The 72,089-nt window shown below is 36.3% G+C and overlaps 2 protein-coding genes and 1 long non-coding RNA gene across 3 annotated transcripts; all 3 read left to right on the top strand.

Annotated features, from left to right (window-relative positions):
* The first annotated feature begins 17,194 nt into the window (after nt 1–17,194).
* Nucleotides 17,195–20,662, top strand: LOC131143794 (uncharacterized). Its single transcript, XR_009133674.1, has 2 exons — nt 17,195–17,412; nt 19,947–20,662. It is a non-coding gene; the product is annotated as an uncharacterized LOC131143794 (long non-coding RNA).
* Nucleotides 20,663–33,508: 12,846 nt separating this feature from the next.
* Nucleotides 33,509–51,740, top strand: LOC131143795 (translation initiation factor IF-2, chloroplastic). Its single transcript, XM_058092143.1, has 12 exons — nt 33,509–35,655; nt 35,841–35,873; nt 36,140–36,253; nt 36,422–36,571; nt 36,650–36,748; nt 36,857–36,919; nt 37,956–38,111; nt 38,263–38,328; nt 40,059–40,295; nt 42,090–42,365; nt 43,985–44,173; nt 51,185–51,740. The coding sequence occupies exons 1-12, from the start codon at nt 34,117–34,119 to the stop codon at nt 51,344–51,346; spliced, it is 3,084 nt and encodes a 1,027-aa protein (XP_057948126.1). The 5' UTR covers nt 33,509–34,116; the 3' UTR covers nt 51,347–51,740.
* Nucleotides 51,741–53,074: 1,334 nt separating this feature from the next.
* Nucleotides 53,075–59,275, top strand: LOC131143796 (kinesin-like protein KIN-14Q). Its single transcript, XM_058092144.1, has 16 exons — nt 53,075–53,415; nt 53,740–54,299; nt 54,408–54,576; nt 54,653–54,720; nt 54,820–55,030; nt 55,117–55,193; nt 55,273–55,372; nt 55,450–55,548; nt 55,645–55,821; nt 55,928–56,213; nt 56,689–56,850; nt 56,949–57,164; nt 57,274–57,311; nt 57,559–57,722; nt 57,865–57,990; nt 58,145–59,275. The coding sequence occupies exons 1-16, from the start codon at nt 53,172–53,174 to the stop codon at nt 59,006–59,008; spliced, it is 3,561 nt and encodes a 1,186-aa protein (XP_057948127.1). The 5' UTR covers nt 53,075–53,171; the 3' UTR covers nt 59,009–59,275.
* The last annotated feature ends 12,814 nt before the right edge of the window (nt 59,276–72,089 follow it).

Consider the following 72,089-nt stretch of genomic DNA (forward strand, 5'->3'; position numbering starts at 1 on the left):
CTTAGAGAAACTCGAAGTTGATAGCATTTTTGGGTTCTAAATAGAGAAAAGGGTATAAACATTTTGATGATATTTTGGGATGTAAATAAGTATGTTTTATGTTTTATGGTTTAAAGTTTTCTAAGGTATGGATGGTTATGAAACATACTGGTGTTTGTGAGTACTGTATATTTTTGGAGATATGTGTATATATGGAAATTCAGGTGATGAATGGTTATTATGGATTATGGATAGAGTTAGGAAACTCTGGTATTATTTGTATAATTAAGGATCGTAATTATGTTTTTTGCTGTGTATATATGATTTAATTATGGATTATCAGGATTTAATCAGGTATAATGCTCCAGACGAGGTTTATGGGTTCGGGCGTTACACCTGCTCCCTGATCTCGTTCTGGATAGAAGTCCTAAATTCACCAAAAGATGCAATGAGACTAGTGATAGCTGCCATAATTTATGCATTGGATGGCTTATGGGGTTGTTCCTGAGGAACCTCTTAAGGTGCTAGTCCTCTCTCAGGTAAGGTAGGCAACCAAATGTTGCCAGTCAGCTTGTAATCCATCAATTTTAGGGTAGTGGAGGAGAAGGTGTTCGTGCTTTTGATATTCTTCAACACTGCATATGGAGTATCGGTGACTCTCTCTCTGATCAAAATCTTAGTCAAGATTCCTCCGTATGGTAGAATGATCCTCTTGCCCACCGTCTTTACGAACGTCCACTTCAGGATCAGTCTCAGCAAGTCCAGCTTCTTTCTTGAAAATAAGCACCATATCACGAAGTAGTCTAGGTATGAAACATGATCCCTAGACCCAGACCTTGGTAAGATATTGTAAGAGATTAGGTGGTTCACAACTTTAGCTTCCAGATACAACGACCTATAGCTGGGGAGGTGATTGAGATCAACCACAGGATTAGTTATGACCAAATTCACAAAGGTACTCACAGTGAAATCTTGCTCGTTGATCCAAGTCGAGACTGAGTCAGGGCAGTCGAAAGCTCCTCTTTGGATATTGAGAGCCTTAGCCAGATACCCATCGTTGAATCGAATATTAGTCTCAAAGACCTGGGAGTAGAAACCCTGGTCGTCCTGTCCAAGGTTGGCATAAAACAGCTTGACAAGGATGGGGTATATCCCCGTGGGCTAATAGCTGATGAACTCGTACCACCCTTGATACCGAAACATGTCTATCACATTATTGAAATGGGTCTGCATGAATTCAATATCGAGGACTTTACCTAGAATGGGCTCTTTGAGCCGAAAGACCCTCTCGTACTTGATTCTCCTCTCTAGCGTAAGAGACCATTGCTCGAGAGCAATGACGGATTCTTCACGTATTTGATCTCTTGACATGGCTAGGAGTATTTTTCTGAGTAAAAGTAGGCTAAGGATGGGTGTATGGAATAGTAGGAAGAGAGAAAATTCGAGGAGCTCTAAAGAATGAAGAAAAAATGAGCCTATTTTTGTGGGCGGAAGTATATATAAACCGCGGTTTGGTCGCTTGGTTCAACATTTGGTCGCTTGAACCATCATAATTACTCCGGATGCTAAGTCTGTTCCGTTGCCTGAACACTGGGTTGGTTGGCTGAATCTCAAGAGTTTTTCCATATTCCAATGCTTGGTAGCCCGAATGAACTTAGTTCATTTCAATTCAGTTGGTTGAACCAGGATTCGGTTGCCTGAAAATCCGTTCGGTCACCCGAACAGGTTTTGAGCTAGAATGTTCAGGCCCCTAAATATGGCCAAATATGTTGGTCAAACTTCATATTCGATCGATCGAATGGACTAAGGTAAAAAGGTTTAGCCTACCGAACCAAGTCAACTTTTCTCCTTTTGACTTTTTCTCATATAACATGACTCCTTACGATTCAAATACATAACCTAAGGGTTATGGAGTCCCCCTATTCTAACCTATTGACACACTGATCATTTTTAGGGTTAAGGAGAGATGAAATCGGGTTTCTCTTTGACTCTCCACACTTGCTTCATTTTGACCCCTTTCCATTTAAATGGGCAATCGAACTTTGTGTGCCCCTTCTTTTTACACAATGCACAATAGGTATGGGTATAAGGACTGGAGGAGGTATTGACATAATGATTGGACTCTCTCACGAAGTACCCCATGTACAGATTCTTCCTTCTTCTATTTCAAACTCCATTATTTCCTATATCTTCCTTATCTAAAGTCATATTTTGTGAACCTAACAACTTATTAAAGTTGTCTTTGCCTCTAGTGAATGTATAGATGGTCTTAGCTTGGTCTTCTACTTTCTTTACCAAATCTTGCATTTTTAAGTTCTTTAGACCTTTGCAGACATCCTGTAATTTAACAAATTCTTTCGTCATGTTATTTGCTTTACATTCAAGTTTTGCAATAAGAAGATCTTTATTATTATCATTTGAAGTTTGAGATCTTAATGCATTCAACTCCTTTTCCAACTTTTCATTCTTGTTTACTAATTGTTTGATTTTGAAATCATTTTCCTTTTCAACAAGAACTTTTGACTCACATTCTTTCAAAATGCCTCATACTTGTTTTTAACTGCAATATATCTTTTGTTAGCTTTAACAAGTGACTTATGAATTCTAATATATTCAATTCGCAATTCTTCATAAGTAGGCATGCTTTCACTATCAAAACTATCACATGATTCAGTGTTAGATGCATCATTAGAATTATCACATGAATCATTACTAGGATTATTGAATAAAACAGATGGTGACGAATTTACGTCATCATCGGTTAAAGTTATAAAGCACCTTTTTTCTCCTTCAAAATCCGTAGAGCTTGAGTTACAAAAAGTGATCACCTTTTCTTGCGCTGGTGCTCCATATTTCTTTTCAAGTTTGTCCCATATGTCTTTAGCACTATTACACGTCATAACCTCATAGAGAATGTTAGAATCTAAAGCATGCAGTAAGGTGTTCATGGCATCAAAATTTATTTGCATTAAGTTCCTATTATTATCATTTACCTCAATTTCAGACTTAGGAACATCAACACAATCACTGACTTTAACTGGTATACTATCTCCCTGGACAATGATATTCTAGAACCTCCAATTCAAGGCCTTAACAAATATAGTCATTCTAAATTTCCATACGGTAAAATTTTCATTGTAAAACACAGGAGGGTTCGTAAATAACCTTCCCTCACAAGATGGGGATGCACCAACACGAGTCTTCATGATCCTTTTACAAACTAACTATTAAGTCTAGGTAACCTGGCTCTGATACCAATTGTTGACTTTGGTGCAATCCCAAGAGTGGGGGTGAATTGGAGATTAAAAAACTTCCTCCTAGGTTCAACTAATCTAGCAGCAGTATTACACAAGTGAATTGGAGATTAAAAAACTTCCTCCTAGGTTCAACTAATCCAGCAGCAGTATTACACAACTTAGGGGCAATCTAAATGTATATGAAATTGCAGATATGATATATTAAACAATTTTTAGAACATACAACGCAATTCTAGTATTTCCCAATCAAATGCAATACTGTGCCAATCAGATTTTCAGTATATTCAGCAAGGAAATTAAATCAAGTACAACGTAGAATATAATGCAGGAAATGTAAACTTGACACCGAATATGATATCGGGGTTTGGCCAATCCTACCTACATCTCTGCCTTGACTCACAAGCACGAGAATTACACTAAAGGCTCACTTCACGGGTAGAGCGGCACCATTTACAACACCTTACTAGGATTGTGCACCTAACTTTCCTAACCAAGTCGAAGCCATTCCGGGAATTTTACAAGGGAAAGTCTCCCTTTTCAGGCCCACGCCTGGAATACAATAATCAGTATAATTTTTGTGTACAAATAAAGTGCTTTTACACAAGCAGAGATGTACCACAATAAAGTCTAGATAATTATGCACGCACAGAGATAGTAAATATGCTCAGTGCCAATAACGTGTGCTAGATACTCAATCTGATGTAAATGTATAATGAAGACGTATAGTGTATTTCCAAGCAATCTTTGAAACTAAGTATTAATGTAAAGCATTCACAGCAAGTTTCATAGAGTTCCAATAAGTGTATTCAAAATATCTCAAAAATGATTTTCTCAAAATAATAGCTCAAGAGATATTAGAAAAACAAATAAGCTTGTGAAAATTATTTTGCAAATAAAAAATCACAAGCTTGATGAGTCTTGCAACAATGGTGCAAAGTGTAATAACCCAAGGAATTTAATCAGGGCCTCGTCGACGAACACAGGAAATTCGTCGACGAGGGCACATGAGGATCTCGTCGACGAAGACACGTCTCGTCGACGAGAAGATACCAAGAGACTGTTTTTTGAGTTCTGAATTTCATCGACAAGGAGAAGGTATTTGTCGATGATTTCCCTTCTTGACCTCGTTGACGAGATGACATGGCTCGTCGACGAAGCCCAGAATATAAATAGTCTTAAACTCAGATTTTTATGTAGAAATTTCAGCAAGAATTTCCTTTCTCTCTCCTCCACGGTTCTTCCCTCTTCTCTTTTCGATCTTGGCCTTGTTTTTCTTCGGATCGACGATTCGAGGCCACCATGACGCTCTTGGGAAAGTTCTCTCCAAGTCTGCCAGAGTGGATTGTTGGTGGGATTTAGTTGAAATTCATCCCAAATTCAGGGTAGGACATTTTATTTTATATTTGGCCTTCTAGCGGTTGTAGAAAATGTAGTAGTCAAAGAAATAGTGATATTTTATTCTAGGAAATGTTGTTTTCAGGGTATTGAGTGGGGAACCCTGCGGGTGAAAGACCAGTCACAGTAAGGGATCTTAGTAGGAGTCAGGTAAGAGAAATATGTTATGCTAGGCAATCTTAGTATGATTTTAGTATAAGTTATATGTTTTTACTGTATGTATACAGAAACATGTTTTACAGTATTTTTAGGATCATGTTTTCAGAATATAAAAATAGGGAAATGTAATTACGATTTACATAACACCAGGATTATATAAATTTTCAGTACTATGACATACAGATTTACAGTTTACTTTAGAAAATACAATTAATACAGATACAATTTATTTCAGTGTCATGGTTAGCATAGTTAATACAGAATCATGGTTAAACAGTATTTTCGAGATATCAGTTACCTATTTAGTATCAGACCCTGATGGACCATATTCAGCCAGTAGAGCACGGTATCATAGCTATATTTTAGTTTAAAGTGCAACCACATTACTCAGATAGTATGTGGTATTCAAAAGTCAATCGTGCCTATATTGTGGACGGGCTCCCCATCAGATATGGGTTGAGGGGGGGCGATCTGACTGTCGGAGTTCAGTTGACTTACCCTGGTCGGCCCGCCAGGTTAGGTCCCACCTACGGGCTGCACAACCCTGTTATGAGGGGTAAAATCATGACTTTCAGCTATCCATCCGGGGAAATGTCTCAGTTATTATATATATGTATGATTAGATTTATAGAAAATAGACATATCTACGTATACTAGAAATATTATGAACAGTATATTCAAACAATCCAGTTTATGTTAAGTAACATAGGTATGATTTATATTGCAACAGGCATACATATTTTCTTAATTTTGCTATCTATGGTATTTTCTAAGTCAGGTTTTACAAGCATGTAGCTCACTTGCCACATACTAATAATAACATATTTCTTCTTACTGAGTGTCGTCTCATCCCAGTGAATTAATATTTTTCAGGTGATCCAACTAGGCGATCAGATCAAGCTCGCAGATAAGAGGGGCTACAATGTTACCCTGTCAATAGGGTGAGTATTTTTAGGAAAGGGAGTACTTTTGTGTAGCCCTAGTTCTGTTGTATATGTGTATTTTGGGAATATTTTGGCACTTTGGTATTGTATATATTTATGATTGTAGATATATGATTTCAGCTTCTCACTGCTTGGGTTGATAGTTAGCTTAAAATTAGAAGGTATCAGAGGAGTGTAAATTTCAGTATATATGTATATTTTTTTATATAAAAAAAAAATTTAGCAGGCCATTACAGTTTGGTATCAGAGCCTAATTTGCTAGGTTCTGTAGACTTTAGAGTGCAGCAGAAGTAATACCAGAGTATAGGAAAGGATTTGAGGTTTGTTCTGTTGTAATCTAGGTATGGGATTTCCGTGTGGGATTCTGTGTCTTTCCCGGGGTGACGATTTCAGGAAAGCCATAGTAAACTATTTTCGGGTCATGTGTCTAGGTTGCAGAGCTGAGTTTTGAATTAAGATCAGGGAAGGTAGTTAATTATGAATATGAGATTCAAGTTGAATGGGATAGATTAGGTTTATGCAGGAGATAAGGTTCTTAAAGTGTGTTCCTCATTTTTCAAGATGGACCTAGGAAGTAGTGGTACGAATGCTGGGGAAGACAAGCCAGGAACTTCCAGTATGGGAGGTGGAGATACTAACGCAGTATTGCGTAGCGTCACCTAGAAGGTGATGGCTAAATGGACAGGAGCACAGGGGAGTGTAGCTGCACGATTGAGCAGTTTATGCGGATGAAGCCCCCATCTTTTGCTGGAGGAGACGATCCAATTATAGCTAAAAATTGGGTCCAGGACATTGAAGAAACATTGGCTATGCTTCTATGTACGGATGAACAGAAGGTGGTATTTGTAGCGTTTAAACTGATAGGAGAGGCGAAGCGCTGGTGGAGAGCAGCGCGACTGATTGAGGAGCAGAGGTCGGTTCTAGTGCAAGTGATGTGGGATCGATTCAAGGAGCTATTCTTCTAACGATATTTTCCCTCTATAGTTCAAAGCGCAAATGCAGCAAAATTTATGCACCTAGTACAGAGGCAGATGACAGTATCTCAGTACGCAGCTCGATTTATTGAATTGTCACAATTTGCCCCACATTTAGCTCCAGATGAAGAGAAAGGCAAGAATGTTTGAAGAGGGTCTGAGGAAAAACTTGTTTGAGCAAGTGATTAGTTTTAGAGTTCAGACATTTGCAAAAGTTGTAGATTGGGCTGCGATTATTGAGAGTGGTATACAGAGAGGTATAGCAGCTTAAAGTCAGAGGAAGAGGCCTGTGCCTCAGGGTTTTCAAGCTGGCTCCAGCAGGGGCCCATGGAGTGGTGGTCGTGATAGGGGAGAACAGAGGCAGATGATAGGACCTCGTGAGAAGCAGGGTGTGCAGACCTTCTTGGTGTGTCAAACATGCGGGAAACGACATTTGGGGGAGTGACGAGTAGGGAGAGATGTTTGTTATCGTTGTGGGAGACCCGACCACATGGCACGTGCATGCCCAAGTCCGCCAGACCAGGTTCCAGCTCCCAGACCTTATCAGGGAGGATATCAAGTGCCTCGTGGAGGCCAGCAAAGGAATGTAGCCCCGATGAGGGTTTACGCTTTGACGCCGAGTGATGCTGAGGTTGCTGCGGATGTGGTGATAGGTACTTTTACTGTTCTATCATATCTAGTGGTTGTTTTATTTGATTCAGGTCTACTCATTCCTTTGTCTCTACATCCTATGCCAAATTATCTGGAAGTGAGACCCAGTCATTAGATATAGAATTGTCAGTAGCTACACCATCAAGGTCAGTGATGAGGTGTCAAAAGGTACTCAGAGGCTATCCAATAGAAATTTTGGGGAGAGTGCTACTGGCAGACTTGATTGTGTTTGTTATGTGTGGGTTTGATGTAATACTGGGTATGGATTGATTAGTAGTTAATCATGCCAGTATCGATTGACATCAGAAAGAAGTAATTTTCAGACCCCTTGGTGAGCAAGAATTCAGGTTTGTTGGCTCACGTGTACGTGCTCTGTTGTAGCTAGTGTCAGCCATGTAGGCGAACGGATTGCTCCTAGACAGAGGTCAGGCGTTTGTGGCTTTTGTAAAAGAAGTGTCAGAAAATGAAACGAAGCTTGGCAGTACACCACGAGTGCGAGAATTTCTAAATGCTTTTCCAAAAGAGCTACCAGGGTTGCCTCCCGAATGCGAGGTGGATTTAGCTATAGATTTACCTCCAAGGACTGCGTCAATCTCTAAGATTCCTTACCATATGGCTCCAGCTGAATTGAGGGAATTAAAGGATTAGTTGCAAGACTTGCTAGATAAGGGATTTATACGACCCAATGTATCACCATGGGGAGCTCTAGTGTTGTTCGTAAAGAAGAAAGATAGGCCTATGAGAATTTGCATTGATTATAGAGAGATAAACAAGGTTACTATTAAGAACAAATATCCTCTACCCCGTATAGACAATTTATTTGATAAGCTCTAGGATACATGGGTGTACTCCAAGATCGACCTCAGATCAGGTTATCATCAAGTGAGGGTAAAAGCAGAGGAAGTTGCGAAGACAGCCTTCAGGACCAGGTATGGGTACTATGAATTTCTTGTTATGCAATTTGGTCTAACGAATGCCCTAACTGTGTTCATGGACTTGATGAATAGAGTTTTTCACCAGTATCTAGATCAGTTTGTAGTGGTTTTTATTGATGATATACTGGTTTATTCGAGGAGTATTGAGGATCATGAGACGCATTTGAGACAGGTACTGTAGACACACAGGGAAGAAAAGTTCTATGCTAAGTTTAGCAAGTGTGAGTTCTGGCTTGAGAAGGTGGCGTTTTTGGGCCTTGTGATATCAAGAGATGGTATTTCAGTGGATCCCAGCAAAATTGATGCGGTGGTGAATTGGGCCAGGCCGAAGAATGTGCAAGAAGTCAGAAGTTTCTTGGGACTGGCAGGTTATTATCGTTGTTTTGTTGAGGGATTTTCAGACTTATGAGGGTCTCTCACACATTTGACCAAAAAAAATGCCAAATTTGTGTGGGATGAAAAATGTGAGCAAAGTTTTCAGGAATTAAAGCAGCGGCTCGTCACTGCACCAGTACTGGCGATTCTAGTAGGAGGTGATGGTTATATAATTTATAGTGATGCCTCTTTTAAAGGGCTCATTTGTGTATTAATGCAGCATGGTTAGGTGATAGCGTATGCTTCCAGGCAGTTAAAAGAATATGAAAAGAACTACCCTACCCACGATCTGGAATTGGTTGCAGTGGTGCACGCATTAAAGATCTGGAGACATTACTTATATGGTGAGAGATGTGAAATGTTTTCTGATCATAAGAGCCTAAAGTATTTATTTACAAAAAAAGAGTTGAATATGTGGAAAAGGAGATGATTAGAACTCATCAAAGATTATGATTGTACCATCAACTATCACCTAGGTAAAGCAAATGTGTTGGCTGATGCACTGAGCCATAAATCTGAGGATACAACGCAGTTAGCAGTAGCAATTCAGCACCCAATTTTGATGGATTTGGAAAGGCTCAACGTGGAATTAGTGGAAGACGATCCTCAAGCGTTTATTGCCAGTCTGGTTGTGCAGCCTACATTATATGAAAGGATTAAAACTGCACAGGGGATAAATCTAGAATTAGCAGAAGTGATAGCCAGAATACATGATGGTCAAGGGGAAGAATTCAGCATTTCAGATGACGGGGCTTTGAGATTTCGCACTAGACTGTGCATGCCTGTGGATGATAGCATTAGGAGAATAATTTTTGAGGAGGCTCATAGGTCTTTATACACTGTTCGTCTTGGTAGTACAAAAATGTATAGGGATATGCAAGAGTATTTCTAGTGGAGCAGAATGAAGAGAGAAATTACAAAATTTGTGCAGTAATGCTTGACATGCTAGCAGGTTAAGGCTAAGTACCAAAGGCCGGCAGAACAATTGCAGCCACTTTTCATTCCCGAGTGGACGTGGGACCACATATCCATGGATTTTGTTATTGGGCTATCGTCGACGTTGTATGGTCAGAATGCCATTTGGATAATTGTTGATAAGCTGACGAAAATGGCTCATTTTCTGCCCATTAAAGTTAGCTACCCTATGAACAGACTAGCAGATATTTATATACAAGAGATTGTTCGACCCCATGGAGTGTCGGTATCCATAATCTCAGACCCCATGGAGCTTGCATGAGGCTTTGGGGACCCAGTTAGCATTTAGCACCGCTTTCCATCCTCAGACAGACGGTCAGACAGAGAGAACGATTCAGGTACTTGAGGATATGCTACGAGTGCGTGTGTTAGATTTTGGGGGTAGCTGGACTCAGTTCATGCCGCTAGTAGAATTTGCATATAATAATAGTTATTAGGCCAGCATTGGCATGACACCATTTAAGGCTCTATATAGTAGGAGATGTCGTTCTCCTCTATATTGGGATGAGATAGGTGAGTGGCAAGTTGTGGGACTAGAGTTAGTGTAGCAAGCATATAAGAAGGTTCGACTCATTAGGGATAGAATCAGTGTAGTTCAGAGCTGACAGAAGGGTTATGCCGATAATTGCCGCGGGAATTTGGAGTTCGATGTTGGTGATCATGTATTTTTGAAGATAGCTACGTTAAAAGGAGTTATGAGGTTTGGAAGAAAAGGTAAACTTAGCCCTAGGTTCATTGGTCCATTTGAAATTTTAGAGAAAGTGGGGTCGGTTGCCTACATGTTAGCTTTACCACCTATGTTATCCAGGATGCACGACGTATTCCATGTTTCCATGTTAAGGAAATACGTCTCAGACCCTTCTCATATAATCAGTTATGGTGAATTAGAGTTCAGTGATTCGCTAGTCTATGAGGAGGTACCAGTGCAGATTCTGGATAGAAGAGAACAAAAACTACCTAATAAGAAGATTCCTCTAGTAAAGGTTCTATGGAGGAATCATACAGTAGAAGAGACTTCTTGGGAGCTCGAAGAACAGATCAGACAGAAATACCAACAATTGTTCCAAGAAGTTAAGATGTAACTAGGAAAATGTAAGTAAATATGTAGTATTTCTTTTGCAAGTACATGTAATAGTTTAGTTATGAATGGTCTTTTAGTTTTGAGAGAATTTTATTTTAATTTATATATGTAATCTCTCAGAACTTGAAATGTAACCACGATATTCCTCCGCTATAAGTGAGGGCAAGTAATAAAATAAGTAGACCATTTTTCTTAAGGGATGGTAAATCGTATGGATAGTAAATTTTGAGGACAAAATTTTATAAGAAGGGGAGAATGTAATAACCCAAGGAATTTAATCAGGGTCTTGTCGACGAACACAGGGAATTCATTGACGAGGGTACATGAGGATCCCGTCGACGAAGACATGCCTTGTCGACGAGAAGATACCGAGAGACTGTTTTCTGAGTTTTGAATTTTGTCGACGAGGAGAAGGTATTCGTCGAAGATTTTCCTTCTTGACCTCATCGACGAGATGACTTGGCTCGTCGACGAAGCCCAGAGTATAAATAGTATTAAACTTGGATTTTTATGCAGAAATTTTAGCAAGAATTCCCTTTGTCTCTCCTCCATGGTTCTTCCCTCTTCTTTCTTTGATCTTGGCCCTATTTTTCATCGGATCGACGATCCAAGGCCACCACGACACTCTTGAAAAAGTTCTCTCCAAGTCTGTCAGAGCGGATCGTTGGTGGGATTGAGTTGAAATTCATCCCAAATTCAGGGTGAGACCTTTTATTTAATATTTGGCCTTCCAGCAGTTGTAGAAAATGTAGTAGTCCAAGAAATAATGATATTTTATTCTGGAAAATGTTGTTTTCAGGGTATTGAGTGGGGAACCTTGCGGGTGTAAAACCAGTCACAGCAAAGGATCTTAGCAGGAGTCAGGTAAGGGAAATATGCTATGCTCGGCAATCTTAGTACGATTTCAGTATAAGTTATATGTTTTTACCGGATTATTATTCAGACCAGAAATTTATACAGGTTATAAATTATGTTTAAGATGTTTTAAATTACTGTGTGGCATGAGAGTATGGATATAGTACAGAATCATGTTTTACAGTATGTATACAGAAACATGTTTTATAGTATTTTTAGGATCATGTTTTTAGAATATACAAACAAAGAAATGTAATTACAATTTACATAACACCATGATTATATAATTTTTCAGTACCATGACAAACAAATTTATAGTTTATTTCAGAAAATACAGTTAATATAGATACAGTTTATTTCAGTGTCATGGTTAGCACAGTTAATACAGAATCATGGTTAAATAATATTTTAGATATATCAGTTACCTATATAGTATCAGACCTTGATGGACCATATTTAGCCAGTAGAGCACAGTACCGCAACTATATATTCAGTTTAGAGTGCAACCACATTACTCAGATAGTATGTGGTATTCAAAAATCGATTGTGCCTATGTTGTGGACAGACTCCCCATCAGATATGGGTTGAGGGGGCCGATCTGACTGTCGGAGTTCAGTTGACTTACCCTGGTCGACCAGCCAAGTTAGGTCCCGCCTACGGGCTGCACAACCCTATCATGAGGGGTTAAATCATGACTTTCAACTATCCATCTAGGGAAATTTCTCAGTTATTATATATATGTATGATTAGATTTACAGAAAATAGACATATCTATGTATACTAGAAATATTATGAACAGTATATTCAAACAATCCAGTTTATGTTAAGTAACATAAGTATGATTTATATTGCAACAGGTATACAAAATTTCTCAATTTCTCATCTATGGTATTTTCTAAGTCAGGTTTTACAAGCATGTAGCTCACTTGCCACACACTAGTAATAGTATATTTGGTCTTACTGTGCGTCGTCTCATCTCAGTGAATAAATATTTTTCAGGTGATCCAACTAGGCGAGCAGATAGAAGGGGCTATAATGTTGCCCTGTCAGTAGAGTGAGTATTTTTGGGAAATGGAGTACTTTTGTGTAGCCTTAGTTCCGTTGTATATGTGTATTTTGGGAATATTCTGGCACTCTAGTATTGTATATATTTATGGTTGGGGATATATGATTTCAGCTTCTCACTGCTTAGGTTGATAGTTAGCTTAAAATTAAAAGGTATCAGAGCAGTGTAAATTTCAGTATATATGTATATTTTTTTTTATAAAAAAAAATTTAGCAAGTCATTGCACAAAGACTCACTAACTACGAGGGTTTTCCCACACAAAAATTTATTAGTTAAATCGGGGGAAAGACCCTAACTAAAACTCAATCAACAATAATATTACAATAAATAATAAGGAGAGTTTAAGCACAAGAAACACTCAAGAATACTCTTAGGAAGTTGGATTTAAAAAGGGAATAGAAAAGAGTGAGTATATGAGCTTAGTATAGAAAAAATATGCTCTTGGAAATTCAAAGGATTTTGCTAATTGAAATTACTAATCACCCTTAATTTTTGCAATTGAACCCATATATATAGAGAAGGCCAAAAATATAACCATTTGGGATATATAGGGAATTATTAAAAAAAATTAAATAAGTATAAGAAATTAACCCTGTTTTACCCTAATTAACTGTGGTAAAAATTTGGCCAATCCGAGAGTTTCGGTTGACCGAGCCATAGGTTCGGTCGCCTGAACAAACACAAAAGGAAAAGGTGAATTTGAATTTCGGGTGCCTGAAAGTGGGTTCAGTTTGTTGACCAATGCGATTTTCCATTCTGTTCAAGGTTTAGTCGCTTGAACCAAAGTTCAGTCTAACGAGCCGCCATGTTCGGTCACTCAAGGTGAAAATGAACTATAAGTTTAGGTGCCCGGGGATGATGAAAAAGTAAGGGTACAAGTTCCGTTGACCGAGGATGGTGAAGTCCTTTTTGGTTCGGTCACCCGAAGTCAGGCCAACTATTTGACCAGTCCATGATTCGGTTGGCCAAGGCAATTTGACTTGCCAAATTTGGTCGTCCGAAGTCCTTATGAATTTAGCCTAAGGTTCATTACTTGATTTTAATTTTACCCCTGATTACATGTGAACTATAGTGGGGTCTTGTGCACTAAGTGTGGGAACCTAAGGTCCATCTAAGGCCAATATGAGCATATAGTCCTGCCATGCATGATGCAGTTATTACAGACCATATATCGTTACAGTTTGGAAAGAAGAATATAAAAATACAAATACAAATAAAGTACAATATTCTTCAATCTTCGTGAGGTCACCATACACCATCATGACAGTGCTCTTTTCAATTCCATGCGTGGAGTGAACGTGCATGCAAGCTCAGGGCAAACATCAGTGTCAAGTGTATTTGTCATTATCAAGCTCAGGCCAAACATCAGTGCCAATTTTTACTGGTAAAAATTTCTAAAACAACTAGCATAACATATTTCCCTTACTTGATTCTTGAAAATAAGCCCGCATGGATCCTAATCTGCCCCTGCGGCGTACGCGCAAAAACCCTTGTATTTGTAAACCTTAATCCAGTCACATTAACCTAAAAAACATTCTCTATTTAACATTCCTTAACCCATATTCCTTAAATAATTAGCAAAACTCAAAAATAACATCTTTACTTTGATTTTGGAGTGATGCCCAAGTACCCCAAATCAACAATCTGCTCCGATTAACTTGTAGAGAATCATCCCTAGATCCTCGTGGTGGTTCCTGATCGTCGAATCAAGCTATAATGGAGTTGACATCGAAGAGAGAATGGGCAAGGAGCCGAACCTAGAGAGAGAAAGTGAGGGAGAGTGATTTCGGTCGGTTTAGTTAATGAAATTTTTTAACCAAAAATTTTCAATTAATTTGGTTAATTAACCGAATTAATTGAATCGACCAAATGCTCACCTTTAATCTTCATCTTATTGTTAAGATCAAAGTTGAAAAAAAAAAAACACTTGATTATAATTTTTAAAAAATGATTGCTAGAATAACAATCAATCTGTCGACAAGAGGATAGATTATTGATTTATATTTTTTCTTAAATTCTCGACATAATTTAAAAATAGTTGACACTTTTTTAAAAACTCTAGACGCTAATAAATACCAAGATTATGATGTTATAACTAATATCTCAAAACTTTCATTCTAAAGTAAAGTCCTCAAGACAAAATTAACATATTTTTGTGATAAATATTTTTGCTACCTTTTATTCTTTAATTAATATTTTCTCTTAAGAAGTTGCCAATTATTATATCCAAATGCATACCTATTCTATATACTAGTATTAGTGTAAACATAAAAAATCTTGCAATGCAATTTTTTTATAAAAAAAAAATAGTGTAATTAATCAAATTAAAATACGTAAACATTTGGCTGATTATACTAATGAGCTCAAATTAATAATTATAAAAAAAAAACACTTACATTTGACCTCATGAATGGTGGGCCTAACAAAGGGATATGGGCTTAACCAATTAAAATATAGTTAGTTAGCTTATTAGCTCAAACTCTATACACAATGACACATGACAAGACACAGGAGCTTTTGGGATTTAACCTAACCGTAGTCTTGGCCTATAAAAGTCTTGGTTAGTTTCTCAAATCCAAGGACAAAGAAGAAGAAGATGAAGAAGAAGAAGAAGGAGAGACTTGACTTGGAGAAAGGAAGAGACAAACACAAAATCAAAAGCAACCTTTATTCTTCAGCAATCTCAACAATTGAAGAATACTCAAAGCTCTAACTAATAGTGGGTCAACGAGATTTTTTTTTTCTTTCCAGATATCCATTGCTCATGATTAAGCTTGTGGTAATGAAGATCATATCCGACTTAGTGAATTGTTAACTTCATCAAATCAATAAAGCTTGCTAATTTGATTAAAGATAAAACAAACCCAACTCCTGCAGATCATAAAATTGATCATTCGGAAGATTTGCCATCAACTCATTCAACAACAATCTCAATCTCTCAAGTTGGCAGACCCCATCCAAACGGATCAAAGATTGAACCAATTCATGTTTTGTAGATCATTAAATTGATCCTTTGGAAGATTTATCACTCATTTCGTCGAATTAATAGTCTGGTCAAAATAATTCAAAATCTAGTAAAAATCCAACATTTATAAATCATTGAATTGATCTTTACACAAACTCACCATTATCTTTAGGAACACGATTCTTGAAATATCGAATTAGTAGATTAACTTTTAAGGAGATTGAACCAAAGGGTATTTTACTTCATTGTAAAATATATAGAGATTGTACCCATTATTTTATTCAATACAAAATTAGATTTTATACCAATTTTCTTGTCTTAATTTTCAAGACATGATTTTTGTCATTACAATTAATAATTCTTAACCTTTGATTTAGATTTTTTATACCATTAAGAAATTTTACATTGTATTTTTAATTTTAACTTGATTTTTAATACTTTTAATATGTTCCTACTATAATCTATGCTTTTATTTATACACTTTTTTAATTGGGTAATAAAAATAAATATAGCTAGACATAAGAAATTTTAAGTGCATGCCATTACTTTTTAAAATAAAAATATATACATATATATATGGTATAAAAAAAAAATAATAATAATAGTAGTCATATTTTTATCATCTATTTGATTTAGTTTTTCATATGATATAAGTAATTTTTGTTTTTGATCTTTTGGAAAAGGAATAGTGGAAGCCACAATATAATAAATATATATTTATTTAATGTATAGTTGGAGCTTGTGATGGACTTATTTATTGAACAAGACTTTTGAAATGGGAGTTGATTTCCCATAGGAGAATGTGTCCTTCAATTAAGGGCAGGGAGATAGGCGCTCAGTTTAAGGAAATATTCGAATTACTATATCATAACAGCAACAACACAATAATAACAACAATGATAATAATGACATATCCATAGCCTGTAGACACCAATATAAGTTGCTTTGACTCGCACAATTTGTCACTTATCTTTAGTGCATATATGTCTTTGGTCGGTGATTATTGAACGGACAATACCTAATAACTTTGATCTTTCGTCTTCTAATGCGAGTAGGTGATTGTTGGTGACTATTGATTGAATGATCAAAATGGAGATTGACAAGTTCTATTTTATCTTTTTCTATCTTTTACTTATTATATCTAAACTTTTTACTTTTTGGTATCATTTTTTACTGTATCGATTGATTTGAGACAGTCTAAAATGATTAGATGGGATCGAGCAGTGATTTTGACATTTGACTTGCAAATCGGGGTAAAATTTTGTCATTTTGAAAATTTTTGCTCTCTTTCGGTTAATTCTGATTGCACCGAATGATCCAAAACAGTCCGAAACAAGGTTTTGAAAATAAGATTGGACCTTTTGATTCAAACTAGTTCGATTAAAACTAGGCACATGTATGTATTGGGTGAAGGATATAAATAAGAAATAGCGTCATCCGGGGAAAACTAGCTGACTTGGTCCGAATTGGTTGGAATTAGTGCGAACCGGGTTCATTGTCGGGTCAACCCGAGTAATTTTAATTTTCAAACTATTTAAAAAAACAAAACATTTATATAAAAAATAAGTTAAATATGAAACCCTAAAATCTAAATGATATTCTTCCTCCCTCTCCCTCCTGCCGCAAGGTCCCTCCAAAGCTACCTCCACGCCGTCGCACAGCTGGCAGCCCCAAGGCAACGGTTGAATCTGCCGCGCGCCTGTGCCCTTCTCGGCAGTCGACAGCCTCCACTCTGCCACACACGGTCGCAGCCTTAGCCGCAAGCTGCTGCCTCCACTCCGCCAGCCGCACCTCCCTTCAAGTAAATAAGTTTTGAAAAATTGAAATCTTCAAATTTCAGCTTCAAAGCTCAAACACTGCTCGGTGCTCACTAGTCACTACTGCTGTGTTGTTATTATTATTTCTTTAAAAAAAATGTAGTATTCATTACTCAAAGTCTCAAACATCAAAAAACTATTGTTGTGTTCAATTACTTCAATCTGCTATTGAACATTTTGCTGATTGAACAAGAAGATATTTTGCTGGATACAAATTTTGTACATCAAAAACTTAATTAATTCAATTAATACTACTTTGACGTTTAAATTAGGCATATTCAAAAGTTGATATAAAAGTATTTGTAGTATTTCTCACTGAATTGTTCCAAATGATGTAGAACTTTTTGTTTTCTTACTTTTCTTTGTCAAAATTTGAGATTCCATTTTCCTAGGAATTTGATTGATGCACTAGCTTTATTCAACCCATGTTCTGTGTTCATCAAGGACAATGTAATCCCTTGTCAATGAGAAACGACCTCATTTCACAGTGGGAGCCTATTTTTTCCCATTCTTACCAAAACTTATATAAGTCTCTCAAGATTTTGAGAACTTTTGACTTTATTCTTTGTGTTCATCCATTTGTTGTGTTCAATCTGCTATGTTCAATATTTCAATATGTTTCTTTAATTTGTTGCGTTCAATCCATGTTCTTAAAAACCATGGCTGCACATTAACTTTTATAATTAAAATATTATGGTTAATTTTTTTTTAAAAATTTTTTGGTGGCTAGCATAGAGGCTTGAAATAAAATGACAGCATCTAAAAATATTATGAATGAATCCCTATCTCCACAAGCCCAACACCTTGTGCTTCTCATGATTCTCAACCATCTTTAAAATCTGTTATTGTTGAAAAAGATGCTCATGAAAATGCAAAAATGTTTGTATGTAGGTGCTTGTATGCAATAGTTATTCCTTCAAATGTTGTAATTCCACCTATTATCAATCAATGTTTGATGTTGTAATGGGTATTGGTCCTAGGTTTAAGGGCCCTAACTATCATGAGGTGTGTGGATATTTTTTGAATAATGTGTTTTTGAATGCAAACACATTATTGAATCAATAAGGCCTTATTGGCAAGATTTTGGTTGCACTATTATAAGAGATGACTAGATTGATTAAAGAGGAAGGACTTTAGTAAAATTTCTTGTATATTGTTTGAAGGAAACTATTTTTTAAAATCAGTTGATGCAACTGCATATTAAAAAATAGGGAGTTGCTAGCTGGAATTTTTGGTGACATTGTTGAATTTGTAGGTCCTAAAAATATGGTTCAAGTGGTCACAAATAATGAGGCTAATTATATGTCAGTTGGAAAGGGATTGACAAAAAAATATAGACACATATATTGTACTCCATATGCAACCCACTATATAGATCTCATGTTTGAGGATATCTACAAAGTGGACTACATTAAGAGTACAATAGAAGAAGGAAAGACTATTATCACTTACATCTATAACCATACTATTGTTTTGAATCTAATGAGAAAATTTATAATGGGAAGGGAGTTTCTTAGGCTGGTAGTCACATGATTTGCTACTTATTTCTTATCTGTCCAATGGATACTCCAAAATTGAGCTGGTTTGCAACAAATGGCTATAAGCCAAGAATGGAGGGAGGGTAAATGGTCCAAAGAAGTTAAAGCCATTAGGATAAAGCGAACACTTATGTTTGATGATTTTTGGAATTCTTGTTCTATTATTGTGATTGGGTTTGAGCCACTTGTGAAAGTTTTGGCATGGTTGACAATGATGAGAGACCATTAATGAATTATCTTTTTGAAGGAATTGAAAGAGTATAAACAACAGTAAAAAAGACATTTAGGGGGAGGAAAAGAGCTTATGAACCATTTTTAAAAATTGTTGAGAAGTGGGTATCATAGCTTCGTCATCCAATTCATGTTGGTGGATGGTTGCTTAATCCAACTTGGTTTTATTATTTTGTTTCTAGAGAGATGAGACTTCATTATTGTGCTAAACTTATTGAAGTTATAGCAAAATTCTATGGTAATGATGCGCACCTCCAAGTTCAATGTACAAACCAAACCCCTTTATACATGGAAGAGAGGACTACTTTTGGTACAATTGTTGTCATTGCTTCGCGTAAGCATACATCTCCTAGTAAGTGAAAATTTATAAATATTTTCATTCTTACTCTTTAATTTTGAGTAATGGTCTATGGAATTTATATTCTTATATTTCTATTATTGAATGATAGCTTTATAGTGGCAATTTCATGGATTTTGTGCTCTACTTCTGCAAAAATTGGCCATTCAAATTTTAAGTTAGACCACCACCTCTTCTGGATGTGAACATAATTGGTCTATCTTTGAACAAATTCATAGTAATAGAAGAAATAGATTAGAACATTCTAGACTCAATGATCTTTTCTATGTTCTTTACAACCTACACTTGCAAGAAAGGTAAGTTGAATAATATATCTTTACTATTAAATTGTTTAAATTTTATTAAAATTTTAATACTAAATTAAACGTGAATATTGTAAAATCTTTTGTAGGAAGGGCAAGAGGATAAAGAAGTTCTATGATCCTATATCTCTTGACTACATTGATATCAAGGAAGATTGGATAAGAGAAGAAAAGTCTAATTCTATAAACGAAGAAGTTCTTCAAGATTGGAAAAATATGAATGAGGAACCAACAAGTATTGAACTTGAGGGGGAGAGGGGGGGGGGAGAGGATAACTTTGGTGAGGAAAAGAAAGTAAATTTCTTGCATAATTTAATTGCTAGACAATCATGTAGTTGTGTTCTAATCAAACTTTTACATTAGCTATTTAAGATTTGTTTGAGCAAGGGACTCCCTCTTTCGGACCTATTGAAAATGTTGGAATTGAGAATTTGGATGATGATGAAGAAAATCAAGATCAAGGTGGTGGCGGGGAGAAGGAAGGTCCTCAAGAGAGAACAAGTCATGTGGATGAACCATTACTTCGATTCACACCTACTTTTAGTTTAGGAATTTGATTCTGCAAAGTATTAAATATAAATTTGCAATTCTATGTGGCTTAAAGCCTTTAACTTTTGGGTTGTAAACTTGTAATGTTCCAATGTTTGTATGAAAATTTTATGTTACAATATGTAATGCTTATTTGAAATTTGAAGTATTTAACTTTCAATTTGATGATGAAAAATATAGGCTATGTTGTGCATTATTGTATTGTAATATATATTTGATTTTGAATTTTATTTTGATTGATATTTTGAAGATAAAAGCTAGTACTTACTATGATCTTGCTTGAAATTTGCCTGATGCTTAACTTGCCCACTCCCCCTTGTGTTAGATGCTTAACTTCCCCTTCCTTCTTTTTCCCTTTTTTTTTCTTCATCTTCTAGTATTCTTCCTTCTTCCTAATCCCACATGCATATTTTTTATGTTGGATTCCATTTGGGATGTGAAAAAGAGATTTTTTTGGCATGGTGATCCCCAAGCAAGAAAACTAAAGAAAAGGAGAAAAACAAATAAAACACAAAAGGCACAGATTCACCACCTTAGTTTTTTCTGAAAGGAAAAACAAAGAAAAATTCTAAGTCTAAAAAATTAAGATATTAGGTTTGGGAGTAGATTTATGTAGAGGGATGGTCATTGACTAATCATTTCAGTGATGATTAGCCAACCAACACTTTTATTGATGCCTGTTCGTGGACTAGTTCCTATTATTACGTGTATGTGTGTGTGTGTGTGTGCCTATGTAGAAAAAAATGGAAATGAAAGAAAAAGAAAAAAAGGTAAAGATCCCTTTTGCCCTTCAATATTGTCATTACTATCCAATTGCAATCCAACATATTTTTTGAAAAGCCAAAAGTATTATTCCTTAAAAAGGGTTGACCTTATAATCCTAATTTTTTTAAAAGGATGGTGATGATGAAAAATGGTTGTTTGAAAAGCATCACCTTGTCTCACCCATCTGAAATAGGTATTTAAAACGAGTATTGGATTGTAATATCGATCTTGAAAAGACATGTTGGGAAAATAGGTTTAGAAAGAGACATCAGGTTATTTCATTGATTTGAAAATGTGTTTAGAAAAATGCATGATTTTAATGGAAATTCTAGGGTTGCAACATCGGTCATTTTCCTCTTATTGAGAAGACTTTTACAAATGATTTTAATTTTGTTTTTTGAAAGCATTTTTTAGATAGTGACTCCAAATTACAAAGCCTAAGAAACAAGCATTCGATTAGGTATTCTTTGGTTCCTTTGATCTAATTTCGTTGATTAAGACTATAACTCCCCTCGATTATATGATCTCCGAGAGTTAAAAATATCTGCTGTATCTAGGGATAGTGGGAAGAAAATACTATACAATAAAATCTTCCCTTCCCTTTATCTCATTATAAATCGAGATTAAATATTGAGATCCAAAATCACGTAGTTGGATGCTTGTAATTGTACAAGGATTCAAGGAAATTATTAATTAAGACATCACTTTTTCATTTTTGGAAAAGGATTCCCCAATTAAAAACAATTTTTTTTTTTGAGTTTTCACATTTTTTGTATTTTCAATGATAACAACAACAAAAAAAAGATTTATGCAAACTATAATATAATTATAATAATAATATATTAATAGTATTCACATAATAAGATACACTAGTACCCTACTAAACACGCATCCCTACATTAATAATATACATGTAATATCGCATACACTAGTGCACTCATTAATATCCCATTAAAAGCATACACTTAGGGAACATTTGTTTGATCTCAATGACCTCTAAATAAAAGATATCCTTGAATTGATTCACTTTTTTAATGAACCAGTTAGACATTGAAGTGTTTGGTGGCAATTTTGAATTTTCATAAAATTCCTCTTAGAGAATCAGACATAGAAACACGTCTGATTTGAATTTAAAGATCTCTTTTCTAATGCACTCATTAATATCTTATTAAATATATACACTAAAGGGATGTTTGTTTGATCTGAATGACCTTTAAAATAGAGTTTGTCTTTTTATTTGATTCACTTATTTAATGAACTAGCTAGACATTAGAGTGTTTGGTGGCAGTTCTGAATTTTCTTAAAATTCCTCTAGTAGAATCAAACATAGAAACATGTTTGATTCAAATTCAGAGGTCCCTTTTGTAATTTTGTCCCTCATAAAAAATGAAAATTGGATACTGATTCAGATTCAGAGGTTTCTTTTCTAATTTTATCTCTCATTAAAAATGAAAATAAATATTCCATGAAACACATATACCTAGGGGATGTTTGTTTGATTTGAATGACTTCTAAATAGAGGCTATCTCTAAACTAGATCACTTACTCATTGAACTAGTTAGACATCAGACTACTTGGTGACATCTCTAAATTTTCTTAAAATTCATCTGGTAGAATTAGACATAGAAACATGTCTAATTCAGATTCAAAGGTCACTTTTCTCATTTTATCCCTTGTAAAAAATGAAAATGACAAAAAAAAAATGATAATAATACCCAAGCGATTAAAATTTAAATAATAATTTTTTTGTACAACAATAAATTATATTTTCTATTTATAACTATTAATTAAATATATGACAAGAAAATAATGTTTATATTAAAGCAAAAGCTTTAGCTTAGGGAACGTTTGTTTAATTTCAATGACTTCTAAATAAAAGATATCCTTGAATTGATTCACTTTTTTAATGAACCGGTTAGACATTGAAGTGTTTGATGGCAATTTTGAATTCCTCTTATAGAATCAAACATAAAAACATGTCTAATTCGAATTTAGAGATCTCTTTTCTAATGCACTCATTGATATCCTATTAAACATATACACTAAAGGAATGTTTGTTTGATCTAAATGACTTTTAAAATAGAGTTTGTCTTTGAATAAATTCACTTATTTAATGAACTGGCTAGACATTAGAGTGTTTGATGGCAGTTTTGAATTTTCTTAAAATTCCTCTAGTAGAATCAAACATAGAAACATGTTTGATTCAAATTCAAAGGTCTCTTTTGTAATTTTGTCTCTTATAAAAAGTGAAAATGGGATACTGATTTAGAGGTTTCTTTTCTAATTTTATCTCTTATTAAAAATGAAAATAAATATTCCATTAAACACATACACTTAGGGGGTGTATGTTTGTTTGATTTGAATGACCTCTAAATAGAGGCTATCTCTAAACTAGATCACTTATTCATTGAACTAGTTAGACATTAGACTACTTGGTGGCATCTCTAAATTTTCTTAAAATTCATCTGATAGAATTAGACATAGAAACATGTCTAATTCGGATTCAAAGGTCACTTTTCTAATTTTATCCCTTGTAAAAAATGAAAATGACAAAAAAAAAACGATAATAATACCCAAGCGATTAAAATTAAAATAATAATTTTTTTGTACAACAATAAATTATATTTTCTATTTATAACTATTAATTAAATATATGACAAGAAAATATTGTTTATATTAAAGCAAAAGCTTTAGCTTATGCAATTACTTATTAATTTTATCAAATATCTATACTTTTAAGCATTAAGAAGGCTAAAATTGAAAAACAACACATATTCAGATATTAGATACTAAATAGTTAAGATAAATTAAATTTTAGATTCAATGACTGGTTCAAGTTCAATTCAGAATTAGTTCAAAAAATCATATTTAAATTCAGTATTCAACACTTAACACTTAATTTTACCAAATATTCCCTTACACTACATAAAAACACACAACGATAATAAAAACATACATGTGCTATCACTCACATACTCACTCATGCATCCACTCTTTATTTTCTTGCATCGTAAGCACACTCATATGCATACAAGGACACCCACAAATACATTTATACACACAATGCCTTACATGCTAAAAATGCACATGCACACACACATCCTACTCATATGCATACTTGAACACACATACTCATGTGCATTAACACACTTATGCAAGCATGGTCCTGCTAACACATACCAATTTGCATGCATTTTCATTATATATTCATGCATTTGTACCTAGGCATTCATGCATGAACTTACCTATGAACAAACACTGCACATGGATACATTATTCTTTTAATCACATGCTCACACACTACAACACATGTATTTTACACATTCAAACGCATACATGCACCCATGACTATATGTATACTAGCATGTAGGTCCATTCCTACCCAAACTACACTCACCCCTCCATATATAGCAAAAGTAGCTAAACATACATCATACATAGACAACACTGCATTCAAATACACTAGCATACAATGAATGTTGAGAGAGAAAGAGAGAGATGTTCACTCATGAAGGTTCTATTATTTGGGTGTTGGCTGTGGAGGTTGCGACTGAAAGAATAAAGAGGAGAACAGAGGGAGTGTCTAGAGACAGTTAGAATGTGAGAAAAGAGAAGAAAGCTAGATGACAAGAGTGAGAGAGAGAGAGAGAATTAATTCTAGATCCCTCAATTTGTTTATATTTCTTTTTGGTTTTTAATGGCAAAAAGAACCAAAAATATAAAATAAGAGGCAAGGGGTATCAGTTAGGGATGTGGACAGGAGAAAGGAACCTTTCAGAGCAAGTTGTAATCAATTTTTTGGGTCTTCACCAAAAAGGAGACTCAGAGTATGGGGAAGGAAATGGGAGATTAACCAACTATCTAGAGATCTAGGAGTTCTTGTAAAGGGGCAAAGGGTGTTGGTGAAGTTGGCATGCATGGGGGTCCAACTACTGATGGTGACGAGATGAGTGTCGAAAGAAGCCAAGAAAGAAGATTGTAAGGATCCGAACCCAAGTGAGTTCTTACATATAAATTTTTCAGCGGACGCACATAAATTTGAATTATTTTTATTATCAGAGCACTAATTAACTTTATTACAAATATATGTCTCAACTATTAAAACAAAAATTTTTAAAATTCTAAAATACACAAACATATTCTAAATTATATTATGCTCTCTGCTCTTTCTACTCCCGCCCATGCACTTGCTATGCCAAATTTCTGGTATACTCTTCAAATTATCTGAAATGTAAAATAACGATTGGGGTGAGACGACATTCACTAAGTAAATAAGATTATTATTAGTGTGTGACTAAAATGAGCTTTCATAATATTATACTTTCGTAAAATAATATTTAATACTATAACTTCAAATTTTCTTTTAAAATAAATGTGAATTTAAGAAAATTTCTATATAAAATTTCTACCATCAACTACTGTAATTGTTAAATTAAACTTTTAACTTTAAAACTGTAACTATAATATTTAATTATATACATATATATTTTTCCTTATACGTTTCATTTAGATCATCATTTAGACACAAAAATGACCTTATTCACATAGACATATACTTTTGCTTCAAATCATCAATAGCTTTGTACATGTAATTAAATATGTATATACATATACTGTAAAAAAAATCACCCTTAGGCTTGTTAACCGTAAATCATGTTTACCCCCATGACTGGATTGTGCGGTCTGAAGACTGGACTTAACTGGTTGGCCGACCAAACTAAATCAACGTACATAATCATTAAGTAAGATTTTTCCTATTAAACCCTGGTCCGATCCAGGTGTGCACTTGGGAGAAATCTACTATCATATAAAACTATTTTGTAAACAGTGTGAGTGCACTTTGATCCGTTTAAACTTTAAGTTGCGGTACCGAATATTCGTAATTTTTTGTATTGTCAAAACCATAAGGGATTTTGAAAACATCTTATTATATAATTTATACAATTAAAATAATATCATGAAATTCTCATTTTTACTCATATTTTCGTGAAATATGTAATGTAGAAATAAACTCATGTCATACAATTTTCTTGTTAAAATTATTTTTTTGAATAGAAATTAATGTTGTAAAATACCCGAGAGGTTTAGAACATTTCTTAACTAAAAAATAAATGTAAGTATATTAAAGATAAAACTGATATAATTAAATATGCGTAAAAATAAATTCAGGAGAATTTTATGAAAATAACTACAAAATCAAAATTTACTTACAAATAAACTCGAGTATAAATTTTAAATAAAAATCTAACATAATCAAATTTACTTACAAATGAATTTGGGTATTAATTTTAAATAAAGATATAACATAATCAAATTTACTTACTTCTTACTTAACCTTGTGATACGATCACAATGAATATCTCTAAAAAATGAGATTGGAAAGAGTGGGTGAGTGAGAATTTTAATTATAAAAAATTCTCACTCCACCATTAATTCTTTCACTAACTAATCATTCTCTTCTTTTGGATTTTTTTGGTCAAAAATGAAGGTTGAGAGCTTCCCATTTATAGGAAAATTTTGGGAAAGAAAATGAAATTTGTAAAAGTTTGGGAAGAGCTAGGGATGAAATTATAATTTTTTAAAATAAAGGAATGAGTAAGGAATGTGAATGGGATGAGCATGTGATGAGGATGGGGGTACATGTGGGTAAAATGTAGACCTGACAAAATGGATAAAAATCCGTTAATCCGAACCGCATCCGACCCGTTTTAACCAACTTATAATTATCCGTTTGCTAAACGAATCGAATATGATTTTTCATTTTCATATCCGCCCCCTTAGCGGGTCGGGTCAGGTCGGGTTTATCCGGCGGATATCCACCAACCCGCTTACAAAATTAACCCAGGAAAGCCCAACAAGCTACAACCCAAACCCTTTAACCCAGCCAGCCCAGTAAGCCCACTGCCCAAATGCCCACACGGCCCACTATGCACACGCCCCGCTTAGCGCCTCACTACTTCAACCCTTCCCACTCCCAAGTCCTAATCCAGCCCGATAGCCCCTATTCAATTTGAGCCCTAACTGCCTCTTAGCCTCTGCCAGTCAAGCTGCTGTGCTGCCCTCTTCAATTCTTCAGCGTGACGAGCTGTGAGCATCTCTGTTCAGACTTCAGAGAGCCAACACGAGAGGAGAGAGTGAGAGACGGAGACCCTAGCTGCCTTTTAGCCTTTTCCAGTCAACCTGCTGCGTTGCCCTCTTCGATTCTTCAGCGTGACGAGTTGTGAGCATCTCTGTTCAGACTTCAGAGAGCCAACACGAGAGGAGAGAGTGAGAGATGGAGACCCTTCGCCTTTGGCCTTCAGTTCTGGCCTTCGTGAGTTCGTTGTAAACCATTCAAGCTTCGAACCAGCATGAGCTTTTGCTATAGAAACAGAATACCCTTCGGCCTTCATAAGTATATTCTTCAGTTCTTCTTCTTCTTCAGTTCTTCTATAGATCTAAAAAATCCATCATTCGGTTCTGGCACAACATCAATATGTTCATGCTTCAGATATCTTCTATTTCAATAAAAAAATTAACATCCTTTTTTGTATTACATGGTGAGTTTGGAATTGCAGAGTTCGTCTTAGACTCTTAGGTTTGGTGAACAATTGATGCAATATATTGTATTTGGTGAGTGTTCTAATGAGTGAACTTTGTGGTTTATTTTGCTTGCTGAGGAAAGTGAAAAATGAATTCAGATTATAGATTTTTTTTTTCGTAAACTATTTGCTACCCACGAAAGCAAAATCATCCAATCTAGGCTATTGTAGGCCTAGTTCTCTTTGGGCGTATTTGTTTGGCAAGATTGGACTGGTGTATAAATTGGACAAAAAATAAATTATTAATAAAATTATATTTGTATTATTATGATAAAAAATAAATTATTAATAAAATTATATTTGAGAATGGCGGATTATCCGCCCATCCGCCATGAATTATCCGACCCGAAATCGCCTAATCCGCCACTTAAACGAGTCGAATATGGATTATTACTTTTTCACCCGATAATCCGCCTTATTCGCCACGGATAAACCGACCCGATCTGCTTTGCTAGGTCTAGTAAAATGGGAGTGCTTGCCGACACTCCCATTTAATTAATTAATTAAAATTTTTTTTGAAATCATTATTATTATTATTGTTATTATTTTTAAGCTATGTTTTAGTGTATATATATAATAATTAAATTTAAATTTCGAAAACTCATGTGAGCCCCACATGATCTTGTAGGTCCCACACAACTTTGAGATTCAAGTGGGTCCTACGTAACTCCAATAGTCCTCACATGATTTTATGAGCCCTACACATCTTCGAAACTTATGTGGGCCTCACACAGTCTTGTGGGCCCCGCATAGGATACCTATATTATTATTATTATTATTATTATTATTATTATTATTATTATTATTATTATATATTTCTACAAATTATGTCAGTTAAAACATTATTTTATGTAAATATGCTTATTTAGGTGTACAAACAGTATCTACCCTGCTTATCCTATGAAATTCCATTTTGACCAGACCAACCTCCAGGGAGCGACTGAGTCGCAATGGTTTCTGAGCACTTGCTAAGAGAAGATTTTTCTTAGGCATCAAACATGGAATCAAGGATCCTAATAGAGAAACACATTCGTATTAATATTAACTTAATGATTATTATTATTATTATTATTATTATTATTATTATTATTATTATACTTTAATCGTATATACATTTTCGGGGTCATTACATCCTCCTCTCCTTATAAAAATTTCGTCCTCGAAATTTGTTAATTCAAAATGAGTATTGCATAATTGGTTGTACTCTTAAATTTGAAAGGGTAATTTGATGAACGATTTGGTTAAGTCTTAGAATAGATTGAGGGTCAATTTGGCGAAATATTTTATTTTAGGAACTGAAATGTGAATCGTCGGTTTAATAGGGTTGAAGTGGAAAAGGATAATTTATATATATACATATATAAAAAAAATAAAATGAAATAAAACTCAGCCTTTAGAGCCTTAGCTCAACGTCAACATCTATCGAAGTGTTAGCGGTGTCACCGCTATCTGCTTGGGTTCTTTATTGGTGGCATTGATCTCTTGTAACGTCTCTGGCTTGGGTTGGAAAAAGGGAGAGAACGCCTGTTTGTTCGGCAAGGAAGGAAGAGCTGCCCTCTTCCCCTTCTGGCCTTTGGTGGGGATGCTTGTAACGAGCCATTAGTGGCTCGTACATGAGTCTTAACGGGTATTGGATCTCTTGGAAATGGTGGAGTAGGCCAGTATTATCAAAAACCCTTAGTGTGGTGACTGCGATGTTGTCATTGTAAGGGGTAAGACTCATTGGTGTGATGTTAGTTGTAAGCTTCTTAGACGGAATATTGTCGATAGGGATGAGGGTACGAGTGGTTGAGAAAATGGCAAGGGTACTACTCGGGGCTGTAGTGGTGGAGGAGGTAAGATGGATAATTGGTGGGGCAGTAGTTGAAATGGTGGCCTCTTCAACTCATCCCTGCCTACGCCTACAGTTTTCAAACTAAAAGCATACATTTTTCAGCTTGATTGGACCATGTCGTCTGAGTCCTCCTTAATTTTCCTAAAACATCTTCTTCTTTTTTTTTTTAATATTTCAATGGGGGCACTTGTCCTCCTCGCATATATGTAGGTTTGCCACTGACTGTATACACACACACACACACATAGATACATACATACACACACATGTAGATATATTTAACATCTATGTCACAAATAATGTATGACTTCTACTAGACCTGATATTGCATCTACTGTAAGTAAACTTAGTAGATATACTAGTAATCCTAGTGATATTCATTGGCATGCTATATATAGAGTGTTAAAGTATTTAAAAGATACTATGGATTATGGCATACATTAGGAAGGATATCCTACTATTTTAGAAGGATTCACAGATGCCAGTTGGATCACTGATCATAATGATCATACATCAACTAGTGGGTGAATATTCACCCTTGGTGGAGGAGCTATCTCTTGGGGTTCAAAGAAGCAAAGCCTTATAGCAAATTCCACTATGGCATTAGAATTTGTGGCTTTAGCTTCTTGTAGCAAAAAGGCAAAATGACTTAGGAATTTGCTATTAGAAATTCCAGTTTGGCCAAAGCCTATGCCACCTATATCTTTGCATTGTGACAGTGAGGCAACTTTGTCACGGGCATATAGTAATATATATAATGGTAAATCCAGACATATTGGCCTAAGACATAGTTATGTGAGACAGTTAATTACTGATGGTGTAATTACCATAGATTTTGTGAGATCAAGCCAAAATTTGACTGATCTATTAACGAAAGGACTTGCAAGAGACATGGTCTGGAAGATATCAAAAGGGATGAGACTTAAATCCATAACCCAAGTCACCAATGATGGAAACTCGATTTAACACTTGAAATTTTCGAGCTCTTGAGTTCAATGAGCAAAGTACATCATATGTAGTGACTGAAAGCATTAAAATATATATGTGTGTCACATAATCCATCCGAAGGAAAATAGTGCTTTGTACTTGTAATGTGAAAAGGTGAAGGTTGAGCTTAAGCTCTTAATAGGTTTATAACAAGTTCTGTGAGGTACTTTAATTATAGGGGTACCTTTGATAAACCTACTTATATGAGTATCGGAAGTGGTGCCGCTTCCTATGAGAAATGAATTTATCTCTAGAGCACTCATCAAATTGGGATATAGACGCAAGGCCAATCCACGCGTCGGCTTTTAGTAACACCCAAATATCTGATAATTTGTGTGTGATATTTATCCGGTTAATCAAAAGAGGATTGCTAGTTCAAAGTTTGTCTACTATTTAATCCTAATTAACTTTGATATGTATTCACTAAGTGAAGGTTCAAATTCTAAAAACACCTTCATTTATGCATAAATTACCTCTTATCTGAATAAATTGTTTTTCATCTATATTTTGAAAATGGTGGGGGAATGTTGAAATATTTTCTAAAATATACGATTTTATGGGGTTTTTCAAAGTCTTCCTTTGATGAATTTTCTAAAGCATTTAAATGTTCTGTGGGTTTTGTCCCACATTGAAAAAAGTGGAAAAGGAAAGGTCATTAATAAATGACAAGGTGGAATAATCTCTTAAAATTGATTAAGAGAAAGTGCTATTGTGTACTCTAGTGCACCTTAGGACGGTACAAAGCGGCGTAAGCACACGCGCGCGGCTTGGGTTGTAGGGCGCTAGTGGTGCATTTAGTTGGCACACAAGCACTTAACACTTTGCACGCTTGCATTGTTGCGAGATCATGATTGTTGATCATGATTGGATGGTTAAAAATTAATCTTATATTTTTAAAGATTAAGTGGTGCGACCAAGAGACTAGGTGTGACCTAGTCGACGGTACCATCGACTGAACATGAAATCTTGAGAGTCTCGACCAGAGGCTTGACTAGGCTGACACTGGGTGCAACTAGGTCGACATTGGGTCCGACCAGGTCGAATCTGCAACCTTTCGGAACAGATGCAGCCTTTTGGAATAGATGCAACCTTTCGAAAAAGGCATGATTTTGTCTATATAAAGACATAGTTAACTCCACCAAATACATAAGCAAATTCACCATTCTCTCATTCTCTTTCTTACAAAAGGCTTCCTTAACTTATATGTTTTTCAAATCCGGATTCTATTATCTGTAGAGATAGAATTCTAGAAAATTTGTTCAGATTACTCTAAAGGTGTTTGTGATTAGTTTTCATTTGGCATAACACAAACTGATATTAGATCATAATCTGAGCTTCATTGTATTCTAAAAAAATATTTACTGATTCAATACACACCAATCTAGTGGGGCAAATAACATTTTAAGGAAAGCGACATTGTAACATGCCTCGAAGCAAATTTATGTTCTGCAACATTTCCTCATCTTATTCCTACACCATGTGGTTGCCAATGAGGCAAATATTCCCAAAGATGAAGATCCACTACCTTAGTTAACTCGGAGAATCTAAAATGGGTTTAGTTATTTTTTCATATTTATTTCCTTATTTTTTCATTTTTCATTTTCCTTGTATTATTTGCAATTGAATGCAATAGTTAGACTATAATACAATTTTTTTTTTTTTTGTAATATTTATAGTTTAGATCTTATTTTTCTATACAAAAGCATGAATATGTAGTTGAATGCCTGAGCGAGGTGGGAGATAGGAAATTGAGATTGAAATATGCGGACGAGTGAGATCATCCCTAAAAGATTAGATATGGCTAAAAACAACTAACAAAACAAATGAGGAAATAAAACTGAAAATAATTTATTGGTATTTTTTACACTCAAAGAAAGAGCAAATTGAATTATTTGAGCAAAACTTGAAAATTTTCTTTTAATAAGATATTTTAAAATCAAAGAGCTCAAATTAATTCATATTTTTTTTTTGACTTTTGTGAACATTGGGGGGTTAAATAGTAAATTTAAGAGAGTTTTGCAAAGTTTTTTAATTGAAATGAAGTTGCCTAGAAGAGAAAGGGAGGAAGACATGATTGTCGACACTAGATCTTGTAAAGCACCACCATACCACGAGAAAGAGCCTTAGTAGCAGTGCAGTTGTTGCAAACAAGTCCTAGAGAGAGAATGAAAGTGGTGGAGCATTGTCACATACCACTAAACCTAGCGATGCACCACTAACTATGACACATGGTAGAGAGAGAGAGAGAGAGAGAGAGAATTGTTTTAGAATTGTAATCATGCCCTAATACGGGAATGATGCCACTTTTTAAGTGGCAAAAAACCATCTTTTCTTTAAATAAATTTTCTAATAAAATGTTTTTTTTTTTTTTTTTGAAACTAGCTTTGAAATAAGATGGTTCACCTCTTTGTTGAGGTGGGGTATTTGTGCCAAGGGCACTACTAGGGTATGGGTACGAGGGGAGGAACCCGGGGGGGGGGGGGGTAGTAGTTTCACGTGCGACAAAATAATATACTATTAATAACAATGAAAATATTACTATTGCTATTAGATTTATATTATAATAATGTAATATAATGGTTAATATTTGATGATCGTATGGTTCTAAATTATTCTAGTTAATTAAATTGTAAAATTTTAGTTTTTTTTATATATAAAATTAGGATCGTTAGAAAATTTTAAGATATAAAATTAATTAGTTACAATTCTTGGTAAGTTTTTTGTATTCAAAATAAAATTATTCTTCGTATATTACTTATAGATTTGTAAAAAAAAAAAAAAATAGTGTTCTTAAATTTTTTGTGTTGAATAAAATACTAATTTTAACATTTTGTGCGTATTTTTAAATCTTACATTAGGAATTAAATAAAAATAATTTTTGCAAGATGAAATTTCTGAAAATTTAATTTGATAGTGCAATCTTTGTTATGGGCATTTGCAGGGGAGAAATGAAAAAAGAAGATGAAGAGGAGAGAGGATGAAAATGTTTCATGGAAAATCGATGGGGACCTTATCGGGTATGTAATTTGACAGGCACAGAAACGGCCACACGGCCCTCTCCTCCAAACATTTCCGTCACCCCTACAACCACCACCACACGAACCTTCACACCCTCCCTTTTCCATTTTAACACAGACAAACTCTCTCTCTCTCTCTCTCTCTCTCTCTCAGTGCAGCTTATCTCACTGTAGAGCTCCCGAAGAGCAGCCTTTGCATATCATATTCAATCCACGGAACCACAAATTTTCAGAGGGGTAAGATTCGCTCTTCCTATTTTTGGATTGCTGGACACTTCTCCCACAGGCTCTTCTCTTCTCATTTAGGTTTCACTCATTTTTTTTTTCCCTCTAAATTATGGTTTTGGTTATTTGAATTGCTGGACTCCAGTTCGGAAAAAAATTATTCATATGGAATTTTAGAGAGAGAGAGAGAGGTGATTGGTGTGTACATTGGTGAATTGGGCTACTGGTTGTTCTAATGTATTGGTAAGGAAGGAGGGGGGGTGGGGTTCCATGCTGATACTAGAATTCATATAAGACCAAAATGGCATCTTTGGCTTCCCTGGTGAGTTTGGGAAGCGGCGGCGCAAGTTCCTCGGGGCAGTTTGAAGGAACCCTTTCTCTTGTTCGGAGAGTTTCTTTTTCTAAACCCAACAAGAGTTGGCGTTGCCTGCCATATTCAGTGTGTAGGTATTCCGTTACAGCAACAGATTTTATTGCAGAACAAGGGAGCTCGGTTTCCCTTGATTCTGCTTACAAAAGAGGGAGCAAAAACGAGGATGCTGATCTTGTCCTCAAACCGGCTCCCAGGCCCATGGTAAAATCCGTGAATTTGGTGAGTTCGAAGCCTTGGGACACGTCAAAAGAATCTTCTGATGACGAGAAGTTAGATGAAGTAGAAGAGAGAAATAAGGTAATCGAGTCACTAGGGGAGGTGTTGGAGAAGGCAGAGAAATTAGAAACTGCAAGGCTTGGTGCATTAGGCGGTAAGAAAGACAGTGGGTATGTTAACAAACCACCACCACCAACACCAACACCAACACCATCACCACCACCACCACCACCACCACCACGACAATCTGGTACAAGCACTAGCCCAAGAATTGGTAAGCCGGTGAACTCCACAATGGTTCAGAAGTCTAGGGTTTCAAAGAGTGTGTGGCGGAAAGGGAACCCAGTGTCAAGTGTGCCAAAGGTTGTTAATGATTCTTCTAAGACTAACAATAAAGTTGTTATAGAGGTACCCAAGAATGAGGGAGGGGTAAAGGCAGAGTCTCGAACCCAAGTTTCTCTAAGACCTGCTCAGCCACCTTTAAGAGCTCAACCCAAGTTACAAGCAAAACCCAGTGTAGCTCCTCTGCCTTTGGCAAAGAAACCAGTTGTTTTGAAGGATGTGGGAGCGGCTCCAAAGTCGCTGGTGGCTGATGATATTGATTCAGCCGTAAAACCAAGGGAAAGGAAGCCAATTTTGATTGACAAATTTGCATCAAAAAGGCCAGTGGTTGATCCTATGATTGCTCAAGCTGTATTAGCCCCTCCAAAACCAGGAAAGAGCACTGCCCCTGGAAAATTCAAAGATGGGTATCGTAAGAAAAATGTTCCTGCTGGTGGACTACGGAGGCGGATGGTTGGTGACGAGATTCCTGATGACGAGGCATCTGAACTTAATGTTCCTATTCCAGGGGCGGCTACAGCAAGGAAAGGGAGGAAGTGGAATAAAGCTAGACGGAAGGCAGCTAGACTTCAAGCGGCGAAGGAGGCGGCCCCTGTCAGAGTAGAAATTCTAGAGGTTAGGGAAGAAGGTATGCTGACAGAAGATTTAGCTCACAACTTAGCCATTAGTGAAGGTGAAATTCTTGGCTTCCTATATTCGAAGGGGATTAAGCCTGATGGTGTGCAAACTTTGGACAAAGACATGGTAAAGATGATTTGTAAAGAATATGAGGTGGAAGTCATTGACGCTGCTCCTGTCAAAGTGGAAGAAATGGCGAGAAAAAAAGAATTTCTTGATGAAGATGACCTGGAAAAGCTGGAAAACAGGCCTCCGGTCCTTACCATAATGGGCCATGTGGATCATGGCAAAGTAAGTAGTAACATCTTCCTTTTTATAAGTCTTAACATTTTCCTTTTTATCTATTTTTGGTAATATATTCTGCCTCTTTTTTCAAACAATGTCTTTGGCTTACGAATGCACACACACACACACACATTCTACATACACATGCTAATAATGAAATTTTTCTTGCGTTTGGTATTTTTGACATGCAGACAACACTTTTGGATTTTATTCGGAAGAGCAAGGTATACACGGGTGCTTCTTGATTCCCTCTTTCACTTTTTTTGTTCTTAATTTCCCCTGCATCGATGATGCCCACAGTGAATTTAAGGTGCCATTGTTCTAGTTTTGGTTGGTTATTTCTGTTTCTTTTCTTCTTGTTATTCTATAAGTAACTCTGTAATGTTTGACTTGTGCTGCTAGCATTTTACTTGGATGTTGGTTTTGTATGCATCCAATTGATTTGGCATGCACGTTATTCAACTGAAATTTGATTGCTGGATATTAACAGGTAGCTGCTTCGGAAGCTGGTGGGATTACACAAGGAATTGGGGCATATAAGGTGCTAGTACCTGTTGATGGCAAACTGCAGCCTTGTGTTTTTCTTGACACTCCTGGACACGAGGTTAGTGTTGCGTTTCTAGTATTAATTTTGTTGGGTTGTTGATTGGTTCCAATAATCTTCATTTTCCTTCCACTAGAATGGTGATAAACACAAATGTCAACAGTAACTTGCTTTTTGTTCCTTGTGCCTTTACCCTTTAGATGATATCTGTTATATCCACTCCTGTAGGCATTTGGGGCAATGAGAGCACGGGGAGCGAGGGTGACAGACATTGCTATCGTTGTTGTGGCTGCCGATGATGGTATCCGTCCTCAAACAATTGAAGCTATTGCTCATGCAAAGGCAGCTGGTGTACCAATTATTATTGCTATAAATAAGGTGTGTTAGTGCTTACACTTACTTCATCTTGGCTTGAAGGCTTGATGACTCTAAATTGTATTCCTTCCAATATTGCAGATTGATAAAGAAGGAGCAAATCCTGTTGGAGTCATGCAAGAGCTTTCGTTGACTGGGCTAATGCCAGAAGATTGGGGTGGTGACATCCCAATGGTTCAGGTCCTTAATTTTTTTACTGTAAATCACTGTAAATGTTGTGCTTGCAACTTTAGGCAATGATTTGTACCATTTTCTGGTCACTTTTATTCATTTATTTTCCTTTAACAGATCAGTGCTCTTAAGGGGGAGAATGTTGATGATTTGTTGGAAACTGTTATGCTTGTTGCAGAGGTTAGTCAAATGTGTGTCAATTACTTAGCTGTGATATTCTTCTTGTAATAAATAATCCTACTCTAGAAATTGGAACTTAATTTTAATTTCTTCATCTTACATGTAGTAATAACTCTATAGAGACATACATGCGTTCATGTAGCACACAAATATGGGCAATCATGTGCTCAAACAGGCTAGCACTTGCCCACTTAGTGTTCTGTTTCTGGATTGATGTTGAAAACTTGAAATTCCTAGAAATATGACTAGGCTGAAAAATTTCAGGCCAGCACTTGCCTGCTTAGCATTCTTTCTGGATAGATGTGGAAATTCCTAGAAATACAATTAGGCTGAACAATTAGCACTTTCCGCATACTTCTGTAAATAAAAAAATTAATCATTTAAATATACCCATAAATAAATTGAGACGTTCGTAGCAGGGAGTATTGTGTAGATCTTTCTAATTTAAAATACATAACCAAAATAATAGAAATAGGCATGAAAAGATTCTAAAGAACAATTAAGAAGAATAAGGTAAAACTGTGAAAGAAAGAGATCAGTACCATTTCCTCTCAGGAGTTTGGCCTGTGCAAATGCATGCACTGGCTACCAGACAGATAATATGTATGCTGCTTTCAAAAATCTTAGAATGGACCATGTACACATGGAGAATCACGATCTCCATGTCTTCTTTTTCCACTACTCTCAAAATATCATAAAAATAGTGTAGGTGAGGTGACTGGTGAGACAGTCAGTGACATTTCAATTAGTAAACATGCACTTGTCTTTCACTACATGCTATTTTGAATGTAAATATATATTGTATATATTGATAAACATGTACTCCTCTTGAATATTTGCTATACAAGGTAATGCTTTTTTGAAAAATTCAGGCTTGAGCCAGCTGAAATTCTAAAATATGTTGATGATGTTATAAATGTTACTCTCTGTTGAATGTTGGCAATACTATGAAATTTGCTTATACTTGTCCTTTTTCATTTTTCCCCTTGTTTTCTGCATTCTGCTTATTCTAACTTATGTGGTTCTTTATCTTAAGTTGCAAGAGTTGAAAGCCAATCCTCACAGACTTGCAAAAGGAACAGTTATTGAGGCAGGTCTTCATAAATCTCAAGGACCTGTAGCTACATTTATTGTGCAGAATGGCACCCTCAAGAGAGGGGATGTCGTAGCTTGTGGAGAAGCTTTTGGAAAGGTTGGCATGCAGGATTTTAGAATTCCTGACACTTTATATAAGAAATTTACTGCAAAATGCTACCAAGATGATTGAGTTGGAATGCAGAACTATTCATTGGTTGTTTCATATAGTCATTTATGTTGACTGGTCCCTTTATGGACATGGTCAGGTAAGGGCTTTATTTGATGATGCTGGAAATCGCGTTGATGAAGCTGGGCCCTCCATGCCTGTGCAGGTATGTAGTTCATTACCTCTTCTTCTGCCTGTTCGTGTCTTCTAAAGTGCAAATTTCTGATTATGTACTGGAACATTTTTATATAGAAATCTTTTCACAAAATTTAGTCACCATCTAAAGTACAGTTGAATACTTCCATATTTTTGGAATTACTTCTTTGATGATAACTAGGATTGTAATTCTGCATCTTGGATTCCTGAAGTTACTTGTCAGTCAAGAAGGCAGTATTTAGATAATTGGGGCTGTTATTTGCTATTCCCTTGACCATGCTGTAACAATGCAGTCAAATCAGTTGTGACGATCATTGGTTAGTATTTATTCAAGCTGCAATTATGCCATTCACTGTATGTTTATTATGTTGTATGCTCAATATTATCCTAAGTTCCCAACTGTTTGGTTTCATTTAGTTGGGCTATGTATAAAATATAATTGAGGGCATTCTACTGAGCAAAATCATGTGAGTCCCCTGGGTTTGGTTCCTATACTTAAAGTATTGTTGTAGATGAAGCCATAAATGAGTTGAGCCCCAAATTGAAAAATGCAGCCTGCTTTCTTTTATTATATAGAGATAGATAGGTAGATATAGAAATCCATTGCCCGGTGTTGTTTCTGCAAAAGCAGGGTTACTACCAGAACTTAGTGCTGCTTTCCTTTATTATATAGATGTATATTAAGCTAAAAATGATTGAATTTCATTATCATAAATTTATCTGATGATTAAATTATGTTGTGAAGTGCTATCTAAACTAAGTCATCTTTATCCGTTACCTTCCCCTGCTGTTTGCCCTCCCTTCTCCCTGCTTCCCTCTCAAATTGGCTGGCTTAAGAATTGAGCATTAGGTCTAAAGCGAGCAATCAAATCTTTTACCTGGATATCGTTGTTCTTTAAATGGTAAACACCACCCTGAAATCTTCTTATGGCCACTTTCCTCAACTTACTGCTGGTCAGACTCTTCAGGTCTACTTGGTTTTCAAAATCAGTTTCAAATCCACAACTTGAGTACCTAGATAGATAATCATTTCCTTTGAAGCCATTCTCTACCATAAACTGATCTAACAACAATCCTACAATCCGTTGTTGAATCACACACACACTATCCATTTCATCCTCTGAAACAACATAAGAATATCCATCTGATCTGGCATCATCAGAAGATTGCGACACACCCCTTAAAGAACATATCAGAGAGGTGAAAGCTCATTTAATTGGAATACTCAATCCAGGCAAATCATCTAAAAATTCTTTGCTACCCTCTCACCATTATCTTCTCTAAGTGGAGATGGGATTTCCATCTGCTCTAAATTCGTTTCAGACAGGGCTTCCATCAATTGTAAGTGCATAGTAGGTAGGTTGATCTTCCAATATAGCACCACCTGCGTCTTTCCTTCAGCATAAACAACCTCCCCCTCTTTTTCCAACAGGGCCTCACATTTCCAAACCCAAACCCTCATGCCTGACCAGTCCCATCCCATTAAATTTGTCCAAGCCCAGGCCTTTTGCTAAATTTTTCATAGTTACTCTTGTGTTTTGTTGAAATCATGAATCATTTCCGAAGTGGATTGGCATGCTGGAACAAATAATTCGCAGCTAGTGGCTGGTTTGAAGTTGGTCTTTCATTGGAATTGCTTCAACATGGACCATTCAGTTCTTAGAAGATAATGCTTGATTTTTGTCTTGGAACTTAGTCTTAATTTAATACATTGTAAATAACTTCATTGTTCTTTTACAGGTCACGGGTTTAAATAATGTTCCAATGGCTGGTGATGAATTTGAAGTTGTTGGCTCCCTTGATCTTGCTCGTGAAAAGGCTGAGTTGTGTGCAGAGTCTATACGAAATGAGCGCATTTCAATGAAGGCTGGGGATGGGAAGCTTACACTTTCTTCCTTGGCATCTGCAGTTTCAGCTGGAAAGCAGTCTGGATTAGACTTACACCAGCTTAATATCATTATGAAGGTTGATGTTCAGGTATGGTCTATATTGTGACCTGAGGTTTACTGGATATCAATTCATGATCTTGTGATTGAATAGGCTCTAGTGAAATATAATAGTAACATGCTGCTGTAATAAAAATAGAGAATATTTTTGGATAATCCAATCTGCATGTAATCAGACCACTGAAAGCATATATGCATCTCATAAACTTTATGAAGCTCATGAGTTTTACTCTTGATAAATAAAGGTTGGATTGTCTCTCTTTGCTAACGTTTGAATGCCTGATCGCCTATACTTTCAGTTGATGCATAGAAAGAAAAACTTGTTTTTACTAATGGTTGAAAAATTGAACCAACGCTACAGGTGCTGCATGAAAAATGTGGCACTTCAGCTTGATATATATTTTCTGCCCACTACCTACCAGCTTAATTTTTTTGTAGCGAAGTTCTTATTTTGCCTGGTATGATGCTTTGGAGGTTGTGTACAAACTTCATTGCTCTGTGTGTTATTTGTTATCTGTTTTCTTGCCCCAGTTGTCTGCACATGAGGGGTTGTTTTAGCTTGGTGGCTATTGTCTGCCAACTCCCTAACAACTTAAGCTCTTGGGGTGAAGTGTTTAACAAACTCCAAAGTATCCACGTGTTGTAATACACTCTTTAAAGAACTTATGGGTATGCTTCTCAGCCATTGCTCTGCTGGTGACATACTCGTGTTTATGAGGCACCAGGGCATGTAAGCAGTAACCACACAATGAAATGCATGCAGATGTAGGGATATTGATATTTTTCTTATGGCATATCAAGTATGTAAAAATTAGACCTGTCATTAAAGAAAACACATAACAGTACTTAGTAGTCAGTTGTTCATAGGCATCCAAGTCTTGCTTATGGTATATTTTGTTTAATTAAAATTCATGTTCCCTTACTAACACAGCATTATCTTGTTCAACACCATCCCATTCAATGTTGCCAACTTTTAAAATTTATTGATCTTGTCACATATGGTAGGCGGAATCTTTATTTATTTATTTATTTTGTATTTTGCATGTCAAAACTTTTGTTCTAAATAAAATTGGGTTTGTCATGTTTGTTTTTAACACAGATCCATTAATTTTATGAAACATCCATTAACTTTATGCCCTTGGTTGACAGTTTCTATGTTTATATCATGCTATTGTAACTGAAAATTTGGGATGTTGTTACCAGTGTCTTAGGAACTTTATTGGTCCTAATCCAGAAGGCATTGACTTGGTTTAAATCATATATTATGAATTCCTTTGAATTTCCCATCAAGCTACTAGTTTAGAGTAATTTAGCGAGGGGCAGAAGCATAAATTAACTTAGATAAAATTGTGTAAGCTATTCAGTTCTTTTTTGTGAGAGAAAAATCTAACTTGTTGACAGCATCTATCATTTTTTTTTTTGTGAGTTATAATTATCACAGAAAAATTGATTAAAATTATTTTTAATTAAGTGTTATTTTAAATGAAATATCTAATGTTAAGAGTGCTGAGAGATGGTACTATGTACACTTATGGACACATAACACAGGAACAATTACACTGCTCAATGGACATTTTTGTTATACTGTAGGTACATGTGAGGTGTATTTTATATCATAAATGACTTGTGTACTTTATCTGCAATTAAGTTATAACTTAAGTCATAGCTCTTCATCATGAAAATTGTGTAGTTTGTACTCTTAAATGCAACAGCTAACTCGTTGATAATATTGAGTCATTTTTTTTGACAGTACCTGTATGGTTTATGTTATATCATCAGTGAGTTGTTTGCTTCTGTTAAGTTATTATCTCTTGATCATGACTAGGGATCCATTGAAGCTGTCAGACAAGCCCTGCAGGTGCTCCCACAAGACAATGTCACTTTGAAGTTCCTCTTGCAAGCTGCTGGGGATGTAAGCTCCAGTGATATTGATCTTGCAGTCGCTAGTAAAGCCATTATTTTGGGATTTAATGTCCGGGCACTGGGTTCTGTGAAGAGCTATGCTGAAAACAAAGGTGTTGAGATTCGCCTATATAAGGTTATCTATGAACTGATTGATGATGTGCGAAATGCAATGGAAGGACTCCTAGAGCTTGTTGAGGTTAGGCCAATTCAAATATACTGGCTTTTATGTTTTCTTCTTAATTGTGGATGATATGTGTGCTGGACTATATGTATGGCTATTTGACAAGGTGTTAGGTAAACACATTTGGTACAGGTCTGTTGATTAGTGTTTGTGGACATCTCAATGTGGATAGTGTTGAAGTATCTAATTTTCCTTCTTTTAAACCCTTAGGTGAAATTAAGCATTCCAAGACAGCACGTTTGGCATGGGAACTTGACCTTTTTTGACATCTCCTTTTTAAGTTGTTGTGCTGAAATTTATCAAGAACGTTTCTGATGAACTTGATGAGTGAAAGCTGCTTTTGTCTCTTCCCTATAGTTTTAAAAATCAGTATGTGACAGTTGTTGCAAAGCATTATCAGTGGCTTTCGAGATTGTTACAGGGCTATATCTCAGAGATCCTCCAGTTCACAACCATAACGGCTGTTATGTTTTGTGACATTATTTGGACTGCTTGTGAATGACTGAAATAGGTTTTTGAATCCCTTCTTTTTTCTCATTTTCCCTCTCTTTTCCCTTTATGGAAGTTTAGAAACTCAAATTTAAGTAGGTTAATTTTAGTTAGTAGTATGTATTTTTAAATAACTACCATTCAAATAATGCTAGATTTTCTCTCATTAAATTACCTATTTTTCATATTCTTTCAATTTTATATTTTATGTTTTTCTTATTCCTACTTTGGAGGCAAAAATACGTTCTATTGCTATGCATTTTTATTCTTTTTTAATACATGAACATTCTATATTTTATTTTTTAGATAATGAAAATTCCATTAAAGACTAAAAGAGTGCAAAAGATGGCATTCTATATTTTAGACTTCTTTGTATTTATGATTTCTTAGTTTAAACTTCACTTATAACCAGTAATGTAGTGAAAAGTAGCAAATGCATGGTTCTTCTTGCCAATAACAACTAAAGCAACCAAGATGACATCTAATACTTGTAGTATATGTTATATTTAAATTGATTAAAATTTACTAAAAAACATTTTAAGCATTAGTATGTAGGGTTTTGGGTTAAAACATGTGAATCTATATGCTTTTCACAAGTTTGCTATTGCAAAAAATGGATTTACGGACGCAGTGTCTGTTACCCGTTATGTAATGTCTGTGATGGCCACAACCGTTACACTGTGACCATCAATATTATGTGGACCATTACCATTATTTAAAATCATGCTCTTCCCTTTTTGTTTTTCAATTAGTGCTTTTTGGGTACATGATTGATGGAAGTGTTTGCGACATATCTCATATGAAGCTGCCCATGTCATGTCACGTTTGACACAAATACTTCCCATGTATGATAGTGTGCAGCATACCAAAACAAGGTTGTGTTTCAACATTTGATGGGCTAACTCTGAATCTCCCTTGTACTTACATATTTTCAATTTGCTGTATTGTTTTGGGGTGCACACCTGGTGTCTTTGAAGAATTACCGGCAGAAAGGTTTCTATCGTCATCAACCTGAATTTCAGCTTGGGTTCCTTTAAATTTGAGGCATTAAATTTTAGGGGCATGCCCTGCTTTTCGTTTGAAAGTTTCTGAAATCTCTGTGATTACTGACTCACAGTCTGGAGCTGCTACTTGTACTTTGATAGGAACAAGTACCGATTGGTACAGCTGAAGTCCGGGCCACATTTAGCAGTGGCAGTGGTTGTGTTGCTGGATGCATGATAACTGAGGGAAAAGTGGTGAAAGGCTGTGGCATTCGGGTTGTTCGAAATGGCAAAACAATCTATGTTGGTATTCTTGACTCTTTGAGACGTGTCAAGGAAATAGTGAAAGAGGTATATCTCTATAGACTATTAGACTTATTATATTGGTCTTTAATATCTCACTAGTTTTACCTAATATTAATTGATCTGATTATCCCTGTTGTGATAAATCTGGATTTTATGATATGCAAGAGGCTTCTTCCTTTATTGATGGTGACTCTGTCTGGAATTTGTTGACATGTCAGGGTCCACTTTTGTCTGATTTTTGGACACGTAAATGAGATATTCTGCATTTATTTGCTGCAAGATATGCATAAGAACACAGCTTTTGTGCATTTGTTGTTAAATATCTATTTTTTTTATTGCACTTGGAGACTCAAAACATCAATAACCATTTGTTGTATATGGTGTATTGAAAGTCTCAGGAGCATAGCTGTGTATTCGTATATCTTTTTTTTTTTTCGGGCGGGGGGGGGGGGGGGGGTGTTGTGGGGTCTTTATCACCTTGTTTCCACAGAGCATACCTTGAATTGCAGCTCCTTTGGAGCTTAAAGCATGTTCAACTCTTGCAAAATTTTCAAACAACAAAGAATTTTGCTAATGCTACAAACGGAAAGTCAGTGCTCAAAATTTTTGTATTTCCCATGGTTTTTATTGGTTACGGTGAGGATATGAAGTGGGAATGGTTTCTTGGGAAGATCTGACTGATCAAAAATATGTTGTCCTCAGACTTAAGTTAAAGTAATAGAAGGTTGTGATTTACATGAAAGTAGACTTAAGTTTGAGGACAGTTCTTTTCAGTGATGATCTTCTGAAAGTGAAGCGTTGGCAAAATGAAAACTGAATGCAACTAGAAAAATAAAAAAATTGATTTGATGGTGGAGAGGATGGCACTTCAATTTTTAAGGGTGTGCTCTCGCTGCTCTTACAGAGTTTCATGTCTAAGGGTTGACTTCTTAAGTGTTGAAGGCCTCTGATATTCCATTTGCATGGAACATTTGAACAATTCCTGATCTTTTGTTCCTTTTTCTGCACGGGGAAAGACTTGTGGGATTCTTTGTTAGCACTTCAAAACAGGGTAAAATGAAAATGTTCTTATCGATGTTGTTTTATTCATTATGCAGCACAGGAAGGTTTTCCCATGGGTAAATCTAAAATGCTTCCATTTTGTACAGAGCTGAGTCCATAAATTATAGATCGGTCAAACTGCTTTCGTATTTGTATCTGAATTTTTGGAATTAAATTTTCCCATATTTGGGCCCTTCTCCTTGTGTGCCCATGTCTGACATTTGGATATGGAACATGACTACTCCTACCCGGTTCTTTGAAATAATGAAAAATCATTGAAACATAGTCAAGTCAACACTAAAATGCACCTGCTTGGACACCTTTACCTGAGTTGGGGCCACTTCGGTTGCATATTGCATGTGATAGATTTTGACTTGCAAAGGGTCATATTCTTGTGTTTACCTTCCCTCAAGGGTTGCTTATGTAAATTAAACTTTTACTGCCCAATGGGAAAAGGCTACTGCCTTCCAAAGGATCATGATGCATATTAAATTCCAACTTTATCAAGAGCAACAAAATATGAAAAAATAGTTTCAAATTCTGGGATGTTTCTAGGAGTATTCCATTTTTCCCACTAGGTGGGGTCGGCTACATGAATCATTTTTTGCCAATTCACCCAATTGAGAGCGTTTTCCTCTATTAGATTAAGGGCTTTTAAATCCTTTTTTACTACCTCATTCCAAGTTATTTTAGGCCTACCCCTACCCATTTTCATGTTAGAAGCAATCACTAACTCACTCCTCCTCACAAGTGCTCTACTAAGTTTGCGTTTCAAATGCCCAAACCATCTAAGATGCCCCCCCTTATCTTGTCTACAATTGGTGCTATGCCTAAATTATTGCGCATATGCTCATTTTTTCGTTTATCTTTTAATGTTATGCCACTCATTTACCTTAACATTCGCATTTCAGCAACTTTTACCTTTTGTACATGTTTCTTGGTTGCCCAACATTCTGAACCATAAAGCATAGCTGGCCTTTAGTTGTCTTATAATTTCATTTTAATTTTAAGGATATTCTACAATCACACAACACACTTGATGCATTCCTCCATTTTACCCAACCTGTTTTAATTCTATGTAGGTCTTCTTCAATTTCCTCTTCCGCTTGCATAATAGATCCAAGATATCTATATCTATTAGTGCTATTAATCTCTTGGCTGTCAAATTTAATCTTCTCTCTACTACTACTCTTTACGTTACTGAAATTACATTTCATATACTTTGTCTTTTTCCTACTTACTCTAAACCCTTTAGACTCTAATGCGGTTTTCCAAAGTTCTAGGTTAGATTCCACTTTGTTTCTACTATCATCAATCAACATGATATGAACTACAAACAACATACACCAAGGGACCTCATTTTGAATATTCCTAATAAGTTCATCAATCATGAAAGTAAATAGATAAGGACTCAAAGTAGAGCCTTGATGTACCCCTATTGTGATTGGAAAATCTCTAGATTCCCCTTCTACAGTTCTAACGCTAGTCACTACTCTATTATACATATCTTTAATGACCTCAATATATCTATTGCAAACCCCCTTCTTTTCTAAGACCCACCAAAGAATTTCCCTAGCTATTCTATCATAAGCTTTCTCTAGGTCAAAAAAAACCATATGCAAATCCCTTTTCTTTTCCCTAAACTTTTCCATTAAGCTTCTTAAAAGATAAATAGCTTTTGCTATTGATCTCCCAGGCATAAAACCTAATTGATTTTCTGAAATTCTTGTTCTTAGTCTTATTCTAAGTTCAATTATTCTTTCCCATCAACTCCTTGGAGCAGTAGGCAGCTCCAGGGGTATACTAGTCTTGTGGAAGCCTAGTGTTGTGGAATTGTTGGACCACTCCATCAACTCCTTCTAAGTCTCATGTTTGTTCAAAAGCACGAATAATAACTTTCAGTGGATTTTCACAGAGGTGTATGGCCTAGGTGAAGGATCCCTTAGGTCTCTCTTTTGTTTGGAATGAGCTCCTCAAGATTAGGAGTAGATGGGATGCTCCTTGGATTATAGGGATTCGATTTCAATGTGATTGTGTATCCGCATGAAACAAGTGGGGGTAGCCTTAAGACTAGTAGCATAAGAGAATTCCTTGACTTTATCAATGTGAATGCCCTTATTGATCTCCCTCTCATTGATGCGCCTATCTTTTCAAGGATCGATAGGTTCCTAATTTTGGTTGAATTGGAACTTCATTTTACTCGTGTGATTTAGAGTCTACTTCTTAGGCCCATCTTAGATCATTTCTCCATCTCCTTTGACATGGTGGAGTGGGAGTTAAATGGGTGCAAACCCTTTTTGCTTCGAGAATATGTAGTTAAAATATGATGGTTTTGGGTAGTTAGTGAAAACTTGGTGGTCTTCTATTATGTTCATGGGCAAGGCTAGTTTTGTGCTTGTCTCAAAGTTGAAAGGAATAAAAGAAAGGCTAAAGATATGGAACAGAAACACCTTTGGGAATGTCCAAGCAAAGAAAATTGTTATTCTTGATGGCAACAAAGTGATTGATGAGCAGGATATAATCCAGGGCCTTGATGATGAGCGTAGAACTAAAAAAGTTATCCTTGAGAAGGAGTTGAATTTGAAGAGATATCTTGGAGGCAGAAATCCAGAGCTTTCTGGCTCAAAGAGGGGGACTGTAATACAAAATTCTTTCATTAGACAGAAAATGCTCACCATAGAAGTAACACCTTATGCTACTCCAACATGGAAATTAGGGAAATCACTTTAACTAGGATGAGGATTTTAGGAAAGATATTGTGATTTTTATGAAGACCTCTACACTAAACCCGAGGCTGGAGACCTACAGTGGATGAAATCAATTCAAATCTCTCAATTCTTCCACTGCATGGTGAGAGACCCTTTGAAGAAGTAGAAGTCCTCTAAGCTGTTAAAAATTGCAATGGGGATAAAGTGCCTTGACTGGATGGTTTCTCCTTGGCTTTCTTTCAAGCTAACTAGAGCCTCCTCAAGCATAACTTTAACGTGTTCCCCGAGGAGTTTCATAGATCAGGAAAATTTGTCAATTGCATAAATACCACTTTTGCCACTCTTGTTCCAAAGCAAGTTGGGGCTGCTAACATCAAGGAAAAGCCCCATTAGCTTGGTGGGAAGAATTTATAAAATCATTTCGAAAGTATTAGTTGAGAGGTTAAAGGCGCAATATCAGAAGTCATTGATTAGTATCAGCATGCTTTTGTGGATGGAAGACAGATTACAGATGCTGCCCTTATTGCTAATGAGGCGGTGGATGCCTATTTGAAGGAGGAAAAAAGGGGAATAGTGTGCAAACTGCATATGGGGAAACCCTTTGATCATGTTGACTGGAACTTTCTTCTTTATCTCCTTAGGAAAATGGGCTTTAGGGAGCTATGGTGTAGTTGGATTGCTCAATGCATCAAAACCCCAAGCTTCTCAGTGCTCATAAATGGCCGCCTTTTTGATTTTTTCCACTCCTTGAAAGGCTTGAGACAAAGAGATCCTTTCTCCCCTTTTCTGTTTATTTTGGTCATGGAGGTGCTTAGCGTTATACTGATGAAAGCTACTCAAAGAGGGATCTTTAAAGGTTTCAAGGTGGGCAAAAATGGGGTGACTTAGATGGTTTGAGCATTTGAAACACAGACCTAGTAGGGCACTTTGTAGGAGTTAGTTATGGTTTTTGGCATGAAAAGAGGTAGGGGTAGGCCTAAAATAACTTGGAAAGAGGTAGTGAGGATGGATTTAATAGCCCTTAATCTAATAGAGGAAAATGCTCTGGATCAAGTGAATTGATGGAAAAGGATTCATGTAGCCAACCCCACCTAGTGGGACTTGAGGCTTCTTCTTGTTATTTGTTGTTTGTAGAAGTTTCTTATCTTCTTTTCGCAGATGATTTGTTTTTTATGAAGATGAACCCCTTCATATCCTCAACCTTCAATGCATTTTGTTAGGGTTTGAGGCTGTTTTAGGCCTAAAAGTGAACCTTGGTAAAAGTGAGCTTATTCCAACTAGAGAGAACATGGGCCCCCCCAGGGGGGGGGGGGGGACGACTTTCCTTGCTGGTCTTTTGGGTTGCAAGATGGGAACCTTTCCCATTAATTGCCTTGGTCTCCCCCTCGTAGCCAAATTCAAAGACAGAGGAGTTTGGGACCCCATTATTGAAAAGTTTGAAAGGAGATTGGCAGGATGGAAAATAAATTTCTTATCAAAAGGAGGTAAGACTCTTATCAAGAGGACTTTGACAAATCTTCCAATTTACTGCATGTCTCTGCATCCCTTAGTAGCCTCAATCGCCAGGTGATTGGAGGAAATTCAAAGAAGATTTATTTGGGGAAGCTTAGGGGAGGAGTTTAAATATCACCTTGTTAGATGGGGAGTGGTCAAACAACCATTTGTAAAGGAGGTTGGGGGTTGAAATCCTTCACTTTCAATAAAGCCCTACTTGGGAAGTGGTTATGGAGGCTCATGAAGGAGAAAGACCATCTTTGGTGGGATATTATGGTTTCTAAATATGGGCTTGAGTGCAATGATTAGACAACTCACAATAGAAGGGTTCCCTATGGAGTGGGAGTATGGAAATTCATCAAGAAAGGATGAGATGATTTTTTTTCCAATTTGTGACATTCCAAGTGGGGAATGGGGCCAACGTTTACTTTTGACATGATGTGTGGCGTGAGAACAGCAATCCTGGAGCTGCTTTTCCTTCCATATACAACTTGGCTTGTGACAAAAATGCCCTTATCAGTCATCATCCCCAAATCACTAATTAGGGAATTTTCTCAGACATTCCTTTTACAAGGAATGTGGTAGATTAGGAACTTCACACTCTCTGACTTTCAGATTTCTTTACAAATTCTATCACCAAAACATCCCCAACGAACAAAAATGGGCTTTGGAAAAAAATGATGTTCATTGTTAAATCTTTATATAAGAAGCTCTCATTGTTGGGAGCAAATTGCAATAACTCCCCTTGGATTCACATTTGGAGGACAGCAGCCCCTTCAAAGGTTGCCTTTTTTGCTTGGGATTGCGTACATGGAAATATTTAACCCTAGATAATCTGCAGAAAAGAGGGCTTACAGTCATGAACCGGTGTTTTCTCTGTATAGCTGATGCAGAATCAGTCAACCACATTCTTCTCCACTGCCCCTAGACAAGGAACTTGTGGAATTTGGTTCTTTCGTAGGCTGGGCAGCAGTGGGCTACGGCTAATTCAGTTGAAGGGGAGATTTGGGCTTGGAAAGGCATCTAAGGCACAAAGGAGAAGCGAAAGGCTTTGAACCTCATCCCTCTCGCCATCTTCTTTTGGTGTGCTTGGAAAGAGAGAAATAAGAGAGCCTTCGAAGATTCAACTACTTCGCTTTAGACTAGCAATGACCAATGGATTGCTGCTGTCTCTAGCTGGCTTAGTGTGAAAATTGTTAATGATCATTTTGTAATCCTTGATGTTTGCGACACTCTTCAGGGTGGTTGATGTTTTGTACCAAGGTTGGCATCCCCTTGATGCCTTGATAATATGTTTTCTCTCTGCTGATTAAAAAAAAATGCTATATGTAGTTATAAAAGATACTGCTGTTTTAAAATACTATGAACAATGAATAAAGAGATGATGCATAAGATCATTGTAGTTATTTCTGCTGTATAGTTTGAAAATTCACGTTCAAAAATATTTTGTATAATTTGAAAATACATATTCAAAAATATTTTTCCTGCAATTGATACATCCAGAGTGCATATATCAGTGGGTTCACAAGGAAACTTATGCGTGGGTCTCTCTCTCTCTCTTTTGAGATATAGAAAATTTCAGTTCTGATGGCAATGTAGGATTTATTCTTTAAATTTGAGGGATATAACTCCCTTTACTTTTTATGAATGCACTTTTTTGGAAACAGGTGTACTTTGTAATTTTTTCCTCTCTCTCTCTCCCTCTTCGGCCCTTTGCCCTTGTTTTTCTCTTCTTTTTGACCCTGATATTTTTTCCCTATTCTGAAACCAAACACTCATATTTCTTCCATGAACATTATACTTACTCTTGCAGGTAAATGTTGGATTAGAGTGTGGCATCGGGGTGGAGGACTACCCCGACTGGAAGGTGGGGGATACTATTGAAGCCTTCAAAAAAGTGCAGAAGCAGCGAACACTTGAAGAGGCATCGGCTTCAATGGCAGCTGCCCTGGAAGGCGTGGGACTTGCAAGATGAAGTTTTGCGGAAGAGCGTCTGCTTGTCCATGCTTGATGTCTTGCAGTTTTTCTTAACAGTCCACAGGGGGGTGATGTGCGCTTCTGAGGCTTGGATAATTTACAGGAGTGATATGGATGGGCTTCGATTGGTGGCAATGTGTCCTGAATACCTGCTGAGGGTCTCCACATGCTACGCTTGCTGTGGTATATTGCTTCATAACTGTACGATGTATATAGCACTATCTATACTAGGTTCAACCTCCTCTCTTTTATTTTATTATTATTTTTTTTATTTTTGCTTTTTGTAAAGAGGGACGCTTCATTGGATTTTCTCAAGATTCAGTGTTGAAAACAATTGTAACATCTCAATACATCAAGGACAATAAAGTTTTAAAAGATTATGATTCTCTCAAGTTGAAGCATAGTCTCATGCATGCAACTACAAACAGCTCACATATTATACCAGCAGTCATTCATCAACCACTAGGATTTCTACTAAGCACTCAAAGCCAGATGTTTTGGGCATTTCCTTCTTCCGTTAAATCTCTCTCTCTCTCTCTCTCTCTCTCTCTCTCTCTCTCAATTTTCTTTGTCTACATTTGTAGCTGTGGATCTCCCCTTATATTATCTCTCCTACTCTCTTTGAATTATGTCTGTCCATGTTTGTAATTCTTTTAATAGACGAGGGAGAAGAAACAGTGCACAATCGAGATTAGCAAAATAATAACTATAAAATAGAATGAAAGACAGTGCACAACTGAAAATGTTGCACCCTCGGAAGGCGACACGGCCTCTCGAGAACGAGATTTTTTAAAAAGAAAATTAGAACATTTGAAAATATAAAAGCAACATTTCACATTTGAAGGTAATCCAAATATACAAGTAGGCATCCCGGTGTCAAACAACACCTATTTTTGAACATTGGAAGAAAGAGAGAGGGACAAGAGAAAGAAAAAGAGAAAGACAAAGAGAAGAGGTTGATGCACGAAGAACAAATGAAGCCCCCACATGAATTATTATTATTATTATTATTTTTAAAAGAGAAATGTGAGGAAATGGCACTTGGAGGAATTGAATACTGTGGCTTGTAAGTAATTTATCTAACATAATCTAGCTCACGTTCGAGAATAACAAAAACTGGTTTTTAATTTTTATGTTACAAACAAGAGGAACCGTTTTAATCGGAACTTTCTGGGTAAGATATAGGTAAACATACTTCTCCGCTTAAATTTGGCATCAAAAAGATACAAAAACCATAAATTAGTAACACAAACACACCTCAGAACGTAATGAGTAAAACCCATTCAATTAAATAAATCTGAAGAAAGGAAAGGGGATTCCCGACGGACATTTTCTTCGATTAAAAACTTCTTGGACCATTCAGCAAGTTTTTCATGCCACCTGTCAATTAATGGGCATTCCTGCTTGTTTAAAACTCGTTGTATGATCCAGCGAGTTTTACGACGCATCAATGTGAGAAATAAAAACCCTGCTATTTAATATTAAAAATGTAAAAAAATAAAAAAAATGAAAAAACTCGTTGGATTAGATATATGTTGTGATTCTGATGAGGGTGAGACCTGAGGGTGTACGTCGTCTACTAACATAACGGAGCGAGTACTACCAGCGTGGTAAAGCCCCTTTGTTATGCCCGGTCCTCAAATTTCAAATTTGAAAAACCAACGGTCGTCCATTAACATAACGGCACAGTGAATGTTTTACCCTACCAAATCAACGCCATCTCTCTCTCTCTCTCTTATGCATTTCCTTCACTTTTTTTTTGAAAAAAAATAAACTCAAAAACCGAACCTTGTGATTGTTATCTCGAACTGTTGTCTTTATCAATGGAAGACCATCAATGGCACGACCCGCTTCTCATCACGGATGTTTCTTGGCAAGAACAGAGCTCCGGCTGTATGATCATACCTTTTCCCAGAGACAATCCACTTGTTCCTGATTTCTCATTGAGCGATCGTTTATCTGATAATTTGAACCCCTTCCAAGAGGCAGGCGTTTCCCCTTCTTCACCGAGCTCGCGAATTTCGACAATGGCGGAACCTGGACATTGTCACCCCGATGCAAACCAAGGTAATGGCTTAGGTTCTTTAATTTCTTTATCGAAAAATCAAGGTTTTAACTGCTACTTAAAAGACTTTCCGTACGGAACTAGAGTATAGCTTCAAGATCTTCTGTAGAAATGTGTAAATTGATTTGATTGGTTTCCTGCTTAGACGATGATTCTTGGCAAAACCAAGGTTTACAAGCTAATAGTTGTGAAAAATACAATGACTTGATTTGAAATGAGGACTTTGATGGTGCATACTCTGCCTATTTTCCATGTGAAATGGCAAGAATTTGCGTTTCCCTTCTGGGTCATCAACAGTTTGATTTGATCAAAGGTTCACATTCCAGGTGGTTCCATGCTAGGATTCTCTTTAACTTCTCCGGATCTGGTTGTTGTTGCCGGTTTGCCTGATACACCTAGAGACAGTTATGGAGTTTCAGATGACTTCTTGAAGAATAGATATCCGAAGAATATGGAAAATTCTGCAGAGCTCTCGTTTGAAGAAGGCATCAATGGGTCTGCATTGTGGCCAGCTTTGAAGGAAGATATGTTCCTTGACGCTTCTTTCGAGCTTCTTCCACCACCGCAAACTGAAGAGAAGACTGAAAGCTCATGTCCAGTTTTAAGCATAAATGTTGGATCTATGGATAGGGCTGTGGAATCAAGTGGAGTCAATTATATAGAGGACACTTGTTTTATCGGTGGCGATACTGTACGAACCGATGCTATAATTGGGGAAGGAGAATGTTTCCCTCTATACCAAACAGCACGCTTTGGAAGCTTCTCATATAAATTTTTGTCCTTGGAGTCTGGAAATTACCTTCTTGATCTGCATTTTGCAGAGATTGTGTTCACTGATGGTCCTCGTGGGATGAGAGTGTTTGATGTCTACGTGCAAGAAAAGAAGGTGAAATTTCATGAAACAAATTAGAAACAAGGCCTTTGTTACTGTTAGTGCATCTTGTGAAAAGACGGTTGCCTTGTAGCCCTTATGATGGTGTTAATTGTTTTGCAGGCTCTTTCCAGCTTAGACATATATGCTCGCGTAGGTGCAAACAGCCCTTTGGTTATTTCTGATTTGAAAACTTCTGTTGATGGTGATGAGGGCTTGTACATCAGATTCGAAGGATTAATGGGAAGCCCAATTGTATGTGGAATTTCTGTGAGGAAAGATTGCCATGCAAGTAAGTGTAACATGTTGGCAGTTTTTGAAATTAGATTCCTCTAAGCAAATTATTAATATGAAGTCATTCATGACAGGCTTCCGAGGAGGTGAGTCACTTGAATTTATGGGAATGTCTCAAATGCAAGAATGCAACTCACCAGAAGTAATACATCTTTGTAGCCTGCTTAAGCTCTTGTTAAGGATCAAGAGAAATAATAATCTTCTATTTTATCCCCCTTTTCTCTAAATGATTACATGACAGGATACTGGGGACTGTAAGGAGGAAGGAGAAACTCAGAAGCTGCAAAGAGATTACGAGCTTCAGAAGAAATTACTAACAGAAGCAAAGAGGGATTTAAAGGAGCTTAGGCAGGAGAACGAACTCAAGAACAGAGAATGCAAAGAAGCTTGGAATTCCTTGAAGGAGCTTCAAAATGAGCTCATGCGCAAATCAATGCATGTTGGATCTTTGGGTATGGAAATCCTTCATGGGGATGGTCTTGGAGATGTTCTTTGGATAAAATATTTGTGAAATGATGTGATATTTGTTTCTCCACAGCTTTTGCCATTGAAGGGCAAGTTAAAGAAAAGGGCAAATGGTTTTCATCATTGAGAGACTTGAAAAGAAAATTGAAGGTAACTAGACATGTTCTTATAAGTCATATATGTCTGCCATCAAATCGTTGATATTGACTTAGCAAATTTCATTCTACAGATTTTGAAAATGGAGCAAAACAACCTATCAGATGAGGCATTGGCATGTAGAAGCTTCCTTGCAGATATGAATGAAATCAACTCTATCATTCTGTCCAAGAGTAAATCCACTTGCTATCTGTTTTTATCTTTCAGATTTAATTTTCTCCCTATTTTAATTTTCCTCCTTTGTCAATAGTGAATCAACAAGTTGATCAATATGAAGACCTCAAGTTTAAATTCATGGAAGGAGCGCAGGAACAAAAAAAACTGTACAACAAGGTTTTGGAATTGAAAGGTTAGTAGTTTTTGATACTGTGTTTGGATGTTAAATGAGCTTAAGAAAATGAAAATAGTGCTCATGGATGCTAAATCTGATTGATCCTATTTGCAGGGAATATTAGGGTCTTTTGTCGGTGCAGGCCTTTAAACACTGAAGAAATCGCAGCAGGAGCTTCTATGACAATTGATTTTGAATCTTCCAAAGATGGTGAGCTTACAGTAAAATCAAATGGGACAAGCAAAAAGACTTTCAAGTTTGATGCTGTTTTTAGCCCCCAGGCCGACCAAGGTAAAATCACACAGATGTAATGGACAGATATTGAACTAGATTTCATGCAAAACTATCCTTAATTTTTTCAATCTACATAATTCTTGCTTCTACGTGCTTGTTTTAGTTGACGTTTTCAAGGACACTGCACCATTCGCCACCTCAGTTCTAGATGGTTACAATGCCTGCATATTTGCTTACGGTCAAACTGGGACTGGGAAGACTTTCACTATGGAAGGTACAGATGAAGCTCGCGGGGTTAACTTTCGTACTCTTGCTGAGTTATTTCGCATCATCAAGGAGCGAGAGAATATTTTTCGATATGATATATCTGTTAGTGTCTTAGAAGTTTATAATGAGCAAATACGGGATTTGCTCGTCTCGAATACCCAGCCTGGAGTTGCTGCAAAGAGGTATACAGAGAAGTTTCAGTTATTTCTGTTCCCCATAAACTTCCTTTCCATTTAATTATATGTCACTTCTGTTTATCTCAACAACTAAGTATGATAATAACTAGAAACTAAAGTAACAGGGTATTATCATGTCTTATACATGTTAGGAGTACTTCTCCTGCTTCAGAAGCAAGAAGAAATGAAATGATCTTGCTATTGACTAGTTTGAGCCTAATTATTATTATGAAATTTGAGTTTTAGTTATGCTTTTTTGAAAAGTAGGCTGAGCTTTCTTCATAACAGTTTTCAAGACTGTAGAGAGTTATTCAGAAATTATATTCTATATTGCCAAATACTCCATGAATCAGTATATATTACTCACTGCTACAATATTTGTTATTTCACCAGAGAAATGTTGTGGTTTGTGTAGCATTGAGGCAATTTTTTTAATACTACAGCCCTTCAGAATGATGACTAATAATATGGATACTTGTAGACTTGAAATAAGGCAAGTAGGTGAGGGAATTCATCATGTCCCTGGACTGGCTGAGGCCCATGTCAACAACATGAGTGAGGTTTGGGAAGTTCTACAGACTGGCAGTAATGCAAGGGCAGTTGGATCAACTAATGCTAACGAGTACAGCAGCCGCTCCCACTGGTTTGTATACTAGTTTACAGTTCAAGTTCTTGTTAATTGTGTTGCAAAAAATGAATTCATAGTCCTTAATATGTGACCACGGTTCATTCTGAACACAGCATACACTGTGTGATGGTGAAGGGAGTGAATTTGTTGAACGGAGAATGCACACGAAGCAAACTATGGCTGATTGACCTGGCAGGTAGTGAGCGAGTAGCCAAGATAGAAGTGCAAGGAGAACGACTTAAGGAAACTCAAAATATTAATCGATCTCTGTCAGCACTTGGAGATGTTATATCAGCTCTTGCAACCAAAAGCCCACACATTCCTTTTAGGTTAACAAAATGAATAAATTTTCTTAATGTAATGTATGTTTTATTGTCTGCACATCAACCACCCTACACATGTCTTCTTGGTTTGTAATCTTTTTCCTTTGCCCTGCAGGAACTCAAAACTCACCCACTTGCTTCAAGACTCTTTAGGTACTTTCTTATCTGGGTTCCCTTGAAACAGTTGGGGAAACAAAAGAAAATTTTGGAGGACTTTAAAATGAAATATGTGTGGATGTGTGTGTGTGTGCATGTGTAGTTTTACAATGTTTGTGAGACAGCCCATGCTCTTTGGAATTCAAAATGAAATGTTAGCTTGTTCAATTTTCTTGGCAATTAGAATTTAATTTCGTCAACTTCATAAACCAAAACTCCTTGTTTATGGTTTTATTTATCATAGGTGGAGACTCGAAGACACTTATGTTTGTACAGATCAGTCCTAATGAGTGCGACTTGAATGAAACACTTTGCTCACTCAACTTTGCAAGTAGGGTACGAGGAATAGAATTGGGTCCTGCAAAGAAGCAGTTGGACAGTGCTGAACTTCTGAAGTACAAACAAATGGTACAATGTGATGTGCTGATGTGGCAAATTCTTCTGTTCCCACCTCCGCCCTTGGGGTTTCCCCAGCTGTTTTAATTTCTGAATGTACATGTTTGTCTTGTTCTGTTCATTACACATTTTTTTGAAATCTCTCAACTGTTAGGCTGAGAAGAGCAAGCTAGACATAAGGAGCAAGGAACTGCAAATTAAAAAGATGGAAGAAACAGTCTATGGTCTAGATTTGAAGATGAAAGAAAAAGACCTAAAAAATAAGAGCCTTCAAGAGAAAGTATGACATTAAATTTTCCTTTTGAATTTGAATTTGAAATTATTGAATATTTTTTTTTTCAAGTGGGGGCTGAAATTGCTGTTCCTTTTTTGCAAGGCACCTGTAATGAATAAAAGTCTCTGCTCCCTTGTTCTCTTACTCTATTACTTTTCAGGTGAGGGAATTGGAATCACAGCTTCTAGTAGAGAGAAAGCTAGCTAGGCAGCATGTGGACTCAAAAGTGATTGAGCAGCTCCAGCCAAAACATCAATTGAAACAAGAGCAAGAAGAGCAAAATACTGCAGCAATGAGGCCTCCACTTGTGATCCGACCATTTGGAAGTCACAAGAATTTCAATGAATCAGCTAATACTGCACCAAGCAAGGACCAAACAAATCGTACTCGGCCACTTGCAGAGAACATTAGCTGCAAACCATCAATACCCCTTCCTCCAATAGATAGCTTTGTCAAATACAAGGATCCCATGGAGAAAGAAAACAATCCTCAGATGGCTGAACATCCTCCACTGCCAAAGACAACTGGGAGAGCCTCAATATGCACAACAGATCGTCAGGTCCTAGTAAGTCGTCCAGCTCCACGGCGAAACTCTCTAATCCCACTTCCTAATGCCCCAAGTTCAGCACTGTTTCTGCCGCCGTCAGTATCATTACCACCATTTGAAGCCAATGGGAAAGAAGATACGGACAGTTCTGAAGTTTCCTGCTTTCCAGAACAGACTCCTGCTGATAGCCCTAAAGGACTTAAAAGTGGGGGTAAGAAGCTGAACAGTGTATTGAGACGGAGCCTTCAAAAGAAAATTCAACTGAAGTCCCCAATGCAGCTGCACGCTCGAAAAGGTGGTGTCAATGTGGCAATGGAGAGAGTAAGAGTCTCCATTGGAAGCAAAGGCAGGGTGGCACATAGAATACTGCTTGGCAATGCTAGAAGGGTGGGAACAAAAGAAACACAGCAGCATCAAAACCGAAAGGAAAAAGAGAGGGGATGGAATATTGGAACAACAGGGAAAACTGTTATATAAAAAACGAAGGTTTTGCCATTGGGAACTCAACATGATTATATGTTGTTTCCTGCTCATTATCTGCATGGCTCAACGGATCAGGAGGAGAAGCATGCCTTCTCTCCCCAGCCACCACCACCCACCAAAAAAGGAAAAAAAAAAAAAGGAAAAATTTTGTGCAGATTCTTTTGTGATGATGCTTGCTGATCATCTATCTGAATACTTGTAAAATGGAAACTTACTAGACCATGTCATGCATGGAGTACTGAGTTACTCTTTTAGCAATCATATTTATGGAGTTGAGTGCCAACCAGAGAGAGAGAGAGAGAGAGTCTGGTACATTGTGTTGAGGTCATCCAAAAACACAACGTTTGTATGGTGCATGAATACTTCCTACTACTTAACTACAACATCCTCTTCTAATTTAGGACTCATTCTTTGTCATTAATTCTATAGATCCTCTAAATTTAAGTGTCCATAGCATTCTCATGGAGTCATGATAAACCTGCTTTGGATATATGAAACTTATCAATTGCTGACGTTTTGCATTCATGCAAATTCTATGCTAAGCATTGTACCAGTTACACAGGTAGCAAGTCATGACTTATAAAATTCAGAGAAACTAGAATTCACAATCAAGATAGATTAATCAGGGTTCTAGGATAGATTCATTAGGGTTCTGGGCATCGAAGCCATTGATGCATGATCAAAGCTTAAACATATACTTCTCAATAAAAAATCAAGAAAAACACTAGCTAGGGCTAGGGTTAATGTTGGGCATAATTCATTAGCCAAATCATATCTCTTAAATCGTTACTGATTCGAAATTTTGGTTCATCAAAAAATGCAAATCGAAATCAAATGGCTTCAAATAGTTAATTAAAATTCACTTAATTGATTTTTAGGTCAATATCAAATGTTTATTCAAATTGAGCTAGTAGAACGATTTGAAAATTTAAGGTCATTGCAAAATAACATTTTTTATTCCATTATTTAACTAACATGTAAATTTTAAGATTCAAATAGTAAAATTTGAGCATCAATAGGTTTTACAATTTAAAACATCTTACATAAGCGGTAAAACATCCACCCATGGTGTTGCAAGAGAGGAAAAAAAAAAAAAAAATTCCACCCATGAATTGAACTAAAGCAAAATCCATAATGTTAACTTTTTGAGTCTGATCTCTGTTTTGATGCTGACAAAGCATAAGGATCTTATGTGTGCATCTAGTTTGTAAATAGGTTTACAATTCAGCCTGGACATAAGATACAGGGGAAATGGAAGTTGGGGAAATGGAAGCCAAGATGGAACTTAAAGATCACATCCGTCGCATTCCATGAAAACAGAAGAGCAAAAGAAGAACAAGAAGAAGAAGAAGACATGATATATCTAATTTGTAATTGCATTTAGTTTTTCATAATTGGTCTGTAATAATGTATTTCATGCATGGTATGATTAAAAGCTCAGGATGACCATAGACCGACCATAGGGAATCAAAACACGACCAAAGACTGACCTTAGGTCCTAAAATTTTTCATGAAAAATCCCCTAACTTAAATACCATACTCATACATATAGGGGTGAAATTTTGCAAAGTCAAAATTGGGGCTAAAATTGAAAATTTACACAGCCCGATTGATCGACCGACCATTCGCGTTGTAAACGCCTTGGTCAACCAACCTAGTATCAAAGGCTCAAGCATAGTTGACCGGCCTTTATATTTGAATCGATTTCTTGACCGGCCGATCGGCCACTTAGTTCAAATATGCCACGCCGACCGACCTGCATGAACAATCGACCGGCCTTGTGCCTAGGTCAACTGAACCTACGAAGGGTTCAGAATCGCCTTCGGCCAGCCAACCAGCAGTTTCCTTGGCCAACCGAGCCTCTTAAAAGATTCAAATTTTTGACTTAGCTTGATCGATCGACGATGCCCTGGGTTGACCGAACCTCTCGGGATTTTTAAAATTTCAGCGCTTAAACTTAATTAATTTCTGATTAAACAATTTTTAATCCCTAAAAGGTCCCAAACGGTCATATTTTTCCCAAACACTATATATACCCCCTCATTACTAAAATTTTAACAAGGAGATTAGAAAGAAAATCCTCCTAAATTTTTTTTTAATCTTCATTCATTTTAACTCTCTTTTCATCATTCTTTTAAAAATATTTTCAAGAGAGCATTCATCTGGGCATATATTTTTCACATAAAAAATCATCTTACTCTCATTTATTATTCATCTTGCAAATCTTTCTTAGAGAGTGAATCCAAAGGTTCTCCACATTTTTTTTGTGATAAGTATTTTTGGAGATACCTTTCCTTGCCAGTGAATCTTGCACATTCAATGCAAGATTCAAAAGCTTATATTATTCTTCATTGCAAAAATCATTTTGAGCTAAAGCCCTGATTCCCTTAAACCACATTTTTAGAAATCTTTGTTGGGAATATTTCTTAGGGATTTAAGATCTTTGAAGTAGTTATTGCATCCTCCACTTTCAAAGCAAAGATCATATAATTTTTGTTTGCAAAAATCATTTGAAAGCAAACCCTTAGTTCTCCTACACTTAATTTGGAAAATATTTTTGGGAGAAAAATTTATTAGGGGTTAAATTTTTGAACACTCATCATATATGTCTTACCTCAAAGATTGGAATACTTATTTTGAGAAAAATACCCAAACTCACTTGCACTTTTAATTCATATCATCTGAGAGTGCATTGTATTTCAAGTTGTACACATATGCTTTTGAGAAGCGTTTCATTGTACAAAATTTTTTTATTTAATATCTATTGTTTTCTAGACGTGTGGTCAGAATAGGATTGCATTGACTTGTAACGTCCACCGGATTGGCTCAGACCCGGTTAGGAGAGCACCGGATTAACTTAGACTCAGTTGGGAGAGTCCCGAATTGATTCAGATCCGGTTAGGAGAACTAGATGCACTGTTCTGTAAGGTGTGGCTAAGTTTGGGTTAGCTTTATAATGTGACCTAGGGTATTTCTCACCCAATAAGGAGAGGAGGTTATAATCAGTGTCGCTCCACCCATTAAGCAAGCATTAGTGGAATCCTCTTGCTTGTTAACTTGAGGCGCGGACGTAGGAAAGTTTGGCCGAACCTCGATAGCATATTCTGTGTCACTCTCTTCCCTATGCTCTTTAATTTCTGCACTTGAATGCGTTATTTAATATGCTGTGTATGATATATATATATATATATATATATATATATATGCATTTTAATTATTGTGAATGTTTGGGAAGTACTCTGATTTATTTATTTGTTCAATTTTATATTGTTGGGTAATTGGTATTTGCTTAGACAAGCCCTAGGTTGTGAAATACTACTTATGGTTTAACACTGAACATATCTAACATAAGAAGAATTTTTGAAATATCCAATTCACCCCCCCCCTCTTGGGAATACACCAACTACATCACACAATGTAAGCTATAATTTAAAAAATAAATTTACAACTAACCAACCCAAGTTTTAAGCTGTTGAAAAATAAAAATTATAATTTAAATTATTAAATATTATATAATATATAATTACATAATATATTTTTATATATTTATAAATATCAGTTTAGCTTGGCTAATCGTGGCTATTGAATGGATCAACTGAAACCAAATTGAAAAAATGGTTGATCGAATTTTTGGTTTGATTTGATTCAATTTTGAGGTTTGGATGCCACTCCAAACTAGGACTTCCTCTCCTTATCTACCTTGATGACCTATTAATTGAGATTGCCTCCATTCCTTTTTGAAACTATAACGTAAGAGAGGAGTGGGGCCTAGCCCCTAGCCTTTTATAGATTCACAAGTACACCCTCCTATATAGTCAAGTCCACTAATTGGGTTTAGACTTCTACACATATTCTATTACGTTCATATGTAGATTGATCCCAGGCTACTAAAGGTCTGTCATGCCTTAATTAATCATTGTAAACAGGTTTGTCATACCTTAAATAACTATTATAATCACAACCCTTTATATTGCACAAATCAATATTTAGTTTTAACCCATAGTTCATCTCGTTGTGTTAGGAAAAAGGAATTATAATCAATTTAAGATCAAACAAGGATAATGTCTAATGAAAATTCCATTTGGCCAATATTGATTATAAGCACTTTAAAAAATTTTATGATTTTGAGAATAATTCTTCAGATGAGAAGTACTTTATGGCACTATGTGGCTTAAAATGCTAATAGTGAATCATGATAATCATTGTACCATTTGTTAAGGCAAGACCAATCCGGGGTTAGAAGGCTAGCATGCCGACAAATGTAGTAAGCATGGGAAGAAGAAAGGAGCTAGGGCAACTAATGCACTTTTGGTTGGCTTTTATCATTTATCATATGGAGAGGGCTCTCTCCCCAATCTTGAGAGGAGTCAATGGGGGAAAAGGAAACCTGAGAATGATATGCACTCCTGCACCACCTGTAGTGTATGCATAAACCCAACAATTTCCTTCCTTCTTTGTTGTCCCACATTTATGGCTACAAATGAGTCGAGTCGAGCTTGAAAGTGATGGTGTAGTCCCGAGAGGGGGGTGGATTGGGTAATTTAAAATTTTAATGCGCGGAAGCTTGATTTATTTTAAAATTTATTTATCAAGTCCCCTAACTATTTTAATCACAACGAAAAACTATGCACCAAACGACTATAGCAATCAGCAATCCTAAATATAATCAAAACTCAATATTAACAAAATTCTGGACTAAATAATTTCAATACCAATATGATCGATCACAAGTATTTATTCTTATATTTAAATAGTTAATCAACCAATAACAATCAATCCTGTCAAGTTAAATCTGATCTGAATGTGTAACTACAGCAGATTAATATTGGCAATAAGGTTATTTAACCACACAAATAGTATCCTTGAATTTTACAATTTACCAATCAATATCAATCGATATTAAATTATTTCAGCCTATCAACTCAATTCTAAATTTACAATTTCAACAGTGTTTGATTTACAAAGGAAACTTAAATCATTCACAATATCCATAAGTAAACATAAATTATTCACAATATCCTCAAGTCTACCTCAACATTCAAACAATTCCCAAATCAATAAATCATTCAAATCAGATAATAAGCAATTTATAAGTGCGGAAAAATAAAGAGATTAAGGGAAAGAAGAACACCCAGATTTTTTACAAGGTTTGGCAGCTTGCCTACGTCCTTGCCTCAAACAACTCGCTGCGAGGATTTCTTTTACTCTCTCCGTTCAATAGGTGGAGTTCTCTCTCTTTTTTTAGTAGGTAGAGACACCTCTTTAGCAAGAACAACCCTCTTGCTAGGCCAATTCTATCCCCAAATCGAATGTTCAAACGCAATATAGCAAATTTTTGTACAAGTAAAATACTCTCTATGAAAAGCATATTTGAACAATATAAAATCACAAATAACCTCTCAATAAGAATATGTAATGAAGCTCAAGAGAATTATAGGGTTTTGTGGACTAAGAAATATGGAAAACGAAGGTCAAAACCAGAGTTTGATTTTCAACAATGAAGAATGGCGCATAACAACTATGGCAAGATGAAAACAATAAGATTTGTGTGCGATTTTTGATTGATTGGAGTTGCCCTAACACAATCAGGGTTGCCCTTAAATAGTGGGTTTGAAATCTGACCATTTTCCCAAAGTTTGGAAACAATATGTTCTCAAAATGATAAGAAATTGCGTTGTTTAAAAGCTCGACTGCGACACTTCGGTCGCCCGAGCTTATGCCTCGATCGCCTAAACCATTAAGAAAAGGAATTTCAAAACAGGTAGTAGCAATTCGGTCGCCCAAGTTCTTAACTTCGTTCGCCCAAACCTAAACTGTCTGAGCTTCTACAATGGCAATAGCAGTTCGGTTGCCTGATCCAAAGGCCCAATCGCCCAAACATACTGATTCTAGACCAGTTTGTTCAGTTTGTTGTGAAATTCAATGTTCTTAGTTTCAAAACTCTTTTGTGTTCTTTTAAAAACATATTTCAACTTTGAAAAGGCATTTTCCGAGTTTTAGAAATAGGTCTCTAAGTCCAATTTTATCCTATGAGCTTCATAAACATACTTAACATTGAGAATTACTTACATGAGACTTCTAATACAATACATATATAAAAAAAAGTGAAGTCCTCATGTCTTGAAGCTTTATCTTCATCCAAGCTTTAGCCAATCTTCATTTAGTTATTTGTTTATTTTTTATCTGTGAATGTAAATTGTATTGATAAAAAAGGATATATACAAGATTTGGGCATTCTAGTGAGAAGGGAAGCTAAAGCTCCCAAGCAAACAAAACTCTAACAAATATAAATTAACCTAGGCATACCCAGGGGCCAAAAGGCCAAGAGAATCAAATACAAGAAAAACATGAGCATTCCCAAAGCCATAATGGCAATTCACTCAAACCAACAGTTAAACAGTTAAGCATTGTCCACCCAAGATCCTGTGAATAGTGGGAATTTGACATATAAAATTATGTAGGTGTGACTTTGAATTCCTCTAATCATTGTGTCCATCGAGGTAGCACTTCCTTCAAACCTCCTTTTGTTCCTGAAATCCCAAATGAAGTAGACCATGGAAGTAAAGCAAACTCTTTTGGCTATGGCTTGTATACCAGCACTCCTTGCTTCCTTGTGCAGCCATTCGAGGGAAGAATTAATCATTGACATTCTTCTAGTTAGACCTAGCCAGACCCCGAGGTGATTCCAAACTGCAGTTGAGACACTACAATTGAAAAAAATGTGGCTCCAAGATTTGGGCTCTGCACTGCACATGACACATAGCTTGTCTGCATCTTCAATAGGCAATTTATCTGCAGTAAGTAATTTACTTCTAGCACATAGCCACATGACAAAGGCATGCTTAGGAATGTTGCCACTTTTCCATACCATAGTGTGCCAGGGCACTTTGTGGCTTTTTAGTCTCCAGAATTGGTAAGCTAATGCACAGCAAATCTGGTCACCAACAAGCCAACTCCTTAGTAACTCTTCAAGTTCCCTGCTGGAACAAACAGACTATAGGATTAAATCTTTGATCTCAAAAATTTTCTTGAGGAGAGGAGAGTCCTCATGTTTAGTACATGTATCCCAAATGCATATTCCCTTTAAGTACACTTGGTTTGCCCACCTGGACCACAAGGAGTCCTTTTTAGCATGGATATTCCACAAGGCCTTGGTGAGTAGTGCCCTGTTCCATATGTTGAGGTCCCATACCCCCAAACCCCTTTCCTCCTTAGGCACTGTGATATCTTTCCAAGAAACAAGTGGCTCTCTATTTCCACCCAACAGAAACACTTTGCATTGTTTTATGATGTGCTTTAGCATAACCTTTGGAATTGGAAAGATGGCAAGCCAAAAACATTCAATCCCCTATATAACTTAGTTGATAAGCTCTAGTTTACCTGCGTTGGAAAGCCTTTGACAAGACCACAATCCAATGAGATTACTAATCTTATCAATGAGGGGAGAGAACTGCATGACATTAAGTCTTGAAGCTTCCAGAGGGATACCCAAGTACCTGAATGGAAACTCCCCATTTGAGAACCCTGTCAGCAAGGTGGGATATCTTCAATTTACCACACCTAGGGTGATAATTGAACCCTTCATTGGTTTCCAAAGACTTCAAAAGATTTGATAAATATTCCAGAAATATTACAAACAGGAGAGGGGAAAGGGGATCACCTTGCCTTAATCCTTTTTTTCCTTTAAAGAAACCAAATAGGCCACCATTCAAGGATAAAGCAAATGAGGTAGATGATACACATTCCATAATCCAACCAACCATGGTACTAGGGAAGTTTAGTTGTAATAGCATATCCTTATGAAAGGACCATGACAGAGTGTCATTGTAATGACCCGAAGAATAATGGTATTTGAATAATAAGAGAAAAGGAAATGGGAAACAGAAATAGAAGGGGGCAGCAGGCTTCGCCGATGATGTGACACTATGAGCTCGTCAACGAGGGTGCATTTTGTCAATAAGAAGATACCGAGAGGATGTTTTGGGCGACTCTAAATTTCGTCGACGAAGGGGAGAGCTCGTCGATGAATTTCCTCTTGACCTTGTCGACGAGGTGACGTGGTTTGTCGACAAAACTCATAGTATAAATAGTGCAAAACTCGATATTTACACAGAAAAATCAGAAAATCCTCACTCTCTCTCCTTATACGGTTTCTCTCTCCTATCTCTTTAATTTCGGCTCCGCTGTTCGCCAGATCGACAATCTGAGGCCACCACGACGCTCTTGAGGAAGTTCTCTCCAAATCTACCAGAGCGGATCGTTGGTGGGGTAGAGTTGGAATTCATCCCTGGTTTAAGGTAAGACTTTTTATGCAAAATTTGGTCTTACCATAGTTATAAGAAATGATATTCACGAAAAAATACTGAAGTTTAGTTCTGAAAGTTGTCATTTTCAGGGTGTTAAATGGGAAACCCTACGAGTGCAGGATGAGTGTATTTCAGGGGGTTTCTTTTCAGTAATCAGGTAAGGGAATAAATTAAAGCAGTTATTTTCTATAAAAATTATTATTATTTATCTGCAAATTAATTTTTAGGAAAGCATGTACTATATTTGAATATTATTGAGAAAATGCATATTTGGAAAAATACTATTGTTATACAGGAAATATGATTTTAGAATGAAATGTATGATTTTACTTAGCACTGTGTGGCATTAATATTATTTTGCATAATAAGTATTATGTTAAGGAAATTTTATGAATGAAGTATGATTTTCAGAAGTTATAAAATGATGCAGTGCATTATATTTTCAAAATACATGATAAATGACTTATTTATTCAGAATGATATGTATGAACTGTTCGGCGCAAGGCTGTATGTATATGTAAGATTTTGGCGCTAGGCCACAAATGTGAAAGTAATCGGCACAAGGCCGTATGTATTTTGTTATCACAGAAAATACTATCAATCTATTTACGCTAAACTATATATTATCATGTATTATATATTATCAGAACTCGGATGTTAGTTTAGTTCAGTTACAAGAGCACTGTACTTTACTATATAGATCAAACATTATGTTCAGACTTGTGCTAACCGCCCCACAAGGGGGTGGGAGATGGATAGTCGATGTGGCTTTCAGTGTAGATTTGTAGACGTCCACCTGGCAGTCTGGACCAGGGTGTGGCAGGGCCCATCGTACTTACAGACATTTTTGACTCGGCAGTGATCGGCTAACCATTGTCGGGTCCCTCCTTCGGGCTGCACAACCCGTCATGGGGGGTAATACATGACATCAGCTAACTATACATCCTGGGTATATTTTCAGTATTATCAGTTATATCAGATATTTTATAAACTATATGATTTATTAGAAAATACAAAAGTATATGATTATTTAGTATGCTATGATGAATGTTTTCAGGTATATGAAATGTACTGTATATATATATATATATAATTGCATCAAATATTCATGTTGCCATACAACTGTATTTAGTTTATTTTCCCTCACTGAGAAGTGTCTCACCCCCAAACATTAAATAACTTTCAGAAACCCAGAAAGACCGACGGATCGAAGCCACCGTTGAGTCTGTTGTGCTACCCCTTTAGGAGGGTAAGTTTGAACTAGGATCAGGGGATTTTGATGTGGGATCCTAAGGATGTTTTTGTATTTTTGGGAGTTTGTATATAAACATAGTGTTTTGGATTATATTTGAATATGGTATTATGTACTTTGTGGTTATGAGATGATGAGTTACATTTACTGCTGCCTAGGTTCCAATGTGTATGACAGGTGTCCCCGTTACTCACGGGTTCGAGTTGACTATTTTGTTTATTATACTTTATTATATGCTAAGATAAGCAGGTCATTACAGTCATAATCCTTTTTGAGATCTATCTTGAGCATACACTGAGGCGACACTCTCTTCCTTGCATATTTTCTGACCAGTTCTTGCACCAAATAGATGTTTCTGCCATGTTTCTTTGCCTAACAAAGGCAGATTGGGCAGGATTCACCAACTCTATCCCACATAAATGGGTCAAGTCTCCCCCTCTTGGCTAATCCTATTTTACTTGTGTTTTGCACTAAATATGGGCTAAAAGTCCATAGCCTAACCTGATTAGCAAACTAAACACACCCAAATGTCATTATAATGTTAACCATGCATAAACCAATAAGTAAAAAAAATAGTAGTACCATAGAAAAAAGAATTGGCTTCTAAAGATGAATCTCCCAAAATATATATTTATTTATCATACATAATAATTCCACAAAAAGCATGTAGAAACCTTAAAAAGCATTTTGAAATTCCCACTTCACTCGTAATTCAAAGAAATCACTTTAATTGACACAAATAGCTTGCTTTGATTTATTTTTTTACAAATTAGGGATGTTTTGGTTTGAACAAAAAAAACCATAACCCAGAAAGAAAAAAATGTCTAAAACCTTCTATATGTATGGTTAAATGCACTAATTTTAAAGAAAAAATGGAAATTAAGTAAGGGAATTTTAGTAACTTGAGCAATGCTACTATGAGGAATGGAAAAAAAAAAAGCATGTTCACCATTAATTAGAGAGAGAGAGAGAGAGAGATGGTAATGAGAAAAGACATAAAACCTCAATTGAATTATATTTTGCAAATCCATGGAGGTGATATAGGGTGGTGTTGATATGTACAAATCGTGGGAATCAGTTCAATCACTTTGACTTAGGAAACAACAATCCCAATATGAAAAATGGTGATGTAATAACCCGAACCCAAAAAATAAAATAAAAATAAATAAAAGGAAAGGGGAAATAAATAAAGAAAGAGAAAGAAATTTGAAGGGTAGTACAGCAGAGTTTCATCGACGAAGCCCTGTGTTCGTCGATGAAGAGATATCGAGAACATGGAAAATTCAGACTTTTAATGAATTTGTCGATGAACCTGATGTCCTTGTCGACGAATGTCCTTCTTCGGTTCATCGATGAACCTTTTAAATTCGTCAACGAAGGCCAGATTATAAATGGGCCTTAGATCTTTTCTTCCACGAATTTTCTCTCCTCTGTCACTCTCTCTCTCTCTAGGGTTTGGCCCCACCACCTTCTTTCTTCAATTTTGGCCTGAATTGAACCTGATTTGATGATCGGAAACCACCACGAGGTTCCTGGGGCGTTTCTCTTCAAGTTAGCCGGAGCAGAAACTTGATTTGGAGTTCTTGGGCACCACCCCAAAATTAGGGTAAGTAGGATATATTTAATATTAAATTAATTATTGGTAGTGTGTGAGCCTAGGAGATGTTAAATGATAAATATCCTGGGGTTGAACTGATTAAGTTAGGATTTTTGGAATACAAGGTTCAGTTTTCCGTTTGTTTTAGGCAGTACTTCGAGAAACAAGTAAGGGGAATAAAATTATACCAGGATTTTTATTAAATTTGAATCGGTTATTTTCGAGTATAGTAACCATATAATTATAGTATGATTTTCTAAATGGGTTAGGTATTTTAAAATGATTGGTTTTGATTATAAATCATAATTGAAAAATCTTTGTGGCATGGAAATAATTCTTCTTAATTATTTGGTTGTAAATACTATAAGGTTGTGAATACCATTTGCTTGTTAGCGTTGTATGGATCTGAGTACTTTCTGGTTGTGAATATGGGTTGATTGTGAATACTGTCTGTTGTGAACATAAATGTGCAGTGAGATATGTAGCTGCCCTATGTGGGCCACGTATAGTGAAATGCGCAGCTGTCCTACGTGGGCCACGTACAGTGGAGTGTGTAGCTGCCCTACATAGGCCATGTACAGTGGAGTACATAGCTGCCCTACGTGGGCCACATACAATAAGGTACGTAGTTGCCCTACGTGGGCCACATATAGTAAAGTACACATCTGCCCTACATGGGTCACGTACTACGAAGTACATAGTTGCCCTGAGTGGGCCACGTACTGAGATCAATGGATTGAATTGTAATTATGTGGGATTGTGTGGTGATGTATGTGAACACATGTATATCTGGAATATGATTGATGTGAATGTATGTGTATACTGGTATGTGAACTTAAATGCATAAATAATTATGGTAAAGTAAATCTCTCCGCCCGAGGGCTTGCTGAGAAAGGCGAGTGCCCTAGTAATTATAATTTGGTACCAGAGCAGAGGGAAGTTATATGTATGGACGTGTAATATTACCCATTCTTAGAGACTTCACTTATAAACATAACCCTGAGGGTTTACTGAGCAAGGTAAGTTCCCTAATAGTTGTAAAGGTATTAGAGCAGAGGGAAGGTACATGTATGGGCATGTAATCTTCACTATCTTCGAGAACTTTCACCAATAAATATTTATGTTTTTGTGCTTGGATATGTGTGTGCATGCTCTGTTGTGGTGGATTAAGAAATGGCTATATTTTATATATATTAAAACTCTTCTACCACACACTTCTATAGTTTATTTCTTCCTTACTGAGAGGTGCCTTATCCCAGCAAATTATTATCTTTTCAGGTCCTTCAGGTGATCGAGCTTAGAAAGCTCCGAGGCAGGGCTTAGAATTTTGGAGACTTGTGAGTGGTAGTAGAACCGAAATATGTATAATTTTGTTTTAGAATTTTTGGTTATGTAATATATGTGGATGGATATTCCTTTTTGGGTTGTATATAGTACTTTGGTATTTTATTTGAGGTTATTCATTATTTTTCCATTGCGTGAATTGTATCAAAACCGATGATTGGTCTCATCACACTCCGGGCCCCACCTGGCAGGTTTGGGGCCATGACAAAGTGGTATAAGAGCTTTAGGTTATAGATTTTACAGACTTTAGGAGGATTAATACCATAGTATAGGTTCGAGTTAGGATGAGGATAAAAAAGGGTAGATTAAGGTATTGATAGGAATTTGAGTTTTTTTTCCTGGCTTGAAGGCAAAAATCCCTTAACGGATTTCTATGATTTTCTGAATCAGTTGACGGTTTCAGAAAACCAAAGTAAATCCATTGACGGTGATGTTTCCAAGCATGCAGACTGAAACTTGGGCTTATAACTTGAAGGTTAGAATGATTGTGGTTAATTGGGTGTTGGATGTTTAATGGAGGTTTTGAATATTAATTTAGTTTCTTGTTTTAAGACTATGTCAGTTATGTTAAGATGT

Source organism: Malania oleifera, chromosome 12 (genome assembly GCF_029873635.1).
Source record: "Malania oleifera isolate guangnan ecotype guangnan chromosome 12, ASM2987363v1, whole genome shotgun sequence".
Taxonomy (NCBI): domain Eukaryota; kingdom Viridiplantae; phylum Streptophyta; class Magnoliopsida; order Santalales; family Ximeniaceae; genus Malania; species Malania oleifera.

Coding starts and splice junctions, on each gene's coding strand:
- LOC131143795 (XM_058092143.1), top strand. CDS start 34,117: ATGGCATCTTTGGCTTCCCTGGTGAGTTTGGGAAGCGGCGGCGCAAGT. Junction 35,656..35,840: donor GCCATGTGGATCATGGCAAA/GTAAGTAGTAAC, acceptor TTTGACATGCAG/ACAACACTTTTGGATTTTAT. Junction 40,296..42,089: donor TTATGAAGGTTGATGTTCAG/GTATGGTCTATA, acceptor GATCATGACTAG/GGATCCATTGAAGCTGTCAG.
- LOC131143796 (XM_058092144.1), top strand. CDS start 53,172: ATGGAAGACCATCAATGGCACGACCCGCTTCTCATCACGGATGTTTCT. Junction 55,373..55,449: donor CTCTATCATTCTGTCCAAGA/GTAAATCCACTT, acceptor CTTTGTCAATAG/TGAATCAACAAGTTGATCAA. Junction 56,851..56,948: donor TACAGCAGCCGCTCCCACTG/GTTTGTATACTA, acceptor TTCTGAACACAG/CATACACTGTGTGATGGTGA.